General features: G+C 38.9%; 5 gene segments (V, D, J or C); all 5 read right to left on the bottom strand.

Annotated features, from left to right (window-relative positions):
- Nucleotides 1–1,514: 1,514 nt before the first annotated feature.
- Nucleotides 1,515–2,892, bottom strand: LOC124863087. The segment is given in 3 exon segments: nucleotides 1,515–1,825; nucleotides 1,914–2,039; nucleotides 2,763–2,892. Coding segments are annotated over 3 exon segments (567 nt in total).
- A 4,251-nt stretch (nucleotides 2,893–7,143) lies between these two features.
- On the bottom strand, nucleotides 7,144–11,344 carry LOC124863086. The segment is given in 5 exon segments: nucleotides 7,144–7,232; nucleotides 7,318–7,396; nucleotides 8,841–8,946; nucleotides 10,888–11,185; nucleotides 11,287–11,344. Coding segments are annotated over 5 exon segments (612 nt in total).
- Nucleotides 11,345–15,579: 4,235 nt separating this feature from the next.
- Nucleotides 15,580–16,111, bottom strand: LOC124862288. The segment is given in 2 exon segments: nucleotides 15,580–15,908; nucleotides 15,993–16,111. Coding segments are annotated over 2 exon segments (348 nt in total).
- A 1,480-nt stretch (nucleotides 16,112–17,591) lies between these two features.
- LOC124863085 lies at nucleotides 17,592–18,124 on the bottom strand. The segment is given in 2 exon segments: nucleotides 17,592–17,965; nucleotides 18,067–18,124. Coding segments are annotated over 2 exon segments (414 nt in total).
- A 4,776-nt stretch (nucleotides 18,125–22,900) lies between these two features.
- On the bottom strand, nucleotides 22,901–53,099 carry LOC124863084. The segment is given in 2 exon segments: nucleotides 22,901–23,250; nucleotides 53,050–53,099. Coding segments are annotated over 2 exon segments (393 nt in total).
- Between the last annotated feature and the right edge of the window lie 4,641 nt (nucleotides 53,100–57,740).

Raw genomic sequence — 57,740 nt, 5'->3', positions numbered from 1 at the left:
GGGAACTGGTAGGCAAATGGAGATAAGTTCAGGAGTGCCCTCTCTGGTGATTTTGTATTACATGGGTTCTGAGACAGTTTTGTACAGATCTGCAGCTTGTTTTTGACACTGGATTTTTGTTCCGAACAATAAAACACAGCAGAGTCTTCAGGCTGCATATTCTGTGCAGTCAGTCATTGTTTTACTGAAGGTGTCCACATTGATACTGAACTTGTTCTTCAAGAAGTCTTTGTATTCAGCAGTACAAAAAAACCACCTGTTGCCTCTCCTTCTGTCCGTATCCTACCCCAGCACTTCACAGGCAACGATCCTGCACATATGAATGTGTCCTCTGCCTACTACTACAGGACTGAATTCTTTACAGTCAAATTGCATGTTGCTGACATGATATTTGGGGAGAGATTTGAGCAGGAAGGAATGCAAATGTTAAGCCATCTGGCACAAGTTATTTTAACTGGACATATACACGCTGTTGTCCACCAGTACCCAGAAATCAGCCCAGACATATTTAAAGTTCAGCTTGCATTGTTTCAAAAAAAGTTCAGTTTCCAGACAGGTCCTGATATTGTTGCTGTTGTACAGGTTGAAATGGTTGACTGACTTCTCCTATTTGTGTCTGTATCATCAGCAGAGCCTGAAAGGGCTTTCAGCAGCCTCCAAAGGCTGAAAACATTGCTGTGCAGCGCTATGACCCAAACCTGCCTAAACAGTGATGCTGTGTGCCGTGTCCATAAAGACAAGCTGGACATGGTGAACAGTAAAAAAGATTGCTGAACAGTTTGTCTTATGAAAGGAAAGCATAAAGAGTGCATTGAGTTATTTCAAATGATTTAAGGTAGTGTCATTTAGGTCCATTGGTCACTTTGTTTCTGTTTAAAGTAACAGTCATAAGCATTTTTTATGAAACTAACAAATATCTTAGAAAGGTTTTTAGATTTTGTTAAAATAAAATCATAAAACACAAAGCCACTAAGAATCTCAATTCATTGCTGATGCCACCCGCAGACAAACAACATCCCTAATACTTTTGAGAATCTTGCTACAGGTACACCTGACTATGTTCTGCCCTTAAGAACAATTCAGTTTTTCCCATCAGCAAATACCGGGATGTTTTCAAACCATTACCATGTGGAACCCTTTCTCAAATTGTGCCATTTTCAGGGAAAACATGCAATGTTGTCGTGTAAAAAAACAGTAGAAACTCAACTAAACTATTTCCATTTCACCAGAAAACGTTGTGTCAATAGGACCTTAATATATAAGAATACTTTCATCTAATGCATGTATTTTCTCTTAAATCCTGATTTAATCTGGTCATTAGAATACTGATCCAATACCTGTTTTTAAAAGAATAGATTTTAAAATTTTCTTGACCCCTCAGATCATCAGAGATGTCTCTATCTAAATGTGCTTGTTGTGACAGATAAATGGTGTTAGTGCGCCCCCTGTGGTGGTTTCATGTTAAAACTATTCATGCACTGCAGAGTTTTTGTTCAGTGTTTCTACTTTCTGTGTCACTGTGGCTCTCGAGCACAATAATAAACAGCAGAATCCTCAGCTTTCAGACTGTTCATCTGCAGATACACCTGACTTCTGCTGTTGTCTCTGGAGATGGTGAACCGGTTTCTCACTGAGTCAGAGTAGTAGATGCCTCCACTGTCTGACCAGATCCAAGCAATCCACTCCAGTCCTTTTCCAGTTGCTTGTCTGATCCAAGCTATGTAAGGAGTGCTACTAAACCCAGAATATGTACAGGTCAGTCTGTGGGATTCTCCAGGCCTTTTAACCACTGGTTCAGACTCAGTCAGTGTTTGACCATCAGTACCTGCAGACATACAGATCATCAGGTTCTGAACTATAATCATTGTGTATTTATGACTAAAGAGGTTCCTTTAAGGACCCTTTGTTCTTACCTGTCCAGTTAACTGTCAGGATGAGAAAAGCAATCATAACCTGATGAGGTCTGATCATTGTAGCAGCCATTTGTCTCTGCTCAGTCTGCAGTGTGTTTGTCTCTGATTTACTGCAGGTCTTTAATTCTGTCACAGACATGTAAAGGTGGAAGCAGAACAAGTTTTACATCAACTCCTCCCCCTGGAAATGAACTGAACTCATCTTGATTTTCTGCAGACATTTGATTTTAATAATTGTTTTCATTTATTTTTAGACACATTGATGGTTAAAGTTAAGGTTTTCAGTTCGTTTATCACTACTTTTGTTTAAAGCTATAAAATCAGAAACATTTTTTAATCTAAATAATAAACCAGTTACCACGCTCTTTATAGAAATTGGGAAACTACATATTGAATAAAAACCAATTGATACGAGCTATTGCTTTGTTTTGAAGCCCTCTGATATTTTATTCTAGTTTATGTTTGTTCAATAAAAGATATTTTAAAATTTGTCAGCTATTTTTAAAGATATAACAAAATATGATGTTTTTAATTTGTACGTTTTGTTTGTTTTTGTTATTTCAGGTATATATCAACAGGTAAAGGATAAACTTTGCATACTGTAACTTTTACTCTTTCAGTTTATCAAGTCAAACATTAAACTGGTTCAAGAGCGCCTCCTCTGGTGATTTTGTATTAAATGTGTTGTGAGGGGTTTTTTGTACAGCTCTAAATGTGTTTGCTGTGACTTATAAATGGTGTTAGTGCTCCCCCTGTGGTGGTTTCATGTTAAAACTATTCTTGCACTGCAGAGTTTTTGTTCAGAAGAATCCTCAGCTGTCAGACTGTTCATCTGCAGATACACCTGACTTCTGCTGTTGTCTCTGGAGATGGTGAACCGGTTTCTCACTGAGTCAGAGTAGTAGATGTAGGTGCTGCTATCACTGATATAACCAATCCACTCCAGTCCATTTCCAGCTGTCTGTCTGATCCAGTTCATGCCAGGAGTGCTACTAAACCCAGAATATGTGCAGGTCAGTCTGTGAGATTCTCCCTGTCTTTTAACCACTGGTTAAGAATCAGTCAGTGTTTGACCATCAGTACCTGCACAAAAAGAGATCATTATTCATTTTCTTGCCACAGTCTGTATTCATCAGTCGGGATGTTGATTAAAATATCATTTTTCTTACCACTCCAGTTTACAAACAAGATAATAAAAGCAAGCACTGCCTCAAATCTAATCATTGTAGAAGCCATTTGTCTCTATTCAAACAGTGTTTCCCACTGATTCACCCTGGTGTTAAACTCTTTAACAGACATGTAAAAGTAGATTAATTAGCATTTGCATTGACTCCTCCTCTTGGTGAAAAAATGGGACTTATCTCATCTATGCAAACATTTGGATGATTATTTTAGATTATTAGCTGACGTTTTAATATTTGAAGTCAAAAGTCAAGAAGCATGTTTGTCTCTTTTTGCTTAGATTTTTACTTTAATGAGGTGAATTAAATTAAATTAACATTAACTATATGAAAAGAATCTGGTTAACAGTAAAATATTTTGTGTACTTTTCCATCATGTTCAGTTATATTCATTTATTTTCAAGTGTCCTATCAATAATCAATAAGATTTTAAACTGTAGGTCAGCTCTATTGAATCTCCAGGGTTTTTCCAAGAATTGGGTCAGACAGAAAACAACTAGGTTCTACTAAAATGTAATATTCTTTCAAAAGATTGGAAAGTCAAAAATGCATTTCTTTAATTGTGAATGCAAAATTTTTGTTCTTTGCATAAACAGTTTAGAGAAAGAGAGAATTTTATACAGTTTAGATTAAAATGGTGAAATATGATCATAATTGTGGACTGAGGTATATCCGCATTGTGCAGCACCGATCTAGACCTGGCTGCACAATCTGAGTGGCTGGTTGTGTCACCTCTTCATGTTTTACACCTGCAGACAGTAGGTGTGATCTACTGCTTCTGCATCAGTGAGACTCGCTGGATCCAGTAGCCACCAGTAGAAGAGCTACAGAAAACATGTTGGTGCTGAAGTTGATCTGATTGGAGTTTCCTTTCTTCTGCTGCCACTGAACCATTTCTAGTTGTCAGCCTGGAGGTTTACTTTGCACACATGGAAGGCCAAAGATAAACTGCCCAATCAGAAGTGCAGCATCAGGTTATGATGGTCACATCAATTATCATAAATAAAGCTTTACAATTATAAAGTTAGATGGTAAGTTTTTGCTTCATGTTCTCTAAACACTTATAGCAGCTTTAGCCAAGTGCTTATTGTAATGTAAATGTCTAATAAAAACTATATTTGGTTTGGTACATATTTTTTCATATGGTTGTACTTAAAATATTTATTGCTTCTCCACCATTTTAATTACCAAAAATTAATTGATGATCTTTTTTTGTTCGAATCCATTTTATTTTCTTGGTCAAAAGCTAGATCATTATTTCATTAGACAGGGAAGTAATGCATTCATCAATCATGTACAAGTACAAGAGGCAAGTACAGCCTCTAATCTAATCGTTTGTCTATTTTTATTCAGTGTTTGCTATTGAGTCAGTACAGATCCTGAACTAACAGAAATGTAAAAGTGGAGTAATTAGTATTAGCACTGACTCCTCTACCATGAGAAAAACACAAGACTCAACTGATCTAAACTGATGCAAACATTTAATCTTAATCATTGTTATAGATCATTTCCAGAGATGCTGTTATTTCTAGTCAAAAAGTCATCTTCAACTATTTTAAAGTCAGCTTGAAGCCAGTTTTATCTAAATTTATAAGACTTAATGCTGACAGGATTTAATTATTTCTACACTAGTTGTCCATTATTTCTCAAAATAAAATCCACAGATGAAACTTCAGCAAAAATTCTTAAAATGTATTATATCTGACCCTTTGTGCAATGTGGACTTTAGTTTTTGAAGGTGGATCTGAATATTTCAGTTGAACCACGTGTTGATAGAAATCCTGAAAACAGGAAATCATGAACCACAATATGAGCTGTTTCTTCAACAGCGTGTGTATCACTCTTTTATACCCCCCAATACAAGAGTGTAAAGGGCTTATTATAAAGTCTCTGTGTTTACACTAAACACTCTGATACCTTAGAGAATATGTTTGTCTCTTTTTTCTTTGTTTTACACATTAATGAGGCAAGTTAGAGTTAGAAACCAAATAAATAATGGTTTCATGAAAAGCATTTGGTTCATATACAGGGGTTGGACAATGAAACTGAAACACCTGGTTTTAGACCACAATAATTTATTATTATGGTGTAGGGCCTCCTTTTGCGGCCAATACAGCGTCAATTCGTCTTGGGAATCACATATACAAGTCCTGCACAGTGGTCAGAGGAATTTTAAGCCATTCTTCTTGCAGGATAGTGACCAGGTCACTACATGATACTGGTGGAGGAAAACGTTTCCTGACTCGCTCCTCCAAAACACCCCAAAGTGGCTCAATAATATTTAGATCTGGTAACTGTGCAGGCCATGGGAGATGTACAACTTCACTTTCATGTTCATCAAACCAATCTTTCACCAGTCTTGCTGTGTGTATTGGTGCATTGCAATCCTGATACACGGCACCGCCTTCAGGATACAATGTTTCACATTGTCCACAGCCCAAGATTTGCGCTCCTTGCACCATTGAAACCAACGTTTGGCATTGGCATGAGTGACCAAAGGTTTGGCTATAGCAGCCCGGCCGTGTATATTGACCCTGTGGAGCTCCCGACGGACAGTTCTGGTGGAAACAGGAGAGTTGAGGTGCACATTTAATTCTGCCGTGATTTGGGCAGCCGTGGTTTTATGTTTTTTGGATACAATCCGGGTTAGCACCCGAACATCCCTTTCAGACAGCTTCCTCTTGCGTCCACAGTTAATCCTGTTGGATGTGGTTCATCCTTCTTGGTGGTATGCTGACATTACCCTGGATACCGTGGCTCTTGATACATCACAAAGACTTGCTGTCTTGGTCACAGATGCGCCAGCAAGACGTGCACCAACAATTTGTCCTCTTTTGAACTCTGGTATGTCACCCATAATGTTGTGTGCATTTCAATATTTTGAGCAAAACTGTGTTCTTACCCTGCTAATTGTACCTTCACACTCTGCTCTTACTGGTGCAATGTGCAATCAATGAAGACTGGCTACCAGGCTGGTCCAATTTAGCCTTGAAACCTTCAGTTTCATTGTCCAACCTCTGTAACATACACAGTATGTTATTTGTATCATAAAAAAAAACATTTTTTGAGGTTTTTAAGCAGACAAACATCACATACATATATAACATGCCAGGAAGCATAAAGGCTTAAAGAGTTTTAAATTTAAGGTTTTAACTTCATTCGGTAGAAACGTATTCTTCTTTTAGTTTTTATGTTCCATGTGATGAGTGTTCATGGGTTGGTCTCAAGACAGTTAAAGTTCAGACTTGGGTACAGGGTCATGAGTTTCTAATTCTTAAATACATCATCTTTATTCTCATGACCCTGAGAATGTGAAACAACTGCAGGGTGTTTGACTGTGTTTATGTTGTTAAATATCCTAATATGACAGCACATCATTTTTATTTTGTCTGTTTGCAGTTTGTTTGTATTTGTTTGTATTTATTTGTTTTTGAGATCATAAAATGCAACACATTTTCTGCAGTGACTTGTTGCTCTGGAGAAACCAGACATAAGAGAAGCATCAGTTTTACTGAAGGCGAGGACAAAATAAACGATGCACATGTTTTGATCATAAGTTTCTGATGCAAAAAACTTACATAAAAATGTTCTAAACAGACAATCTGCTGTCTTGGTTATACACAATGATCCCTGTTTGTATCTCTTAACACAGTGGTGTTGGAAATAAAATGCAGTTTCAATACATATTGTTTTAAAGATCAGTAATTAACAAAGATTGTAACATTTGCATAAATTGGTCTGAAATACTTATTGGTCTGTTAGAGCGCCTCCTGTGGAGCACCTGTCCAGGTTCTGCTGGGTTTTTGTACAGCTCTGCTGCTTGTTTGTGTCACTATTGTCCAGTCTGACAAAGTAATGAACAGCAGAATCTTCAGGATGCAGATTCTGTCCATTCAGTCACAGTTTTACTGGAAGAGTCTCCATCTATACTGAATTTATTCTTCAGTGAATCTTTGTAGTATTAACCTCCACCACCATGTTTCATCCGGATCCACTCCAGTCCTTTCCCAACAGGCTGTCTTATCCAGTCTGTCCAGTAGCTGCTTAGTTCATAAGAAGGCCTGACATCTGATGGTGAGACGTTGACCTGACTGCAGAGTCACAGAGGCTGGCTGTGTCAGCTGTTCACAGTTCACATCTGTGGAGGAAAATATTATATTTAGGATTACTATATAAACCATAATCAGTCAGTAAAGTGTGATCATGCTGTAAATGTTGCTCACAGGATCCAGCAGCAGCAGCAGCAGCAGAGATCATGTTGGTGCTGATGGTGATCTGTTGGGAGTTTCTCTTCTTCTGCAGCTGACAGCATCAGATCAAGTCTTTAAACCACAACACTTTATTTGCATAATGATAAACAGCCAGTGAGAGTCTTGGCCACCTAGTGCAGGATAATATTTCTGTTCTTTCAGCAAGCATAAATGAACTAATTGCCTTAATTTACAATGTTTGTGTTCAAGTCATCTAGTGATTGTGGGAAACAGAGATTAACTTTTATTTCCTTCATTTGACTTATTGTTAACTCATTTTATTTTGTTCTTTGTTTTCCTTCTGGGTTGCATGACATATGAGATACTTTTAATTAAAGCAAATTGACCAGTCAGTATCTCTAACAGCAAAATATATTATACATTTTCTATTATAATGCTGCTGTTCAGGTAATAATGTGACTGAATGGGAAAGAGGAAACAAATTTTCTTGCTTTATTTTGACTTAATGTGTTCATCAGTGGTTTTACAGCTATTTTTCTAATAGCATCACATACATTTAACACATTTACAAATAGTTTCAAGGTATGTTTTAAATCAGCAACATGTTTCATAATTCATATATATGAGTAATCATTAATATAACATGTTAAAGGCAGTTAAAAATAGTAAAATAGTAAAATCATCTGCTCATATTTCATATGTTTTTGAAGCTGAGTTATGATTTTCTTTATGAGCTAGCCTTTTTGTTAGCTGATTTACAGTATATGTTTGTCAATATCTTGAAAATCAACAAGCATAAAGTATTATCATTTGGAAGAGTATTTCTTTAGTGTCTCACAGGTAGTTGCTGTCTGAATGCTTTCTTCACTATGTAGTAAATTACATACACAAATGCCTATTTTCAAGAACGTTTCTAATTTTTCTTTGCATTAATTACAATAAAGATTAATATTTATTTCACTGCTTTTCACTGTGTATGCCTCTGTGTCTGTCTTTGTGTATGTGACAGATTCAGCAAGATATCAAACACATGTCCCTGAACCCAAATGCCATGAATCACCCCCCACAGCACATGGGCACACTCCCACAGGAGAGCTTCATCCCCGAAAAGCCGATGAAGCAACACCCACACAGCGCAAGCTCCACACACAGCCCCGCTCCAAGCACCCCCGCCACGTCCCACCCTCACCACACAGCGCACCGCGACAACAAGGCAAGGCCCCCGCTTAACGCCACCCCAGCCACGCCCACTTGGCACAACTGGGCAGACACCATCGAGCACCGAGCTCACAACGGAGCCCCCGACCCAACACCAAGACGGGACAACCTCACCCTGCAAGAGGTCCCCGGCCAGCGGCAGGTGCTCGGGACCGGCATCCCCCACCCCGCCCCCGCAACCACACAGACACACCACATCACTGCCACTGAAACGATAGCCCAGGTAGAAACATTATCCAGCTAAGGTCTACCATCGCCGCTCAGCCAATCCAGATGCTGGTGACCCCGCATCCAAGAAGATGACACAACCCCCTCACCCCACACGCAACAGTCCCCCCCCCCAGACACAACAGCCAGCAGAGCAGCACACCGCCAAGCCTACCCAACCGTTCAGCCACCGTCAGCAGCCCCAGCCCATCAGTCCTTGAGAGGGAAACATGCACAAGCTGAGTAACCAGGCCGGGCAAGCCAACCGCCCCAGGCCAAGCACATCCCATCAGCCGCCTCAGTGCGGGCACAAGACATGCTCCACCACCCCACCCACCTGACCGCCAACCGTAGCCCTGCGCCCTGCCTGGGGTAAGAGCCACAGAAGGAAGCATTGGAGGAAGGCCACAACAGCACGCCAAGGACCGGGCACCCCGCCAACCCCACACCCAAACCCCAGAGGAGCTCCAGGATGCCGGCCACTCACCCTCGCGCACGGCACACCCCACCGCACCAAGCAAGCTGGCCAGCCACATCTCAATCAACACTGCACACCACCCTGGCCAAGACCCCCTCGCCGGAGCCCGACGCCTCCCCAACCAACAGACCGGGCACCGAAACCGGGAATCGGTATCCAAGGCAATCCAAACAATCCCGAGAGGGCCAAAGAGCCCCGGCACCAGACAACCCCCAAGACAATAATATAATACATTTTGTATTTCTAACAAGCGTGGAGTCCCAACTTAAAAGGGAATAAGATTTTGAATTTCTATATCAGTATCACGGATTTATGCTGACTTTTGACAAACATGCAGGGAAACTCTTAAAAACTGTTTAGAATATTTCAATGAATAGTCTCCTTTACTACATTAGCAGTAGTACAATTATGTTATTGCATGCATTATTTAGCTCAGGCACATTTACTTCTACTATTTTCATGAGCCAGGCCTTCCCTATAAGAAAGATTAAAATTTTCCCTTCTACATCACAACAGAGACCGAGATGTTTTCAAACCATCACACTATGGAGCATATTTCTAAATTGTGCCATTTTCTGAGTAAATGTGTGTCATTTACATCAGTGTTTGACTGAGTGTCAAACACTGACACTCAGTCAGTGTTTGACCATCAGTACCTGCAGACATACAGATCATTATGTTCTGAACTATAATAATTGTGTATTTATGACTAAAGAGGTTCCTTTAAGGACCCTTTGTTCTTACCTGTCCAGTTAACTGTCAGGATGAGAAAAGCAATCACAACCTGATGAGGTCTGATCATTGTAGCAGCCATTTGTCTCTGCTCAGTCTGCAGTGTGTTTGTCTCTGATTTACTGCAGGTCTTTAACTCTGTCACAGACATGTAAAGGTGGAAGCAGAACAAGTTTTACATCAACTCCTCCCCCTGGAAATGAACTGAACTCATCTTGACTTTCTGCAGACATTTGATTTTAATAATTACTTTGGTTTATTTTTGGACAAATTGATGGTTTAAGTTAAACATTCCTTTCAAATTTATCATTACTTATGTTCAAAGCTATAAACATTTAAAACCAAATAATGACAAATCTTATGAGTGTCTGCACTAATCATGTTAGAGGAGACCATTTTAGAAATAATGTCAATGTGTCTCTACATGCTCATCCGGGAGGAGGGAATGCTGCAAGACACTGACTGGATGCAATCTACTGGGTTTCCTTAGACAGAAAAACGTGTTATCCAATTTGAATAAATGACTGAATCTGACTGCACTGTTCAATGATTAGGATTAATCATTGTAGCAGCCATTTGTCTCTGCTCAGTCTGCAGTGTGTTTGTCTCTGATTTACTGCAGGTCTTTAATTCTGTCACAGACATGTAAAGGTGGAAGCAGAACAAGTTTTACATCAACTCCTCCCCCTGGAAATGAACTGAACTCATCTTGATTTTCTGCAGACATTTGATTTTAATAATTGTTTTCATTTATTTTTAGACACATTGATGGTTAAAGTTAAGGTTTTCAGTTCGTTTATCATTACTTTTGTTTAAAGCTATAAAATCAGAAACATTTTTTAATCTAAATAATAAACCAGTTACCACGCTCTTTATAGAAATTGGGAAACTACATATTGAATAAAAACCAATTGATACGAGCTATTGCTTTGTTTTGAAGCCCTGACTTTCTGGCGCAGTAACACACAGCAGAGTCTTCAGGCTGCATATTCTGTCCATTTAAGGTCACCGTTTTACTGGAGCCATCTAAAGTGATGCTGAACTTGTTATTTAGTGAATCTTTGTACAGTGTGATATGTCCAATTCCAGATCCACCAATCCACTCCAGTCCTTTCCCAACAGTCTGTCTGATCCAAACTGTCCAGTAGGTGCTGATAGAATAAGAGACCTGACAGCTGATGGTCAGATGTTGACCTGGCTGAACAGTCACAGAGGCTGGCTGTGTCAGCTGTTCACACTTCACACCTGTGGAAGAGGAATAAACATGATGGATCTTATTATCAGAAAAGAAAACAGTCAGTGTGAAGTGATCATACTGTCAGTGGATCTGCCTCGGTGAGACTTACAGAAACCAGCAACCAACAGCAGCAGAGCTACAGCGAACATGTTGGTGTTGAAGATGATCTGATCTCTTCTTCTTCAACTGACAGCATGAATGCAAGCCTTTAAACCCTCTATTTGATTTGCATAAAGACAGACAAGCCTCCTGGTATTTTTTGAGAACATCCAGTGATATGTCTTAATTTAAAAAGTTAACACTGAATTTATTTGTATTATTTTTTCTTATTTAAACGAAATTAACAAACTCTATATTTAAAAAAGAAAGAAAGCCACATCTTATAGGATTATTATCACATAATTATCATAAGATTACTGTGATTACTGAGTTATTTTTAAGATTATTCTCTTACACAGTTTTGTACTACCTGCTGATTAATAATTTTTTCTCTATTAATCCATATGACCTCTGTCATTAAAAAACTGTAATCTGAAGTATAGGAGGTGAAAGGTCATCCTTATGAAGAGGGTCAGTAGCCTTTCAATCAGTTGTGTTCTGAGTAGACCACCATGTTGATTTTTGTTGTGTTTAGTGAAGAAGGATTTTAAGGTGTTCTTGTAAGCCTAAACCTGTAACATTAACACTGAACATGTCAAAATCAACAGATGTTTGGACTTGTGTTTGCCTTTTGATAATTTCCTTGTTGATATATGCTTTGGGTCCTGCTTTATTCAGTTCATTTCTCTGTGTTCATTATTGTTTGTAAGGTGTTATTATATTAGTTTATTTTCTCATGTTTCCCTTATGTTATCATTGTTCCCCGCTGGATCCTTCCATAGTTTCTGCTCTGTATTCAGTTGTTGCCATGCCTGTGATCTTTCTGTTTTACTCCCTGTTTTTCTGCCCAAACTTCAGAATGGTTTATAAGGCACAGAAAATGTTTAGGTCTAAAACTTCTCAAAGTCATTTCTCCAGTGTGAACCTTCTCGACTCCTCATATCATCAGAAATGTGTGTATCTCAATATTTGCTGTGACAAACATAAATGGTGTTAGTGCGCCCCCTGTGGAGGGTTCATTTTTAAACTATTCATGCACTGCAGAGTTTTTGTTCAGTGTTTCTACTTTCTGTGTCACTGTGGCTCTCGAGCACAATAATAAACAGCAGAATCCTGAGCTGTCAGACTGTTCATCTGCAGATACACCTGAGTTCTGCTGTTGTCTCTGGAGATGGTGAACCGGTTTCTCACTGAGTCAGAGTAGTAGATGTTTTTACTATCCCAGCTTATAGTTGAGATCCACTCCAGTCCTTTTCCAGCAGCCTGTCTGATCCAAGCTATGTCAGGAGTACCAAGCCCAGAATATGTGCAGGTCAGTCTGTGGGATTCTCTAGGTCTTTTAACCACTGGTTCAGACTTAGTCAGTGTTTGACCATCAGTACCTGCAGACATACAGATCATCAGGTTCTGAACTATAATAATTGTGTATTTATGACTAAAGAGGTTCCTTTAAGGACCCTTTGTTCTTACCTGTCCAGTTAACTGTCAGGATGAGAAAAGCAATCATAACCTGATGAGGTCTGATCATTGTAGCAGCCATTTGTCTCTGCTCAGTCTGCAGTGTGTTTGTCTCTGATTTACTGCAGGTCTTTAACTCTGTCACAGACATGTAAAGGTGGAAGCAGAACAAGTTTTGCATCAACTCCTCCCCCTGGAAAAGAAACTGAACTCAGCTTGATTTAATTTAGAGATTTGTCTATCATAATTGTCTATTTTTGGACATATTGATGGTTTAAGAAAATGTTCTGTTTCAGTTAATTTATCATTACTTTTGTTTAAAGTTCTAAACATTTAAAACCAAATAATGACAAATCTTATGAGTGTCTGCACTAATCATGTTAGAGGAGACCATTTTAGAAATAATGTCAATGTGTCTCTACATGCTCATCCGGGAGGAGGGAATGCTGCAAGACACTGACTGGATGCAATCTACTGGGTTTCCTTAGACAGAAAAACGTTTTATCCAATTTGAATAAATGACTGAATCTGACTGCACTGTTCAATGATTAGGATTAATTGGAATGTATGGACCTGACTTTTGTGAAGTGCCTTGAGACAACATGTGTTGTGAATTGGCGCTATATAAATAAAACTGAATTGAATTGAAGCAGATGTGGCTACAAACTTTATTGTAATCTTTTTATTATTCATTATTATTTTGTTACATAAAAAAGTCAGAAACTTGTTTAGATCTAATAAATAAAACAGTTGACACGCTCTTTGTAGAAGTGGGTAAACATTTTTTTTTTTTGCCAAACCACAAGTTGAACAGAAGCCTGAAGAACAGGAAATGACAAATATTAATATGAGCTGTTTCTTTGTGTTAGGAGCCCTCTGAATTAATGTTTGTAATCATATTTAGAAATGTTGGTTTATTTTAATGTTCTATCTTTCTATTCAAAATCACTTTAAACTTTTAACAACATTATTTGAAAACATTTATCAAGCTCTTAGAAGTGGGAAACCCATCTTGGTTTCAGTCTGAAAATCTAATTGATATGAGCTGGTGATTTGTTTTGAAGATCTCTGAGGTTTTATTCTTATTTATTATATGTTTATTCAATGAAATTGTGAAAAGATTTTAAAATTTTCCAGGTATATTTAATGATATGACACAATATGAAGTGTCTATCGCAATTTTTTTGTCTCTTTTTGACATTTCCGTTTAATACATTTATGTCAGGGATAAACTTTGCATACCTTTTTAGTTTGCCATTTATCCTGTATATGTTCCATCCTTCGCCCACCCAACCAATCCACCCCAGTCCTTTTCCAGCAGGCTGTCTGATCCAAGCTCTTGGGTAGAGAGAATAAGAGACTTGACAGCTGATGGTCAGATGTTGACCTGGCTGCAGAGTTACAGAGGTTGGTTGTTTCAGCTGTTCACACTTTATATCTGTAGAGACAGAGAATGTAAAAAGAGTAAAAACAGTAAACAGACTAATGTGATAATACTGTACATATTTCTCTCTCAGTGAGACTCACAGGATCCAGCAGCAGCAGCAGAGCTACAGATATCATGTTGGTGTTGAAGGTGATGGTGGGAGTTTCTCTTCTTCTGCTGCTGAATGCATGAAATCAAGTCTTTAAACCTGAATGTTCCAATTGCATAATGACAAAGCAGCCTGATAATATATTTTTCTGTGTTGAAACAAACAGCCATAATAGCCAGTATTTCTGAATGTATAGTGCTAACATTAAAACGATTCTGTGCTTTTGAAGGACAGAAAAAATACATTCTATTGACCTCTTTTCTGTGTACACCACTGATTTTGATCATATTTTGTAACCACATATAAATTTTAAGGTCATTAAATGACTTCAACGTCTGTCTTTCTGCCTCACTTTCACTCTTTCTACAGAAATGAAAAATAATAAAATTGCATTCGTTATCATAGCGACTGAGAATTAGAAGTTACCTGTTAATAAGAAAATGAATCCTTGTCTTGTTTTAATCATGTCATAAAAAACGTACCGTTTATACTGCTGTCCGATCCTGGGAGAATATATTGACATATTTTTTGTGATGGGTCTTTGCCAAAGAGAGGTTCAGGACTATAGAGAGTTGTGATAGATAATGACAAATCTTATGAGTGTCTGCAATTATTATGTCACAGGAGACCATATTAGAAATACTGTGAACACGAAGCAGAGGTGGCTAAAAAATGCAGATTGTTTTTAAATTCAGGTTTATTTGTTACTTAAAGCAACTCCGAAACTTGCTTTGATCAAAATAATCCAGTTGCCAAAGTCTTTGTGGAAGTGGCTAAACAACATTTCTTTCTGTTAAACCACAAAATGAACAGAAGCCTGAAAAACAGGAGATGACAAATATTAATTTCAGCAGTTTCTTTGTTTTGAAAGATGTCTGAATTTCATTTATTTTAATGCTATTTTTTCACGCATAAAACAACTTCCAATTTTTAACGGTGTTAATGAAACTTGTGATCTAAATAATAAACTTTTGAAAGCTCATTGTAGAAGTGAGAAAACCACATCATGAATAAAAACCTGATTGATATGAGCTGTTGCATTGTTTTGGAGCCCTCTGGGTTTTTATTCTGGTTAATTACATGTTTGTTTAATAAAACTGTGAAAAGATTTTAAAATTTGTCAGGTATATTTCAGAATATGATTTTTTTTTATTTGAAAGGTTTTGTTTGTTTTTGTTATTTCAGGTATATATCAACATATCAGGGATAAACTTTGTATACCTTTTATTTTTCAATTTAGCCAAACATAAAACTGGTTCAAGAGCGCCTCCTCTGGTGATTTTATATTACATCTGTTCTGAGGGGTTTTTGTACAGCTCTGCTGCTTGTTTGTGTCACTGTGGCTCTCTGGCACAGTAATAAACAGCAGAGTCTTCAGGCTGCATATTCTGTCCATTCAGAGTCACTGTTTTGCTGGAGGTGTCTAAGTCAATACTGAACTTGTTCTTCAGTGAATCTTTGTACAGTGAGTTTCCATCACTATCATTCACCCCAATCCATTCCAGTCCTTTCCCAGCAGCCTGTCTAATCCAAGCTGTCCAGTAGCTCAGATCATAAGAAACCTGACATCTGATAGTTAGACGTTGACCTGGTTGCACAGTCATAGAGGCTGGCTGTGTCAGCTGTTCACACTTCACATCTTAAAAGATAAAATAGAGTGTATTAATTTAAAACACTGTTAACAGTTTGAATGGTTTAACCTCAGTTTTCCAGTGAGACTCACAGGATCCAGCAGCCAGCAGCAGCAACAGAGCTACAGAGAACATGTTGGAGTTGAAGATGATCTGATGGGAGTTTCTCTTCTTCTGCAGCTGACAGCATCAGATCAAGTATTTAATCTGGAAATGCCTTGTTTGCATAATGACAGCCCCCCACCTGTCAGTATTTTTGACCAGATATTGTAGGAAGTTTTTTTTTTTTTTTTAACCAGCATGCAACAACACTTATACTGAATTTACAATGTTAATGTTAGATCATTATTTTCCATTCTTTGAACTGATTTATTGTTTATTTTATTGTGTTCAATATTCATATAGTCATGAATGACATTCATCTTGGTATATTAAATATTACCATATGGTGGATATAACAATTTACACAATTACAAACAGATTTTTATAATGTAAAAATAAGACAATGAAAAATTATGATTTATAAATTTTTTACTTTTAATGCAACATCAATTTTGTATAAATCCTTACAGGGAATATTGTACCTTTTCGCAATGTCTTGACCTCTAGCTACAATATTCTCTGTGCAGCTGAGCTACCTCTCTGTTATTACATTTAAATTTTGCAAGTGGAACTGGTGCAAGTTTACAATTTAATGAACATTGAGGAGTTTATAAAGCATGAAATAGTAAAACTAAACTCTTTAAAAGTTACTTTCATTATTTATTCTTCAAAATGAAGAAAAAATATTTTGCTGATCACTGCTAACTTACTAAATGAGTTTAAAGAAAATCTGCTGGTTGGAAAGTTTTTATAATGATGCACAGTTACAGGCCAAAGGTATCTGTTAGGGGAAAAATGTAAATATCTGTAGCAACTCGGGTTCTATGACGCAGTGAAAACAATTATGAAGTTGTTGAGGCATTACTGAGAAATGATGTTCCTCCATTGCTGAAAACATTAGATGGAAACTGGTCAAGAAGGCTACAGAAGGCCAGCAGCAACATTTAGTTTTTTGTTGTTGTTTGTTTATTTTTTTAACATCTAGACTCAACTTCTTAATGACAGTATTTATGCTGTACGGCCAGATGTTATTTGAATAAATGAAAGAAAAACAAGAAAACTGACAGATCTACATGCAATAATCAGTTGAATGTGGTGTATTAAGAAGCCTAAACTGTAAATTAACTTCTGAATACATAATCTGCTGTATGTAGTAATCGTACACTTTGAATGTAAGGTAAAAACCTAATGGCACTAAAATATGAAATGTCAGAAACAATCAGTTTAAATATGTATGGACTGTATACCAGTTCATTAATTACAGTAGAAAATATTTTAAAAAACTACCAGGTTCTGATTTTGTTGATATTCATCAAAGTCAGTCATACAGTCAGTCAGTCAGTCAGTCATTTTCTATTCCACTTCTTCCATAGTGGGTCATGGGAAAGCTGGTGCCTATTTCCAGCAGTCTATGGACAAGAGGCAGGGTTCACCCTGGAGAGGTCGCCAGTCCATTGCAGGGCAATATTCATCAACGTTTTACATAACTTTCCTTTTTTTATTCCAATGTTATTGACAGAGATCCTAAACAATTTAAGATTTTCTTTTTGAACCTGGTCTAAGTGGGATAGGAGCACCTCCTTTGGCTCTCAATTATTAGTACATATGCTCAGGCTCTGAGGGGTCTTTGTACAGCTCTGCTGCCTGTTTGTGCAGCTGTGGTCCTTTCTGGCGCAGTAATACACAGCAGAGTCTTCAGGCTGCATATTCTGTCCATTTAAGGTCACCGTTTTACTGGAGCCATCTAAAGTGATGCTGAACTTGTTATTTAGTGAATCTTTGTACAGTGTGATATGTCCAATTCCAGATCCACCAATCCACTCCAGTCCTTTCCCAACAGTCTGTCTGATCCAAACTGTCCAGTAGGTGCTGATAGAATAAGAGACCTGACAGCTGATGGTCAGATGTTGACCTGGCTGAACAGTCACAGAGGCTGGCTGTGTCAGCTGTTCACACTTCACACCTGTGGAAGAGGAATAAACATGATGGATCTTATTATCAGAAAAGAAAACAGTCAGTGTGAAGTGATCATACTGTCAGTGGATCTGCCTCGGTGAGACTTACAGAAACCAGCAACCAACAGCAGCAGAGCTACAGCGAACATGTTGGTGTTGAAGATGATCTGATCTCTTCTTCTTCAACTGACAGCATGAATGCAAGCCTTTAAACCCTCTATTTGATTTGCATAAAGACAGACAAGCCTCCTGGTATTTTTTGAGAACATCCAGTGATATGTCTTAATTTAAAAAGTTAACACTGAATTTATTTGTATTATGTTTTCTTATTTAAACGAAATTAACAAACTCTATATTTAAAAAAAGAAAGAAAGCCACATCTTATAGGATTATTATCACATAATTATCATAAGATTACTGTGATTACTGAGTTATTTTTAAGATTATTCTCTTACACAGTTTTGTACTACCTGCTGATTAATAATTTTTTCTCTATTAATCCATATGACCTCTGTCATTAAAAAACTATAATCTGAAGTATAGGAGGTGAAAGGTCATCCTTATGAAGAGGGTCAGTAGCCTTTCAATAAGAGTTGTGTTCTGAGTAGACCACCATGTTGATTTTTGTTGTGTTTAGTGAAGAAGGATTTTAAGGTGTTCTTGTAAGCCTAAACCTGTAACATTAACACTGAACATGTCAAAATCAACAGATGTTTGGACTTGTGTTTGCCTTTTGATAATTTCCTTGTTGATATATGCTTTGGGTCCTGCTTTATTCAGTTCATTTCTCTGTGTTCATTATTGTTTGTAAGGTGTTTTTATATTAGTTTATTTTCTCATGTTTCCCTTATGTTATCATTGTTCCCCGCTGGATCCTTCCATAGTTTCTGCTCTGTATTCAGTTGTTGCCATGCCTGTGATTTTTCTGTTTTACTCCCTGTTTTTCTGCCCAAACTTCAGAATGGTTTATAAGGCACAGAAAATGTTTAGGTCTAAAACTTCTCAAAGTCATTTCTCCAGTGTGAACCTTCTCGACTCCTCATATCATCAGAAATGTGTGTATCTCAATATTTGCTGTGACAAACATAAATGGTGTTAGTGCGCCCCCTGTGGAGGGTTCATTTTTAAACTTTTCATACACTGCAGAGTTTTTGTTCAGTGTTTCTGCTTTCTGTGTCACTGTGGCTCTCGAGCACAATAATAAACAGCAGAATCCTGAGCTGTCAGACTGTTCATCTGCAGATACACCTGACTTCTGCTGTTGTCTCTGGAGATGGTGAACCGGTTTCTCACTGAGTCAGAGTAGTAGGTGCCACTACTGTCTGACCAGATTACAGCAATCCACTCCAGTCCTTTTCCAGTTGCTTGTCTGATCCAAGCTATGTGAGGAGTGCTACTAAACCCAGAATATGTGCAGGTCAGTCTGTGGGATTCTCCAGGCCTTTTAACCACTGGTTCAGACTCAGTCAATGTTTGACCATCAGTACCTGCAGACATACAGATCATCAGGTTCTGAACTATAATCATTGTGTATTTATGACTAAAGAGGTTCCTTTAAGGACCCTTTGTTCTTACCTGTCCAGTTAACTGTCAGGATGAGAAAAGCAATCATAACCTGATGAGGTCTGATCATTGTAGCAGCCATTTGTCTCTGCTCAGTCTGCAGTGTGTTTGTCTCTGATTTACTGCAGGTCTTTAACTCTATCACAGACATGTAAAGGTGGAAGCAGAACAAGTTTTGCATCAACTCCTCCCCCTGGAAAAGAAACTGAACTCAGCTTGATTTAATTTAGAGATTTGTCTATCATAATTGTCTATTTTTGGACATATTGATGGTTTAAGAAAATGTTCTGTTTCAGTTAATTTATCATTACTTTTGTTTAAAGTTCTAAACATTTAAAACCAAATAATGACAAATCTTATGAGTGTCTGCACTAATCATGTTAGAGGAGACCATTTTAGAAATAATGTCAATGTGTCTCTACATGCTCATCCGGGAGGAGGGATGCTGCAAGACACTGACTGGATGCAATCTACTGGGTTTCCTTAGACAGAAAAACGTTTTATCCAATTTGAATAAATGACTGAATCTGACTGCACTGTTCAATGATTAGGATTAATTGGAATGTATGTACCTGACTTTTGTGAAGTGCCTTGAGACAACATGTGTTGTGAATTGGCGCTATATAAATAAAACTGAATTGAATTGAAGCAGATGTGGCTACAAACTTTATTGTAATCTTTTTATTATTCATTATTATTTGTTACATAAAAAGTCAGAAACTTGTTTAGATCTAATAAATAAAACAGTTGACACGCTCTTTGTAGAAGTGGGTAAACATTTTTTTTTTTTGCCAAACCACAAGTTGAACAGAAGCCTGAAGAACAGGAAATGACAAATATTAATATGAGCTGTTTCTTTGTGTTAGGAGCCCTCTGAATTAATGTTTGTAATCATATTTAGAAATGTTGGTTTATTTTAATGTTCTATCTTTCTATTCAAAATCACTTTAAACTTTTAACAACATTATTTGAAAACATTTATCAAGCTCTTAGAAGTGGGAAACCCATCTTGGTTTCAGTCTGAAAATCTAATTGATATGAGCTGGTGATTTGTTTTGAAGATCTCTGAGGTTTTATTCTTATTTATTATATGTTTATTCAATGAAATTGTGAAAAGATTTTAAAATTTTCCAGGTATATTTAATGATATGACACAATATGAAGTGTCTATCGCAATTTTTTTGTCTCTTTTTGACATTTTCGTTTAATACATTTATGTCAGGGATAAACTTTGCATACCTTTTTAGTTTGCCATTTATCCTGTATATGTTCCATCCTTCGCCCACCCAACCAATCCACCCCAGTCCTTTTCCAGCAGGCTGTCTGATCCAAGCTCTTGGGTAGAGAGAATAAGAGACTTGACAGCTGATGGTCAGATGTTGACCTGGCTGCAGAGTTACAGAGGTTGGTTGTTTCAGCTGTTCACACTTTACATCTGTAGAGACAGAGAATGTAAAAAGAGTAAAAACAGTAAACAGACTAATGTGATAATACTGTACATATTTCTCTCTCAGTGAGACTCACAGGATCCAGCAGCAGCAGCAGAGCTACAGATATCATGTTGGTGTTGAAGGTGATGGTGGGAGTTTCTCTTCTTCTGCTGCTGAATGCATGAAATCAAGTCTTTAAACCTGAATGTTCCAATTGCATAATGACAAAGCAGCCTGATAATATATTTTTCTGTGTTGAAACAAACAGCCATAATAGCCAGTATTTCTGAATGTATAGTGCTAACATTAAAACGATTCTGTGCTTTTGAAGGACAGAAAAAATACATTCTATTGACCTCTTTTCTGTGTACACCACTGATTTTGATCATATTTTGTAACCACATATAAATTTAAGGTCATTAAATGACTTCAACGTCTGTCTTTCTGCCTCACTTTCACTCTTTCTACAGAAATGAAAAATAATAAAAGCGCATTCGGTATCATAGCGACTGAGAATTAGAAGTTACCTGTTAATAAGAAAATGAATCCTTGTCTTGTTTTAATCATGTCATAAAAAACGTACCGTTTATACTGCTGTCCGATCCTGGGAGAATATATTGACATATTTTTTGTGATGGGTCTTTGCCAAAGAGAGGTTCAGGACTATAGAGAGTTGTGATAGATAATGACAAATCTTATGAGTGTCTGCAATTATTATGTCACAGGAGACCATATTAGAAATACTGTGAACACGAAGCAGAGGTGGCTAAAAAATGCAGATTGTTTTTAAATTCAGGTTTATTTTGTTACTTAAAGCAACTCCGAAACTTGCTTTGATCAAAATAATCCAGTTGCCAAAGTCTTTGTGGAAGTGGCTAAACAACATTTCTTTCTGTTAAACCACAAAATGAACAGAAGCCTGAAAAACAGGAGATGACAAATATTAATTTCAGCAGTTTCTTTGTTTTGAAAGATGTCTGAATTTCATTTATTTTAATGCTATTTTTTCACGCATAAAACAACTTCCAATTTTTAACGGTGTTAATGAAACTTGTGATCTAAATAATAAACTTTTGAAAGCTCATTGTAGAAGTGAGAAAACCACATCATGAATAAAAACCTGATTGATATGAGCTGTTGCATTGTTTTGGAGCCCTCTGGGTTTTTATTCTGGTTAATTACATGTTTGTTTAATAAAACTGTGAAAAGATTTTAAAATTTGTCAGGTATATTTCAGAATATGATTTTTTTTTTATTTGAAAGGTTTTGTTTGTTTTTGTTATTTCAGGTATATATCAACATATCAGGGATAAACTTTGTATACCTTTTATTTTTCAATTTAGCCAAACATAAAACTGGTTCAAGAGCGCCTCCTCTGGTGATTTTATATTACATCTGTTCTGAGGGGTTTTTGTATAGCTCTGCTGCTTGTTTGTGTCACTGTGGCTCTCTGGCACAGTAATAAACAGCAGAGTCTTCAGGCTGCATATTCTGTCCATTCAGAGTCACTGTTTTGCTGGAGGTGTCTAAGTCAATACTGAACTTGTTCTTCAGGGAGTCTTTGTAGTATGAGTTTCCAGTATATTTCATCCCAATCCACTCCAGTCCTTTCCCAGCAGCCTGTCTGATCCAAGCTGTCCAGTAGCTGCTCATATCATAAGAGACCTGACATCTGATGGTCAGACGTTGACCTGGTGATTTTAAAAAATTGTATAGTGTTATATTATATTAAAGCATCTTTACGTAGCAAGCCGCTTCCAACATCAGGAAAACCAAAGCCTATATTTGGACAGTTTGATTTTTAATAGTAAAAGCAACATCTAACTGACTGTAATGTCTATGTTATCTTTGTAAAACGAAAGACTAAAAAGTGGTTCATTTATAAAATGGTCTAAATTCATTAGTGGTCTCAAAGTGCCTCCTCTGGTGTTTTACTGCTAATGCAAGTGTTCAGGTTCTGAGGGGTTTTTGTACAGCTCTGCTGTTTGTTTTTGTCACTGTGGGCGCTCTGGCACAGTAATACACAGCAGAGTCTTCAGGCTGCACGTTCTGTCCGTTCAGAGTCACTGTGTTACTGGAAGAGTCTACGTCGATACTGAACTTGTTCTTCAGTGAATCTTTGTACAGTGAGTTTCCATCACTATCATTCACCCCAATCCATTCCAGTCCTTTCCCAGCAGCCTGTCTAATCCAAGCTGTCCAGTAGCTCAGATCATAAGAAACCTGACATCTGATAGTTAGACGTTGACCTGGTTGCACAGTCATAGAGGCTGGCTGTGTCAGCTGTTCACACTTCACATCTTAAAAGATAAAATAGAGTGTATTAATTTAAAACACTGTTAACAGTTTGAATGGTTTAACCTCAGTTTTCCAGTGAGACTCACAGGATCCAGCCGCCAGCAGCAGCAACAGAGCTACAGAGAACATGTTGGAGTTGAAGATGATCTGATGGGAGTTTCTCTTCTTCTGCAGCTGACAGCATCAGATCAAGTATTTAATCTGGAAATGCCTTGTTTGCATAATGACAGCCCCCCACCTGTCAGTATTTTTGACCAGATATTGTAGGAAGTTTTTTTTTTTTTTTAACCAGCATGCAACAACACTTATACTGAATTTACAATGTTAATGTTAGATCATTATTTTCCATTCTTTGAACTGATTTATTGTTTATTTTATTGTGTTCAATATTCATATAGTCATGAATGACATTCATCTTGGTATATTAAATATTACCATATGGTGGATATAACAATTTACACAATTACAAACAGATTTTTATAATGTAAAAATAAGACAATGAAAAATTATGATTTATAAATTTTTTACTTTTAATGCAACATCAATTTTGTATAAATCCTTACAGGGAATATTGTACCTTTTCGCAATGTCTTGACCTGTAGCTACAATATTCTCTGTGCAGCTGAGCTACCTCTCTGTTATTACATTTAAATTTTGCAAGTGGAACTGGTGCAAGTTTACAATTTAATGAACATTGAGGAGTTTATAAAGCATGAAATAGTAAAACTAAACTCTTTAAAAGTTACTTTCATTATTTATTCTTCAAAATGAAGAAAAAATATTTTGCTGATCACTGCTAACTTACTAAATGAGTTTAAAGAAAATCTGCTGGTTGGAAAGTTTTTATAATGATGCACAGTTACAGGCCAAAGGTATCTGTTAGGGGAAAAATGTAAATATCTGTAGCAACTCGGGTTCTATGACGCAGTGAAAACAATTATGAAGTTGTTGAGGCATTACTGAGAAATGATGTTCCTCCATTGCTGAAAACATTAGATGGAAACTGGTCAAGAAGGCAGCAGAAGGCCAGCAGCAACATTTAGTTTTTTGTTGTTGTTTGTTTATTTTTTTAACATCTAGACTCAACTTCTTAATGACAGTATTTATGCTGTACGGCCAGATGTTATTTGAATAAATGAAAGAAAAACAAGAAAACTGACAGATCTACATGCAATAATCAGTTGAATGTGGTGTATTAAGAAGCCTAAACTGTAAATTAACTTCTGAATACATAATCTGCTGCATGTAGTAATCGTACACTTTGAATGTAAGGTAAAAACCTAATGGCACTAAAATATGAAATGTCAGAAACAATCAGTTTAAATATGTATGGACTGTATACCAGTTCATTAATTACAGTAGAAAATATTTTAAAAAACTACCAGGTTCTGATTTTGTTGATATTCATCAAAGTCAGTCATACAGTCAGTCAGTCAGTCAGTCATTTTCTATTCCACTTCTTCCATAGTGGGTCATGGGAAAGCTGGTGCCTATCTCCAGCAGTCTATGGACAAGAGGCAGGGTTCACCCTGGAGAGGTCGCCAGTCCATTGCAGGGCAATATTCATCAACGTTTTACATAACTTTCCTTTTTTTATTCCAATGTTATTGACAGAGATCCTAAACAATTTAAGATTTTCTTTTTGAACCTGGTCTAAGTGGGATAGGAGCACCTCCTTTGGCTCTCAATTATTAGTACATATGCTCAGGCTCTGAGGGGTCTTTGTACAGTTCTGCTGCCTGTTTGTGCAGCTGTGGTCCTTTCTGGCGCAGTAATACACAGCAGAGTCTTCAGGTTGCATATTCTGTCCATTTAAGGTCACCGTTTTACTGGAGCCATCTAAAGTGATGCTGAACTTGTTATTTAGTGAATCTTTGTACAGTGTGATATGTCCAATTCCAGATCCACCAATCAACTCCAGTCCTTTCCCAACAGTCTGTCTGATCCAAACTGTCCAGTAGGTGCTGATAGAATAAGAGACCTGACAGCTGATGGTCAGATGTTGACCTGGCTGAACAGTCACAGAGGCTGGCTGTGTCAGCTGTTCACACTTCACACCTGTGGAAGAGGAATAAACATGATGGATCTTATTATCAGAAAAGAAAACAGTCAGTGTGAAGTGATCATACTGTCAGTGGATCTGCCTCGGTGAGACTTACAGAAACCAGCAACCAACAGCAGCAGAGCTACAGCGAACATGTTGGTGTTGAAGATGATCTGAACTCTTCTTCTTCAACTGACAGCATGAATGCAAGCCTTTAAACCCTCTATTTGATTTGCATAAAGACAGACAAGCCTCCTGGTATTTTTTGAGAACATCCAGTGATATGTCTTAATTTAAAAAGTTAACACTGAATTTATTTGTATTATGTTTTCTTATTTAAACGAAATTAACAAACTCTATATTTAAAAAAAGAAAGAAAGCCACATCTTATAGGATTATTATCACATAATTATCATAAGATTACTGTGATTACTGAGTTATTTTTAAGATTATTCTCTTACACAGTTTTGTACTACCTGCTGATTAATAATTTTTTCTCTATTAATCCATATGACCTCTGTCATTAAAAAACTATAATCTGAAGTATAGGAGGTGAAAGGTCATCCTTATGAAGAGGGTCAGTAGCCTTTCAATCAGTTGTGTTCTGAGTAGACCACCATGTTGATTTTTGTTGTGTTTAGTGAAGAAGGATTTTAAGGTGTTCTTGTAAGCCTAAACCTGTAACATTAACACTGAACATGTCAAAATCAACAGATGTTTGGACTTGTGTTTGCCTTTTGATAATTTCCTTGTTGATATATGCTTTGGGTCCTGCTTTATTCAGTTCATTTCTCTGTGTTCATTATTGTTTGTAAGGTGTTTTTATATTAGTTTATTTTCTCATGTTTCCCTTATGTTATCATTGTTCCCCGCTGGATCCTTCCATAGTTTCTGCTCTGTATTCAGTTGTTGCCATGCCTGTGATTTTTCTGTTTTACTCCCTGTTTTTCTGCCCAAACTTCAGAATGGTTTATAAGGCACAGAAAATGTTTAGGTCTAAAACTTCTCAAAGTCATTTCTCCAGTGTGAACCTTCTCGACTCCTCATATCATCAGAAATGTGTGTATCTCAATATTTGCTGTGACAAACATAAATGGTGTTAGTGCGCCCCCTGTGGAGGGTTCATTTTTAAACTATTCATGCACTGCAGAGTTTTTGTTCAGTGTTTCTGCTTTCTGTGTCACTGTGGATCTCGAGCACAATAATAAACAGCAGAATCCTGAGCTGTCAGACTGTTCATCTGCAGATACACCTGACTTCTGCTGTTGTCTCTGGAGATGGTGAACCGGTTTCTCACTGAGTCAGAGTAGTAGATGCTGCCACTGCCACTGCTGATATAAGCAATCCACTCCAGTCCTTTTCCAGCTGCCTGTCTGATCCAAGCTATGTCAGGAGTACCAAGCCCAGAATATGTGCAGGTCAGTCTGTGGGATTCTCCAGGTCTTTTAACCACTGGTTCAGACTCAGTCAGTGTTTGACCATCAGTACCTGCAGACATACAGATCATCAGGTTCTGAACTATAATCATTGTGTATTTATGACTAAAGAGGTTCCTTTAAGGACCCTTTGTTCTTACCTGTCCAGTTAACTGTCAGGATGAGAAAAGCAATCATAACCTGATGAGGTCTGATCATTGTAGCAGCCATTTGTCTCTGCTCAGTCTGCAGTGTGTTTGTCTCTGATTTACTGCAGGTCTTTAACTCTATCACAGACATGTAAAGGTGGAAGCAGAACAAGTTTTGCATCAACTCCTCCCCCTGGAAAAGAAACTGAACTCAGCTTGATTTAATTTAGAGATTTGTCTATCATAATTGTCTATTTTTGGACATATTGATGGTTTAAGAAAATGTTCTGTTTCAGTTAATTTATCATTACTTTTGTTTAAAGTTCTAAACATTTAAAACCAAATAATGACAAATCTTATGAGTGTCTGCACTAATCATGTTAGAGGAGACCATTTTAGAAATAATGTCAATGTGTCTCTACATGCTCATCCGGGAGGAGGGAATGCTGCAAGACACTGACTGGATGCAATCTACTGGGTTTCCTTAGACAGAAAAACGTTTTATCCAATTTGAATAAATGACTGAATCTGACTGCACTGTTCAATGATTAGGATTAATTGGAATGTATGGACCTGACTTTTGTGAAGTGCCTTGAGACAACATGTGTTGTGAATTGGCGCTATATAAATAAAACTGAATTGAATTGAAGCAGATGTGGCTACAAACTTTATTGTAATCTTTTTATTATTCATTATTATTTTGTTACATAAAAAAGTCAGAAACTTGTTTAGATCTAATAAATAAAACAGTTGACACGCTCTTTGTAGAAGTGGGTAAACATTTTTTTTTTTTGCCAAACCACAAGTTGAACAGAAGCCTGAAGAACAGGAAATGACAAATATTAATATGAGCTGTTTCTTTGTGTTAGGAGCCCTCTGAATTAAGTACTTTGGACCACTGAGCAACAGTCCAGTGCTGCTTCTCTGTAGCCCAGGTCTGGGGAATGCGGCACCTGTAGCCCATTTCCTGCACACGCCTGTGCACGGTGGCTCTGGATGTTTTTACTCCAGACTCAGTCCACTGCTTCTGCAGGTCCCCAAAGGTCTGGAATCAGCCCTTCTCCACAATCTTCCTCAGGGTCCGGTCACCTCTTCTCGTTGTGCAGCGTTTTCTGCCACACTTTTTCCTTCCCACAGACTTCCCACTGAGGTGCCTTGATACAGCACTCTGGGAACAGCCTATTCGTTCAGAAATTTCTTTCTGTTTCTTACCCTCTTGCTTGAGGGTGTCAATAGTGGCCTTCTGGACAGCAGTCAGGTCGGCCATGATTGGGGTTTTGAGTGATGAACCAGGCTGGGAGTTTTAAAGGCCCCAGGAATCTTTTGCAGGTGTTTAGAGTTAACTCGTTGATTCAGATGATTAGGTTCATAGCTCGTTTAGAGACCCTTTTAATGATATGCTAATTTTGTGAGATAGGAATTTTGGGTTTTCATGAGCTGTATGCCAAAATCATCCGTATTAAGACAATAAAAGACCTGAAATATTTCAGTTAGTGTGCAATGAATCTAAAATATATGAATGTTAAATTTTCATCATGACATTATGGAAAATAATTAACTTTATCACAATATGCTAATTTTTTTAGAAGGACCTGTAGATCCACCAGGCCTGATGCTGAAAGTGTATTTGCAATGAAACTGTAAAAGGAAGAACTTATGTACTTAATTTACTTTAAAGTTATAACATATTTCAGAGATAAGGTTAGGGTTAGGGTCATATGAAAAAATGGGATGACATAAATTTACAGTACTTTTTTTTTTAAGAAAGTACACATTTCTAAAAAAAAAACCAAACAAACGTTGTTTTATAAAATAAAATTTAACTATATTTTTGTCACCGCGGGAAACAACGTCCAATGGTAATTATTGAAGTATCTCCTCATCAAGTATATAGGCTGTTCTGATGTCATTATTTGGAAAGGTGGAATAGAAACAGAAGCTTTTGACTATCTCTGTGTTGTTGTTCTTGTTTTTGGTGCTGATTAGTTATTTTTTTAAGCTCTAAAGCAAATACATAATTGTTCACCATGTGGTAGTGCTTATCTATTCAACAATGAGCATCAAAAAGTTTTAAACCCGGTTTGAACATCAGTCCTTTCTAAAAATACAGTGCTCCAAATTTGTATCTTTGAGATGATGATGAAAATTTGCTGTGAAAATACAGAAATTCTGGTAATAAATAAGCAGTTCAGATTCATTGAACCATAAGTTGTTTCTATGTTAGTGTCAATATATTGGAGTGTCATTAGGTGACAATAACAGTACCAAAGAAAATGCCCATATTAAACAATCCATTCATTCTGGATTAAACAATGAGCTTTATGTCATGTTTGCAATGTTTCTTTTGAGAATATGAACATTGCAGTGCTGTCCCTTTCAAAATAGTCTCAATTCATTTGTGGTCTAAAAGCCCCTCCTCCGGTTGATGAGTAATAATGCATGTTTTCAGGCTCTGAGAGGGTTTTTTTCATCTCTGCAGCTGTTTTTGTCACTGTGGCGTCTCGCGCAGTAATACAGAGCAGAGTCTTCAGGCTGCAGATTCTGTCCATTCAGAGTCACTGTTTTACTGGAAGAAACAAAGCTGATGCTGAACTTGTTCTTTAGTGAATCTTTATAGTCAGTCAGTCATTTTCTACCGCTTATTCCATAGTGGGTCGCAGGGAAGCTGGTGCCTATCTCCAGCAGTCTATGGGCGAGAGGCAGGGTACACCCTGGACAGGTCGCCAGTCCATCACAGGGCAACACACAAACAACCATGAACACACTCATTCATACACCTAAGGGCAATTTAGAGAGACCAGTTAACCTAACAGGCATGTCTTTGGACTGTGGGAGGAAGCCAGAGTAACTGGTGAGAACCCACGCATGCACAGGGAGAACATGCAAACTCCATGCAGAAAGATCCCTGGCCGGGAATTGAACCCAGGACCTTCTTGCTGCAAGGCAACTGCGCCACCGTGCAGCCCGAATCTTTATAGTATTCAATTCAATTCAATTCAAAAATACTTTATTAACCCCAAAGGGAAAATAGATGTTGTTATAGCTCATATTATGAAGGTTTCCTCAAAGAGCCGTTGTAGATGCTGATGGCTGTGGGCAGGAAGGATCTCCTGTAGCGCTTCGTCTTACAGCAGATCTGAAGAAGCCTCTGACTGAAGACACTCTGTTGTTGTAGGACAGTCTCATGAAGAGGATGCTCAGGGTTCTCCATAATGTTCTTCATTTTATGAAGAATCCTTCTTTCCACAATGATTTCCAGAGGTTCCACAGGAGTCCCCAGAACAGAGACAGCTTTCAGCTTGTTGAGCTTTTTTAAGTCCCTGGCTCTGATGCTGCTTCCCCAGCAGATGATGGTAGAAGAGATCACACTCTCCACAACAGACTTATAGAAGATATGCAGCATCTTGCTGCAAACACCAAAGGACCTAAGCTTCCTCAAGAAGTACAATCTGCTCTGTCCCTTCTTGTAGATGGCTTCACAGTTGCATCTCCACTCTAGTCTGTTGTCCAGGTGAACACCGAGGTATTTATACTCCTCCACCACCTCCACTTCTTCTCCCATGATAGAAATAGTTTTTGACTTATTCCTGTTTCTCTTAAAATCTACAATCATCTCCTTTGTTTTAGTCACGTTCAAAATGAGATGATTGTTTCCACACCATGCCACAAAGTGGTCCACCACCTTCCTGTACTCAGCTTCTTGTCCATCTCTGATCCACCCCACGACTGCAGAATCATCCGAGTATTTCTGCAGATGACAGGAGTCTGTCTTGTACTGGAAGTCTGAGGTGTACAGAGTGAAAAGGAATGGTGAGAGTACAGTCCCCTGTGGTGCTCCTGTGCTGCTGACCACCTGGTTAGACTCATAACCCTTCAGTCTCACAAACTGTGGTCTGTTTGTCAGGTAATCTTTGATCCAGGAGATTGTTGAGGCCTCCACCTGAGTCTTTTGGAGTTTCTGACAGAGCAAATCAGGTTGGATTGTGTTAAACGCACTGGAGAAATCAAAGAACATGATCCTCACAGTGCTACTGGCTTTGTCCAGATGACAGTGGGTTTGTTGAAGCAGGTGTATGATGTGTTCCATCCTTGACCAATCCACTCCAGTCCTTTCCCAGCAGGCTGTCTGATCCAAGCTGTTCACACTTTACATCTGTAGAAAGAGAAAATGTATAGCAGAATGAGAATAGTAAACAAACAGTTTTGTGTGATGATACTGTAAATATTTCTATGAGACTCACAGGATCCAGCAGCCAACAGCAGCAGCAGAGCTACAGAGAACATGGTGGTGCTGAAGGTGATCTGGTGGGAGTTTCTCTTCTTCTGCAGCCACTGAACCATTTATAGTTGACTGCCTGGAGGTTCACTTTGAACATAGGGAGGGACAAAGATTAATACTCTGGCCAATCAGAAGCACAGAAACAGGTTTTTCTGTTAATATCAATCATCGTGAATACTGAAGTCATAATTTTAAAGAATCATAGTAAATTTACTCAGTGTTTTTTCTTCCAACACTATTGCCAGCTGTAGCTAAGGGCTCCATAAAATGTGAGTTTCTAGAATCCTGTTAACTACAGGTTCAAGTTAAATTTTTGTGATTAGTCTCTGAATTACATTAAATGTAAAAGAAAAGCTGGATTTGGGTTTGATACTAATTTGTCCCTTCCTGCTGTCATCAAAAACTGTATTTCCTGATATACAACAAATGTGAAAACTTTACTATTTTTTTATTATATCCACAAAATCCAATATAGAACATTAACTGTAACTATCCATCTATTGTTTGTACCAGCTCATCCATGCAGGGTCGAGGAGGGATGATGATTATCTCCAGTTGTCACTCGGCGAGAGGCAGAAACACCCTGAGCGGTACACCCTGATGGGTTCAAATCCCAGCCAGGGATCTGTATGCAAGAGCTTTTAATATTTTTCCCTCACACTTTCAGGTAAATTTGTCACTCTAAAAAGGTGCCTTTAGCTGTGAGAGTGTGTGTGTGTTTATGGTTGTTTGTCCTGTGTGTCTCTGTGTAGCCCTGTGATGGATGGCGACCTGTCCAGGGTGTCATTTTGCACAATGACTGCAGAAGATAGATAAGGCGGTAAAGACGATGGATGAACAGAGCATCTGATCTCTCTGCTCTGCCTAAAATGCATTCTGAGACAAAGCAAAGTTAAGCTTAACCTTAGAATAAGTGACTTATATGTTCCTTAAATTGAATGCAGTGTTGTTTAATGATCTACACACACAAGCAGAATGATCTGAATCCAGTTTGACCCACAAAATAAAGACCAGAAACCTTAAAGAGAGGATCATTACAGATGGACAGAAGAAATGACAGACATTTTATGTTTGGTAAAAAAAAAAAAAAGAATATATATATATATATATATATATATATATTAATTTTTTTAAGGTAAATTTTGTCTATTTCTTTCTTTAACTACTTTGATATTACCTACATGAAATACATGCAAGACATTGTATTTAGTTTTAATTTTACACCTGTCAGAAAAACCTAAGAATATTTCAGTCGTTTCATGTCTCCCCATCTGGTCCCTTAATTTGGCTTTTCTAAAATTTCATGAAACTTAATTAAATGGTTCTGTTATTATAACTCTGTTAATAATAACAGAGTTATAATAATAATAATTTTATAAAATATGATGTATAATATAATATTATATATATAATATAATAATAACATAATTCTGTTCATTCAGAATATGTAGTCATTATGTTTCTTTCTTATTAAATAATGAAGAGCTTTTTTTCTTCTGATTATAACAACAATATTATTACATTACTATTTCAAACAAATGTGCTTTCCCAGGCCACAAAGGAATATGAGTTTGAGTTTTTATATCAAAATCATGATCTTAGGTACATCTTTGGTCCATATGCAGAGAAACTTTCTGGAGAAATAAAGAATGTGTAAGTGAATAGTCTTCTTCACTACTTTTGTAGCACTAAAATTTTGTTCTTGCATATTTTATTTAGCTAGAAAAACAATAAAAGAAGAATCTGTGTATTTTTAAAAAGACAACCTTCAGAGACATTAAAGATTTTATACTTTCATCTGATGCATGTATTATTTCTTGAATCCTGATTTAATCTAGTCACTACAATACTGATGAAAAAACTGCTTATAAAAGAAAATATTTTAAAATCTTCTGAAAGGTCTATTAAAGATTTTGGGTCTAAAACGTCTCAAAGTAATTTCTCCAGGGTGAACCTTCTTGATCATCAGAGATGTGTCTACGTCAATATTTGCTGTGTCAAAGATAAATGGTGTTAGTGCTCCCCCTGTGGTGGCTTTCTGTCACAACTCTTCATGCACTGGGGAGTTTTTGTTCATTGTTTCTACTTTCTGTGTCACTGTGGCTCTCGAGCACAATAATAAACAGCAGAATCTTCAGCTGTCAGACTGTTCATCTGCAGATACACCTGACTTCTGCTGTTGTCTCTGGAGATGGTGAACCGGTTTCTCACTGACTGAGCGTAGTAGATGTTTTTACTATCCCAGCTTATAGTTGAGATCCACTCCAGTCCTTTTCCAGTTGCTTGTCTGATCCAAGCTATGTAAGGAGTGCTACTAAACCCAGAATATGTACAGGTCAGTCTGTGGGATTCTCCAGACCTTTTAACCACTGGTTCAGACTCAGTCAGTGTTTGACCATCAGTACCTGCAGACATACAGATCATCAGGTTCTGAACTATAATAATTGTGTATTTATGACTAAAGAGGTTCCTTTAAGGACCAGTTGTTCTTACCTGTCCAGTTAACTGTCAGGATGAGAAAAGCAATCATAACCTGATGAGGTCTGATCATTGTAGCAGCCATTTGTCTCTGCTCAGTCTGCAGTGTGTTTGTCTCTGATTTACTGCAGGTCTTTAACTCTATCACAGACATGTAAAGGTGGAAGCAGAACAAGTTTTACATCAACTCCTCCCCCTGGAAAAGAAACTGAACTCAGCTTGATTTAATTTAGAGATTTCTTTTTTTTTTTTTTTTTTGCCAAACCACAAGTTGAACAGAAGCCTGAAGAACAGGAAATGACAAATATTAATATGAGCTGTTTCTTTGTGTTAGGAGCCCTCTGAATTAATGTTTGTAATCATATTTAGAAATGTTGGTTTATTTTAATGTTCTATCTTTCTATTCAAAATCACTTTAAACTTTTAACAACATTATTTGAAAACATTTATCAAGCTCTTAGAAGTGGGAAACCCATCTTGGTTTGAAGTCTGAAAATCTGATTGATATGAGCTGGTGATTTGTTTTGAAGAACTCTGAGGTTTTATTCTTATTTATTATATGTTTATTCAATGTAATTGTGAAGAGATTTTAAAAATTTCCAGGTATATTTAATGATATGACACAATATGAAGTGTCTATCGCAATTTTTTTGTCTCTTTTTGACATTTCCGTTTAATACATTTATGTCAGGGATAAACTTTGCATACCTTTTTAGTTTGCCATTTATCCTGTATATGTTCCATCCTTCGCCCACCCAACCAATCCACCCCAGTCCTTTTCCAGCAGGCTGTCTGATCCAAGCTCTTGGGTAGAGAGAATAAGAGACTTGACAGCTGATGGTCAGATGTTGACCTGGCTGCAGAGTTACAGAGGTTGGTTGTTTCAGCTCTTCACACTTTACATCTGTAGAGACAGAGAATGTAAAAAGAGTAAAAACAGTAAACAGACTAATGTGATAATACTGTACATATTTCTCTCTCAGTGAGACTCACAGGATCCAGCAGCAGCAGCAGAGCTACAGATATCATGTTGGTGTTGAAGGTGATGGTGGGAGTTTCTCTTCTTCTGCTGCTGAATGCATGAAATCAAGTCTTTAAACCTGAATGTTCCAATTGCATAATGACAAAGCAGCCTGATAATATATTTTTCTGTGTTGAAACAAACAGCCATAATAGCCAGTATTTCTGAATGTATAGTGCTAACATTAAAACGATTCTGTGCTTTTGAACGACAGAAAAAATACATTCTATTGACCTCTTTTCTGTGTACACCATTGATTTTGATCATATTTTGTAACCACATATAAATTTTAAGGTCATTAAATGACTTCAAAGTCTGTCTTTCTGCCTCACTTTCACTCTTTCTACAGAAATGAAAAATAATAAAAGCGCATTCTTTATCATAGCGACTGAGAATTAGAAGTTACCTGTTACTAAGAAAATTAATCCTTGTCTTGTTTTAATCATGTCATAAAAAACGTACCGTTTATACTGCTGTCCGATCCTGGGAGAATATATTGACATATTTTTTGTGATGGGTCTTTGCCAAAGAGAGGTTCAGGACTATCGAGAGTTGTGATAGATAAACTGTTGTGAAAAATATGGAAGTATCACATTTTTCCCAACATAGTTATGTGATTTAAAGGAATAGGTGTAAAAAGCTGCTGGTTAACTTTAAGACATTTTGAATGTAGCTGCATATGGATCTATATTTTTAAATGAATCCATGAAAGCAAAGCCACTGGAGAAACTGTTCATCATTATAACACAAAATTACTGCAAAACATGTCTTACAATTCTTCACTATGGTGGTTAAAAACATAGTTCTTCCTCTAATGGTAATTGATGGAATAAAATTAGTTTAAATTAAAAAAAACTAGGCTTGTTGTGTCCAAAATTTAATTAAAATATGAATAATAAAGAATAATAAAGATTAATTAAACCTCTTTTCTGATCATTTTGTATCCCATCCCACCACTAGTTTTCAGTTATCATTATACAACCATGTACCATTATTTTATGTAATGGCATTTTGAATAAACACTTTTTGTACTTTTAGGTAACACCTTGGAATACACATTTTTCTAGAAGTGACATGAAAAGTGTTAGAAATAGTTTAACTTCTATCATTTCAAAAACAGCGGTCCAAAACATTTTATGAGGAAATATTTTCCTGACATTTAATGGCAGTTAAAAAGAAAAAAAAAATATGGTTCATCTTATCAGCTTATTGAGGACAAATAAATAATTACACAATCTACACATACAGTTTTATGAATGTTCATCAAAGGTTTTGTTAATCTTTGAATAATTCAGTTAATGTTAAAACATATTGTAAAAAATACTTTTTTCAGGGAACCTTTTATAAATCTTTAGTGGTCTTAGAGCACCTCCTCTGGTGGTTTTATATAATCTGTTCAGGCTCTGAGGGGTTTCTGTACAGCGCTGCTGCTTGTTTGTGTCATTGTGGCTCTCTGGCACAGTAATAAACAGCAGAGTCTTCAGGCTGCAGATTCTGTCCATTCAGAGTCACTGTTTTACTGGAAGAGTCTACATCTATGCTGAATTTATTCTTCAGTGAATCTTTGTAGTATGAAGTTCCACCACCATGTTTCATCCCAATCCACTCCAGTCCTTTCCCTGCAGGTTGTCTGATCCAAGCTGTGTAGTAGCTGCCCAGAAAATAAGAGACCTGACATCTGATGATGAGACGTTGACCTGGCTGCAGAGTTACAGAGGCTGGCTGTGTCAGCTGTTCACACTTCACATCTGTGGAAGAAAACATCAAAACAATTATCACAACAATGAACAGTAACTTTAGTGTGATCATGGTGTAAACGTCTCAGTGAGACTCACAGGATCCAGCAGCCAGCAGCAGCAGAGCTACAGAGAACATGTTGGAGTTGAAGATGATCTGATGGGAGTTTCTCTTCTTCTGCAGCTCACAGCATCAGATCAAGTCTTTAAACCACAGCATTGTATTTGCATAATGATAAACAGCCAGTGAGCATTTTGGCCACCTAGTGCAGGGTAATAGCCAGCATGAACGAACAAATGTTTGTGTTAAATTTATCTTTGTGGGAAAAAGGGTCAATATTTTATTTCATTGATTTGATTAATTGGGAACCCGATTAATTTCATCCTTATCTTCCTTCTAAGTTGCATAACACATACAGGTCCTTCTCAAAATATTAGCATATTGTGATAAAGTTCATTATTTTCCATAATGTAATGATGAAAATTTAAAATTCATATATTTTAGATTCATTGCACAATTCATTGCACAATCGGCCCTTCTCCACAATCTTCCTCAGGGTCCGGTCACCTCTTCTCGTTGTGCAGCGTTTTCTGCCACACTTTTTCCTTCCCACAGACTTCCCACTGAGGTGCCTTGATACAGCACTCTGGGAACAGCCTATTCGTTCAGAAATTTCTTTCTGTGTCTTATCCTCTTGAGGGTGTCAATAGTGGCCTTCTGGACAGCAGTCAGGTCGGCAGTCTTACCCATGATTGGGGTTTTGAGTGATGAACCAGGCTGGGAGTTTTAAAGGCCTCAGGAATCTTTTGCAGGTGTTTAGAGTTAACTCGTTGATTCAGATGATTAGGTTCATAGCTCGTTTAGAGACCCTTTTAAGGATATGCTAATTTTGTGAGATAGGAATTTTGGGTTTTCATGAGCTGTATTCCAAAATCATCCATATTAAGACAATAAAAGACCTGAAATATTTCAGTTAGTGTGCAATGAATCTAAAATATATGAATGTTAAATTTTCATCATGACATTATGGAAAATAATGAACTTTATCACAATATGCAAATATTTTTAGAAGGACCTGTATGTATTCATGTAAAAATAGTAAAATCACCCTAATATACACATATTCCAAATATTTTTTAAACTGAGTTTTAATATTCTTTATAAGTTAGTCTGTTTGTTTGATATCTGATTTACAGAATATGTTTAACAATATCTTGAAACTCATCAGGCATGAAGTATTGTCATTTGGAAATTCATTTCTTTATCTCAGCTGTTAGGAAAAAAAGTTAGCACTCAAACATTCAGTGAGTGTCTCACAGATAGTGACATTCTGAATACTTTGTGACTGAGTAGAAAATAACATACACAAACACCTATTTTCAGACTTTTCTAAAATTACTTTCTAAAAATTCCAATAAAGATTATAATTTAATTCACAGTTTTTCACTGTGTATACCACAGTGTTGGCAAACTTCACATCTACTGCTGCCCCCCACAGGACCTCTTTGGGATGTATTTTGTGTGGTTTTTGTACAACCTCTCTGCTCACATTAACCACTGTGTTTCTCTGGCACAGTAATATACAGGTCCTTCTCAAAATATTAGCATATTGTGATAAAGTTCATTATTTTCCATAATGTCATGATGAAAATTTAACATTCATATATTTTAGATTCATTGCACACTAACTGAAATATTTCAGGTCTTTTATTGTCTTAATACGGATGATTTTGGCATACAGCTCATGAAAACCCAAAATTCCTATCTCACACAATTAGCATATTTCATCCGACCAATAAAAGAAAAGTGTTTTTAATACAAAAAACGTCAACCTTCAAATAATCATGTACAGTTATGCACTCAATACTTGGTCGGGAATCCTTTGGCAGAAATGACTGCTTCAATGCGGCCTGGCATGGAGGCAATCAGCCTGTGGCACTGCTGAGGTCTTATGGAGGCCCAGGATGCTTCGATAGCGGCCTTTAGCTCATCCAGAGTGTTGGGTCTTGAGTCTCTCAACGTTCTCTTCACAATATCCCACAGATTCTCTATGGGGTTCAGGTCAGGAGAGTTGGCAGGCCAATTGAGCACAGTGATACCATGGTCAGTAAACCATTTACCAGTGGTTTTGGCACTGTGAGCAGGTGCCAGGTCGTGCTGAAAAATGAAATCTTCATCTCCATAAAGCTTTTCAGCAGATGGAAGCATGAAGTGCTCCAAAATCTCCTGATAGCTAGCTGCATTGACCCTGCCCTTGATAAAACACAGTGGACCAACACCAGCAGCTAACATGGCAACCAGACCATCACTGACTGTGGGTACTTGACACTGGACATCTGGCATTTTGGCATTTCCTTCTCCCCAGTCTTCCTCCAGACTCTGGCACCTTGATTTCCGAATGACATGCAGAATTTGCTTTCATCCGAAAAAAGTACTTTGGACCACTGAGCAACAGTCCAGTGCTGCTTCTCTGTAGCCCAGGTCTGGGGAATGCGGCACCTGTAGCCCATTTCCTGCACACGTCTGTGCACGGTGGCTCTGGATGTTTCTACTCCAGACTCAGTCCAGTGCTTCCGCAGGTCCCCCAAGGTCTGGAATCGGCCCTTCTCCACAATCTTCCTCAGGGTCCGGTCACCTCTTCTCGTTGTGCACCGTTTTCTGCCACACTTTTTCCTTCCCACAGACTTCCCACTGAGGTGCCTTGATACAGCACTCTGGGAACAGCCTATTCGTTCAGAAATTTCTTTCTGTGTCTTACCCTCTTGCTTGAGGGTGTCAATAGTGGCCTTCTGGACAGCAGTCAGGTCGGCAGTCTTACCCATGATTGGGGTTTTGAGTGATGAACCAGGCTGGGAGTTTTAAAGGCCTCAGGAATCTTTTGCAGGTGTTTAGAGTTAACTCGTTGATTCAGATGATTAGGTTCATAGCTCGTTTAGAGACCCTTTTAATGATATGCTAATTTTGTGAGATAGGAATTTTGGGTTTTCATGAACTGTATGCCAAAATCATCCGTATTAAGACAATAAAAGACCTGAAATATTTCAGTTAGTGTGCAATGAATCTAAAATATATGAGTGTTAAATTTTCATCATGACATTATGGAAAATAATGAACTTTATCACAATATGCTAATATTTTGAGAAGGACCAGTACAGCAGAGTCTTCTGGTTTTAGGCTGGATATTGTCAGATGCACCATGCTGTTACCGTCATCTCTGCTAATTTTAATGCGTCCTCTCACACTGCTGGCATATGTGTTACTGCTGGGAATAGACAATCCTATTCCTATCCAGTCAAGTTGTTTTCCTTCAGGTTGTCTGATCCAGCTCATAGTACAGCAGGTAAATGTGAAGCCAGATCCTCTACAGGACAGACTGAGAGTCTCTCCAGGATTTTTTATCACTGAACTAGACTGAATAGACTCCATAGTCTGTCCCGTACAACCTGATGAGATAAAAAGTGAGGAGCCACATGAAAACGACAAGGAAAATGGCAAAAGGACTGACATTTATTTAACCCTGTAATATAAGCAATAGAACGTACATTGTCCCCTCCTTGAACCATCACCTTAACGTGGTGGAGGGGTTTGAGTGCTCAAATGATCCTAGAGGCTATGTTGTCTGGGGCCTAAATGCCCCTGGTAGGGTCTCCCATGGCAAACAGGCTCTAGGTGATGGGTCAGACAAAGAGTGGTTCAAGAATCCCTCATGAAGAAAAAAATATTGAGGCACGTGACGTCGCCCGGTACGGCGGAGCCGGGGTCCCACCCTGGAGCCAGGCCTGGGGTCGGGACTCGTCGGAGAGCGCCTGGTGGCCGGGTTGCTCCTTGCGGGACCCGGCCGGGCCAAGCCCGAATGAGAGACGCGAGGCCATCCCCCAGTGGGCCCACCACCTGCAGGGGGAACCGTGAGGGACCGGTGCACAGAGGATTGGGTGGCGGACGAAGGTGGAGACCTCAGCGGTCCGATCCCCGGATGCTTAGGCTGCCTCTAGGGACGTGGAATGTCACCTCACTGGGGGGGAAGGAGCCTGAGCTTGTGCGGGAGGTCGAGAGATATCGACTAGAAATAGTCGGGCTTGCCTCCACGCACAGCGTGGGCTCTGGAACCCATCTCCTTGAGAGGGGTTGGACTCTGTTCTACTCTGGAGTGGCCCACGGGGAGAGGCGGCGGGCTGGTGTGGGTTTGCTTGTTGCCCCCCAGCTCCGCCGTCTCGTGTTGGGGTTTACCCCAGTGGATGAGAGGGTCGTATCCCTGCGCCTTCGGGTTGGGGAGAGGTCTCTGACTATCATTTCAGCCTAGTGGCAGTGCGGAGTACCCGGCCTTCTTGGCGTCTCTGTCGGGGGTGCTGGATAGTGCCCCTCCCGGGGACTCCATTATTCTGCTGGGGGACTTCAACGCCCACGTGGGGAACGACAGTGACACCTGGAGAGGCGTGATCGGGAGGAATGGCCTCCCCGATTTGAATCCGAGTGGTGTTTTGTTATTGGACTTCTGTGCTAGTCACGGTTTGTCCATAACGAACACCATGTTCAAACATAAGGGTGTCCATCAGTGGACTTGGCACCAGGACACCCTAGGCAGGAGGTCGATGATCGACTTTGCTGTCGTATCATCAGATCTTCGGCCGCATGTTTTGGACACTCGGGTGAAGAGAGGGGCTGAGCTGTCCACTGATCATCACCTGGTGGTGAGTTGGATCCGCTGGAGGAGGAGAAAGCCAGTCAGACTTAGCAGGCCCAAGCGCATAGTGAGGGTCTGCTGGGAACGTCTGGCGGAGCCCTCGGCCAGGGATGTATTCAACTCCCACCTCCGGGAGAGCTTCGACCAGATCCTGGGGGATGTTGGAGACATAGAGTCCGAGTGGACCATGTTCTCCGCATCTATTGTCGATGCTGCTGCCCGTAGCTGTGGCCGTAAGGTCTGCGGTGCCTGTCGCGGCGGCAATCCCAGAACCCGGTGGTGGACACCGGCAGTAAGGGATGCTGTTAAGCTGAAGAAGGAGTCCTATCGGCTGTGGTTGGCTTGTGGGACTCCTGAGGCGTCTGACGGGTACCGTGAGGCCAAGCGTGCTGCGGCCCGGGCTGTGGCAGAGGCAAAAACACGGGCCTGGGAGGAGTTCGGTGAGGCCATGGAGAAGGACTACCGGTTGGCCTCGAAGCGATTCTGGCAAACCGTCCGTCGCCTCAGGAGGGGAAAGCAGTGCTTCGCCAACACTGTTTATAGTGGGGGTGGGAGGCTGCTGACCTCGACTGAGGACATTATCGGGCGGTGGAAGGAGTACTTCGAGGATCTCCTCAATCCTGCCATCACGCATTCCGTGGTGGAAACAGAGGCTGGGGACTCGGGGTCGGACTCTTTCATCACCCAGGCTGAAGTCACCGAGGTGGTTAAAAAGCTCCGCGGTGGCAAGGCTTCGGGAGTGGATGAGATCCGCCCTGAGTACCTCAAGTCTCTGGATGTTGTAGGGCTGTCATGGTTGACACATCTCTTCAACATTGCGTGGCGGTCGGGGACAGTGCCTCTGGACTGGCAGACTGGGGTGGTGGTCCCCCGGAGGGTGTGTTCCAACTACAGGGGGATCACACTCCTCAGCCTCCCTGGTAAGGCCTACGCCAGGGTATTGGAGAGGAGAGTCCGACCGATAGTCGAACCTCGGCTTCAGGAGGAGCAGTGTGGTTTTCGTCCCGGCCGTGGAACACTGGACCAGCTCTATACCCTCTACAGGGTGCTCGAGGGTTCATGGGAGTTTGCCCAACCGGTTCACATGTGTTTTGTGGACCTGGAGAAGGCATTCGACTGTGTCCCTCGTGATGCCCTGTGGGGGGTGCTCCAGGAGTATGGAATCGGGGGCCCTTTACTAGGGGCCATCCAGTCCCTGTACGAGCGGAGCAGGAGTTTGGTCCGCATTGCCGGCACTAAGTCGGACCTGTTCCCGGTGCATGTTGGACTCCGGCAGGGCTGCCCTTTGTCACCGGTCCTGTTCATAACTTTTATGGACAGGATTTCTAGACGCAGCCAAGGGCCGGAGGGGGTCGGGTTTGGGGACCAGTGGATTTCGTCTCTTCTTTTTGCAGATGACGTGGTCCTGCTGGCCCCCTCTAGCCAAGACCTACAGCATGCGCTGTGGCGGTTCGCAGCCGAGTGTGAAGCGGCTGGGATGAGGATCAGCTCCTCCAAGTCCGAGGCCATGGTACTCGACCGGAAAAGGGTGGCTTGTCCTCTTCAGGTTGGAGGGGAGTTCCTGCCTGAAGTGGAGGAGTTTAAGTATCTCGGGGTCTTGTTCACGAGTGAGGGAAGAATGGAGCGGGAGATCGACAGACGGATCGGTGCGGCTGCCACAGTAATGGGGGCGCTGTGCCGGTCCGTTGTGGTGAAGAGAGAGCTGAGCCGAAAAGCAAAGCTCTCAATTTACTGGTCGGTGTACGTTCCTACCCTCACTTATGGCCATGAACTTTGGGTCATGACAGAAAGAACGAGATCCCGGATACAAGCGGCTGAAATGAGCTTCCTCCGTAGGGTGGCCGGGCACTCCCTTAGAGATAGGGTGAGGAGCTCGGCCATCCGGGAGGGGCTCGGAGTAGAGCCGCTGCTCCTCCACATCGAGAGGAGCCAGTTGAGGTGGCTCGGGCATCTATACCGGATGCCTCCTGGACGCCTTCCTTGGGAGGTGTTCCAGGCACGTCCCACCGGGAGGAGGCCCAGGGGACGGCCCAGGACACGCTGGAGGGACTATGTCTCTCGGCTGGCCTGGGAACGCCTTGGGCTCCCCCTGGAGGAACTGGAGGAGGTGTCTGGAGAGAGGGACGTCTGGGCGTCTCTGTTGAGTCTGCTGCCCCCGCGACCCGGTCCCGGATAAAGCGGAAGACGACGAACGAACGAACTTACATTGTAGAAAGACAGCAAGAAGAGGAGCAGTGAGTGGGTTCATCTTCCTGAAGCTGGAGACACAAATTACAAACCAGTCAGCAGGACAGAAATACACAGCAGAGATTATTGATTTGCATGATAATGGAGAAGGAGGGACTTAATGTACTGACAGTCTGATTCAACATTAAAAAACATAAAATATGAAGGGATGATGAACAGGTATTTCTATGTTAATTGCATCAAAACAGGCCATTTTAGGAAAAAAATAAAGGTGAATATGTCACTTTAAAACATACATTATAGAGAATGTGAAGGAAAAGGCTGCATTCTATTAACTATATACACTCGTACTCGTACTTGTCGTCTTCCGCTTTATCTGGGACCGGGTCACGGGGGCAGCAGACTCAGCAGAGACGCCCAGACGTCCCTCTCCCCAGACACCTCTTCCAGCTCCTCCGAGGGGAGCCCAAGGCGTTCCCAGGCCAGCCGAGAGACATAGTCCCTCCAGCGTGTCCTGGGCCGTCCCCTGGGCCTCCTCCCGGTGGGACGTGCCTGGAACACCTCCCGAGGAAGGCATCCAGGAGGCATCCGGTATAGATGCCCGTGCCACCTCAACTGGCTCTTCTCGATGTGGAGGATATGTAATGATATACATTCTAAAGCTATTTGTAAAAGAGCTAACAAGGAAAACTTTCTTATACACAAAGATGTTGACAGAAGCTCTGAAAAACAGGAAATCCCAAACCATGTGTGTTCAGTTTATATGCCACTCTTAGAAGATACACTCACCGGACACTTTATTAGGTACACCTTGCTAGTACCGGGTTGGACCCCCTTTTGCTTTCAGAACTGCCTTAAAATCCTTCGTGTTATCGATTCAACAAGGTACTGGAAACGTTGCTCAGAGAGTTTGATCCATATTGACATGATAGCATCACACAGATGCTGCAGATTTGTCGGCTCCACATCCATGATGCGAATCTCCCGTTCCACCACATCCCAAAGGTGCTCTATTGGATTGAGATCTGATGACTGTGGAGGCCTTTTGTTGGAAGATTTGTACATAAATTATCATTGCTTAGTTTAAATAGATTCTTTATCCTTATGATTTACTATTAAAACACATTTTTATTTCTTTAGCTTGGTGAACTTTGAATACTTTTTACATTTATCTTTGAAGTACTTTTATGAACTATTAACAAAATTGTCATCTTGTCTTAGAGTTGCATTTGGGTGGTTGCTATGCAGACTGAGCAGGAATTTGTGTGTGTGTGTGTGTGTGTATTTGTGTGTGTGTGTGTGGAGGAGTTTGGGAAGCAGGCTGTTCGCACCCTTGGCCTTGGATGCCAGATGTGGATGTGTGTGCTGTATCAGTATCTGGACAGAACCAGTTCCAGTTTTATTCAGTAGGACCTGTATTTGTGAAACTGTGTGTAGCCACACCCACGATGCTGTAACATGAGTGTTATTTTTTCTTTTTTTAATAAAAGGCTGTGACACAGGGCAGCTCCTCTGAGAGAATAGACTGTCTCTCCCTGGCCAGCCAAATATAACTTTAACTCACTTGTGTCTTCATTGCATACCTTCTCTGAGTTTATCATTATGTCTAACTCTGACACTATTTGAGTACAGTCAACTCATGTTCAAGAAACCAGTCTGAGATGATTCATGCTTTATGACATGGCACGTTATCCTGCTGGAAGTAACCATCAGAAGATGGGTACACTGTGGTCATAAAGGGATGGACATGGTGTGTGTCAGGTTTAACCAACCTAACAATATTTATAACAACACAAAAAGAAAAGAGAGACAAAGTATTAGTTCCTTTTACTCGCTTTGCGAGGAGAGACAGTCAAGATTTGCTCAGTTACAGATCTCGCACCGCTCTGAACCCTATCCGACCGCTTCCTCTTTTTATTGTCTTTCGGGGGTCCCTAGGTTACAAAAACATTGTTCTCTAAAGGATGGGGGAAAACAACAACTGCATCGTAAACAGGTCATAAACAGCTTTATACATTGGCAACACATTTCCCACAGTCTCCTCCAACTTGTAGGGTCAGTTGTGACTTTTGTTGAGTGTAATCAGCCTTCATCTTTATGACCTCCTTCATCTTTATGACCTCCTTCATCTTTATGACCTCCTTCATCTTTATGACCTCCTCAACTGGACTGCTTCCTTCTCTGCTAGTTCAGCTCCATTTATGATCTTTGCTTGCAGACAAACTCACACATCCTTTCTCACACATACATCATGAAAGGTTATATAATCAAATAGTTAAGTTAAAGAATAGGAGAAAATATAAGACAAATCTATATTCAATTATTCCAACATTTCCCCCCTGTTTGTCTTATATGTGCTCATATTCTCATATCACTTAACAGCCACTTCTGTCAAATTTTGTAACTGTAAGTTTATCTTCATGAGTACAAAGACAAGAGGTACTGACATTTAAATCACATAATCATATAGAAATGGATCTGCATACAGGTCAGAAAATTGGTCAGTCTCATCCTCATCATCTTCATCATCCTGATGTTTAAATAACGGATAGAGTTGTGTAACTCTGCTTTCCATAGGAGAAAATAGCTGTGGTAATGAGACGATTAAACAGAGAACGGAGACAGGGTATACAGCAACATCCACACAATGTCAAAATTGCAGCAAACACTGCAAAGGAAATTATTACTGATGATACTAAATTTTATACTTCCCAAACATATCCAGCCAGGAGTCCCACATCGAGGCGTCTACTCCAGAATGCTCTTTCATTTTGCCATTTAGAGATCTCAAACCTTCTATGGCTTTCATTTGGCTGCCATCAGCCAGCAGCAGTGTTGTTAGGTGTGAATATGCAACATTTTTCTCCGAAAATAGCACAAACTTCTCCTTTTTCAGCAAACAACATGTCCAAAGCAATTCTATTCTGGAATGCTATCAGGGAAGTTGAAGCCAATTAGTCATGGACAGTTCAAACCCGCTTTGTCCAATTTCCTAGTTTTTGTACATTGTAATGAATATAGTTGATCCTGTCTACATTGTTGTTCAACGTACACTACCAACAGATACTTGATTCAAATCTTGCAGCTACTTGATCAACCAATTTATACGCATCTGGTACCCCACGGGGTACACCTATAGCATCAATGTAAGTAGAGTCCCCTCAGTCTGCCAAGCTGCAGCTCTGCGCTTTCTATTATTCCAATCATGTGGGGTTACACTAGATAGTCCACGTGTTACTTCATCTACTAACATAGGATATAACCATAATGTAATTAAGCACAGAGTCCTGTTACTTTTGAAGGTGATCAATCAAACAACCACCACCAAATGTCTCCTCTAGAGACTAGTTTAAAACACTTATTTACTTTTACAATTGTAATACACCATACTGCAATGAGATTTCCAAATTTATTGCCTCTCTCTGTCATATTTATACAGGTATAGTGTCCAGTGGTGACTCACTTATGGAAAACTGATTTATCCTTATCTGCTCTAATTACAGAAAAAACAGAATCCTTGTGCTGACACATTTCATTAGGATTAGTTTGATTCATTACTTCCATTCCACAGAGTTGTGGTATCAAAGCTGGAATTATTTATAATAAAAGCCTTGAACCCAAACACACAACACAATCTCTTTTAGTCATGTTAGCCGCTTGCTCTACCATCAATAATCAGTTATTATTTGTTCCCGATACTCCTGTAATAACCTGGAACTTAGTCATCTGTGGTTAAGTTTCCTAACATAATTTTCACTCTCTTCGCTCTGTTACCTGGATTACATTATCAGCTTTATGGAACTTAAACAACTTCTTTTAATAACTAGCATAAGCAGTGGTGCACCGCTCTGGTGTCCAATTATTTCCTTCATCAGCTACCATCATAGACCATGAGGTGTTTCTTCTATCATTAGTTAAGTACCATTTATAACTTCTATAATCCTGTCCTTTCCTTCCTCGTTTAGTCAAGCTAATGAGTGGGATCAGCACCACAGCTATTGTTTTAGATTTCACACACACTTGAATACCATAAGTATAAAAAGTTTGTTTAGTGCACATAGTTAGGTTATCTTGCCTTCCTTGATTTAGCGCTACTTGTTTCATATGACTCATAACAGATGTTACATTCTAATTCATTTTGACTGGTTCCCAGAAATACCAGAAAAACAAAAAAATCAATATAAAAAAATATATATAAACGCACAGCATCGGAAAACATTGCTCATCCATCTAGAAATCATTTTGGCTGAAATTTTCACTCCTCTAAATGGTTCCAGTGTCTTAATTGTCTTCACTGACTTTCGGATCTCTCCAGACTCTAAATGTCTGGGTCCACCCTATTATCAGTCTATAAATCACTTCCCCTGACGGAGCTTTCAACCGAAATGATCTTTTTACAATGTATAAGGTGAATCCAGGTTGATCTCTCAGTTATTTTACTGCCCTTGCAGTGGTTAATAATACCTAATATGGATCCTCCCACTTAGGTGAATAACAATGCTTCTTCTTTACACTTCTTATTAACACCCAGTCTCCTGGTTTCACTAGTTAGTTTTCCTGCTGGGAAATAGAACATTTCTCATAGTTTAAATTTATTTCTGTTGGTTTCTAACATACTCCTCATATAATCAACTAGGTTAGCTTCTTCATCTAACTCCCACTTATTTTTGAACTGTGGTAATCTGTATGGTCTTCCACATAACATTTCATAGGGTGTTAACCCTGAGGTAGTTGTAATGTTTAGTTGGAAATAGTTCTATCTGTTTAGAAAATGCATCTATAATGACTAAACAAAACTTTTTCCCTTCACTGTGATTTAACTCAATAAAATCCATATGAATTGTTTGAAAAGGGTATCTTAGTTTTGCAAATTGTCCCCTTTGTTGTCTTAAATTCCCTTGTGGATAATGTTTTACACATGCTAAACATGTTTTACAAAAAATTTTTTTAATAAGAATTTTAGAATTTAATCAATATGTTATATAATATTAATATATCTGTCCTACTATTCCCCCCTGTTGAGACATTATGAAACACGATGGCTCAAACATTGCTTCCATTTATAGGTTCTTTGGTAGGACAGGTTTATTATCTGGTCAAATATAGTTTTCATCTTTTAATTCAGCTCCATGTTTTTTCCACATTTCTATCTCCTGTAGTGAGCTTTGTTGTTGCATCTTTTCTAACACTATATCCTTTGTCACCAATACATATCCTGTTTGTGTCTTCTCCCTCTCATCTTTTTAGAGAAATCATTCACATAAACTATTTTGTGATCCTGCAAATCACTTCTAATTTTTTTTTTTTTTTTTTTTTTTTTCCTAATTCTGCAGTATTAATGCTGAAACTGCATGGGAAACTCTTAAGGTTAAAAGGTGAAACAACACTATTGCAGCAATGCAACTGTCATTTTAGGCTGCAATTACAGCTCTCACATAATATGGTTGCACACACGCAACACTATCTAGTTTTGAAAAGAAATAGGCTATTATTTTCATTTTATCTCCATGTTGTTGAACCAGAACTGAAGTCATAAAATGTCCCTTGCAATCTACCATCTGAACAAACAGTTTACTATAATCTGGTAATGCTAAAGCAGTACTGGAAACTAGAACTTGTTTTATGTTGGTAAATGCTTCTTCAACTTCTACACTCCATTTCAATTTAGACATCATTTTCAGCTCTTCCTCATACATTAATTTGTTTAATGGAGTTACTATTTCTGCATAATTTGGCACCCAGTTTCTACAATAATTAGTTAGTCCAAAGAAGGACATCATTTGCTTTTTTGTTACTGGTTTTAGAACTTGTAATATTGCAGTCTTTCTTTCTTCTACAATTGTGCGTCCCCCTGCGCTAAAATTATGACCTAAGTATTTAACCTCATTTTTACACAACTGAAGTTTCTTTTTACTAACTTTGTCCTTCTTCTGCTAAATGTTTTAATAATGCTATTGTATCATTTTTACAGTTCTCCTCATCAGGAGAGGCTAGTAGCACATCATCAACATATAGTAAAACCTGACTACCTCCTGGAGGGTCAAACTTGGCCATACTTGCACTCATTTCCTGAAAGTATATAGTTGGACTTTCACAGTAACCTTGAGGTAGTCTGGTATAAGTATATCTTTGTCCCTTAAAGGTAAATGCAAACCAGAACTGCCTATCTTTCCTGTTGACGGAGCTTGTTTTTTAACTGGAAAAATGGGGGTGTTACATGATGAAGCCTCGCATTTTATTATCACCCCTACAGTTATTAAATCCTTTATTACTGGTTTTATTCCTTCACGAGCATCATATTTCAAAGGGTAATAAGGTGGTCCTACTCCTTTTTTAACATCAACACCCTGATGTGTACTGTCTGTAATCTCCTCTGCTCACTCCTCTCTGACCCCTGCGGTTTTTTGTCCTCTGCCTCTAAATGTTTCTCTTCCTCTGTTGTTTTAATAATAAATTCTGCTCTTCTTCTTCTTCTTGCTGAAAAAAGGTGTTGCCTATTTAATTATTTATTTCCCTTTTTTTTTTTTTTTTTTTTATCTCCTTCATAACTTTTTCTGCATGGAGGGCATGATTAACATAGTCTTCTAGATTTGCTGTGGGGAACCCTATAAAATATCTCCTTACCCAGGTATTAATTGCATCCCTGGAACCAGCATGTAGTGCATTTTTTAACTGCTGTCAATAAGCTCCTTGCTTATTGTAGACCACTATGTATTTTAAACACTTTTGTCAGTCTAATCCTATATTCTTCAAAAGGTTATTCCTCATTTTGTTTCACTCTGGCTATTAAAAAGAGTAACATATTTTCTAAGGTTACACAGAAAAAACCCATGTCATGCCATGAACCTCAGTGACACACTGTATCAACAGCCTTCAGCGTCTCAAAACAATAATAATAAAAAATAAACACAAATAAAACATACATGAGGTACAGCCATGGTGGGGATGGATTTATTCACCAAAGGGACTCATTTTAGCCCATCTTATCCTGTCAAACCTCATCAGATCTTTGGTACAAAACAAAAACTTTCCACCTGCTCTTTTACTCCCCTTCTTCTGTCCTGCTATTCCACTTTGCAAGTCTATCAAAAATGACTTCTTAGCCCTCTGACCTTTTCTGCTTTCCACAAAAACGTCCATTCTTGTCTCCTGCATCACATTTCTCTCTTTTTAGTTATTTTTAAGCAATAATCTACATCCTCATCTACATTACTGCTTTGTCCATTTTTCTTAAATCACGTTTACTTTAATGTACTTTTAATTATTGCATCCTATAGATTAACAAATTTTTTAGAGTTTAAACGACCATCATAATGATATGTGGTTATCCATTTATCTAAATATTTAAATTTACTCGGATCTTGTGCTTCTATGAACTTCCAATCTTTGCATTGTAGTTCGTTTTCCAATTTATTTTTACTAGCCCCTTTTCCCATGTTTTGATTTAAATTTGGTCCAGCATATATATACCTAGGGTATTCTAAATACTGGATTTTTCTCTTCAGTTGGGTGACAGAAAAATCTCCTTTTGTGGTAATTCTCACTTCAACTCTTTCGAGTGGAGAATTCTTGCCTTTGCTTCCACAAAAGTTAGTCACTTACAATCCTACTGTTTTGGTATGAGGTAAAACCTAGTGGTTTAAATCCTCCATTTATTTCTCACATACACACATTTAAACGCGGATTTTACTTAGTATTTTTTGTTGTTTAAAATACTTAAACACAGACTCCGCCGTTCTGGAAACACGGAATTTTAGTATTACTTTCTTAATACTTAAGAGGACTCTGTCGTCCCCTATAACCTCGGAATTTTCAGTAGTTTTACTAATACTTTAAGCAGAACTCCGGCGCACTGCTGTTACCTGTCAGTGCCTAGGTTCACAGGGTTTCACTTCACGCAATGACCCCCAGTCATTCGTCACACTTTTGTTTTAAATCCAGATTCAACTCACCACTTTGTCCTCTCTTCTCTCTCTCAGAGTTCCGTCAGCCGTCAGACTCCAGCGGGCGGGCTGAAATCCAGTCCCGGAAAGGGTCTGTGTGTCTTCCTGATGAAAACAGCCGTGCGCACGGTCTTTTCCTGGAGTCTACCGACCCGCTGGAACCATCAGGCGTAGTTGGAATCCGGCTCTCGAAGGACCAAATTAATGTCAGGTTTAACCAACCTAACAATATTTATAACAACACAAAAAGAAAAGAGAGACAAAGTATTAGTTCCTTTTACTCGCTTTGCGAGGAGAGACAGTCAAGATTTGCTCAGTTACAGATCTCGCACCGCTCTGAAGCCTATCCGACCGCTTCCTCTTTTTATTGTCTTTCGGGGGTCCCTAGGTTACAAAAACATTGTTCTCTAAAGGATGGGGGAAAACAACAACTGCATCGTAAACAGGTCATAAACAGCTTTATACATTAACAACACATTTCCCACAGTCTCCTACAACTGGTAGGGTCAGTTGTGACTTTTGTCGAGTGTAATCAGCCTTCATCTTTATGACCTCCTTCATCTTTATGACCTCCTTCATCTTTATGACCTCCTCAACTGGACTGCTTCCTTCTCTGCTAGTTCAGCTCCATTTATGATCTTTGCCTGCAGACAAACTCACACATCCTTTCTCACACATACATCATGAAAGGTTATATAATCAAATAGTTAAGTTAAAGAATAGGAGAAAATATAAGACAAATCTATATTCAATTATTCCAACAGTGTGCAACACGATGCTAAATTGGTACTAAGGGGCCCAAAGTGTGCCAAGAAAATATCCCCCACATCATTACACCACCAGCCTGAACTTTTGATACAAGGTAGGATGGATCTATGCTTTCGTGTTGTTGACGCCAAATTCTGACCCTACCATCCGAATGTCACAGCAGAAATCGAGACTCATCAGACGGTTGTTTAATCTTACCAATAACAAAGATTTTCTTTTACATTCTTTGTTTTATTGCATCCACTTCAAATCAACAGTAGAATCATGTCACATTAAATAAAATGTTTACATTTCTTCTCAAAAGACTACAATATATTACAACTAACATGTAAGAAAGTAAATCCTGGTACAACTTTGACGAAGAGGGGCAAAAATATTTTGTCTTATTAGCCAAACAATAATCGTGGTAGGTGGCAAGATGAATCTCTAATGTTACATAAAGAGCTGTAAGTGGGCAGTTAAATCATTTGCAATAAAATAAATGCAAAGTCTAGCTTCTTGTTAGTTTTACTTTGTTTTTTGTCGATATTGTTTATTTGCTTTTCAGAATTTAGCAAAATATTAATACAGATGGAAAAGTGTAGGAGTTTCCTTTATAGAATAGTGGAAATTCATTTGTGGTCTAAGAGCGCCTCTTCTGGTCGTTTAGTGATAACAGACATATTCAGGTTCTGAGAGGTTTTTGTACAGCTCTGTCGATTGTTTGTGTCACTGTAGGGTATCTTGCACAGTGATAAACAGCAGAGTCTTCAGGCTGCATGTTCTGTCTGTTCAGAGTCACTGTTTTACTGGAAGAGTCTACATCAATACTGAATTTATTCTTCAGTGAATCTTTGTAGCGTGGGTTTCCACCACTATCATTCATCCCAATCCACTCCAGTCCTTTCCCAGCAGCCTGTCTAATCCAAGCTGTCCAGGCACTTACAGAATAAGAGACCTGACATCTGATGGTCAGACGTTGACCTGGCTGAACATTCACAGCAGCTGGCTGTGTCAGCTGTTCACACTTTACACCTGTGGAGGAAAATGTTAAGTTTAGGATAACTACATAAACAATTTAGAGTGATCATGGTGTAACTTCATCCTCAGTGAGACTCACAGGATCCAGCAGCCAGCAGCAGCAACAGAGCTACAGAGAACATGTTGGAGTTGAAGATGATCTGATGGGAGTTTCTCTTCTTCTGCAGCTGACAGCATCAGCTCAAGTCTTTAATCTGGAAATGCCTTGTTTGCATAATGACAGCTCCCCACCTCTCAGTATTTTTGACCACATATTGCAGGAAGTTTTATCTTTTTTTAACCAGCATGCAACAACAGTAATTCTGAATTTACAGTGTTCATGTTAGATTGTTATTTTCTATTCTTTGAACGGATTTATCGCTGATTTTGTTGTGTACAATATTCTTATAGTTATGAATCTCATTTATCTTGGTATATTTTACCATATGGTGTATATAACAGTTTACACAATTATGTAGAGATCTTTATAATGTAAAAATGATACAATGATACATAATTTTATATTTAATGCAGCATAAATTTTGTAAAAATCACAGAAAATATTGTACCTGTTCACAATGTCTTGACCCCTACAATATTCTCCTGCAGCTGAGCAACATCACTGTTATTTAATTTAAATTTTACAAGTAGTACTAGTGCAAGTTTACTGGAACAACAAACGTTTAAGAGTTTATAAAGTAAGACGTCCCAGTAAATAATAATAATAAAACTCTTTAAAAACTATTTTATGTTTATTGCTCATAAGGAAGAAAATGCATTTTGCTGCTCACTGCTGACTTACTGAATGAGTGTTAAGAAAATCTGCTGGTTGGAAAGATTTTATAATGATGCACAGTGACTGAATGAGGCCATAAGCAGAGTTTCATCTGGGGACCCATTTGCAGTTAATTTCTGCTCATTACATACTTGAGAGCATTGATTATGATAAAATTAGTACCTAAGGTGCCAAGTTTGCTCGTCCCTTGGCCCGGCTCTGATGACAGACTAACTCTCATTGTTTTGTCCATTATAACACAAATTATATAAAAGTGCACTTGATTTCTTACACAATACATGTTTCTCAAAAGTCATATTAGTGAACAGTAGTTTCATTATTTAACTAGGTTTACTAGATTTCAAAGTAAAATCTCTTTGCTTTGTCATAAATCACATCAAATCTCATCAAATTGCAATGTTACCATAAAACCTGTGAGTTGAACTGCATTGTGACAGAGGAATAACCATATCATATTGTAATCACATTGTGTCGTGTAATTTTTTTCTGTTTGATTATATAAAATGAATCTGATCAATAACAGTGATGTCAGTGTATCTAGCATCTCTGGCCACAGATCAGAGATGAAAAGCAACAGTTGAAGTATGTCAAAAGTATGTTACTGTCCAAAGGTATCTGTTAGGGGAAGAGTATAAAAATCAGCAGGAACTCAAGTTCCACGACAAAATGAAGATAATTGTGAAGTTGTCGAGAATGAAACAATGGTGACAGTACTAAGAAATTATTTTTCTCCTTTGGTGAAAACATTGGACGTAAATTGGTCAAGGAGGCAGCAGAAGGCCATCAGCAACATTTAGGATTTTTTTTTGTTGTTGTTTGTTGGCCATTTTTTAAAGACATACACTCAGTACTTTTTCAGGCTTTTCCATGATTGTATTTATGCTGTGACTTGCCAGATTTTAGTGGAATAAAGTAAAGAAAAACAAGAAAACTGAAAGATGTACATGCATTAATCAGTTGAAAGTGGTGTAATAAGGCTAATGTGTATCATTAACTTCTGAATACATAATCTACTGCATGTAGTAATTGTAGTAACATGAGGTAAGAGCATTACGGAACTAAAATACAAAAAATGTCAGAAACAAGCAGTTTAAATATGTTTGGATTTACACCATTTCATTAATTGCAGCAGAAAATATTTTAAAATCTACCAGGTTCTGAATTAATTTATTTTCATCAAAATTTTACAAACTTTCTTTTTTATTATTTGACACAGATCCTAAACAATTTGAGATTTTTCTCTTTGAACCTGGTCTAAATCTTAAGTGGTATAGGAGTGCCTTCTTTGGTTCATAATTAGTAGAATATACGCTTACCGGCCACCTTAGTAGGTTCACCACTCCAACTGCTTGTTAACGCAAATTTCTAATCAGCCAATCACATGGCAGCAACTCAATGCATTTAGGCATGTAGACATGGCCAAGACGATCTGCTGCAGTTCAAACCGAGCATCAGAATGGGGAAGAAAGGGGATTTAAGTGACTTTGAACGTGGCTTAGTTGTTGGTGCCAGAGGTGTTGGTCTGAGTATTTCAGAAACTGCTGGGATTTTCACGCACTACCATCTCCTGGGTTTACACAGAATGGTCCGAAAAAACGAGAAAATATCCAGTGATTGGCAGTTCTGTGGGCGCAAATGCCTTGTTGATGCCAGAGGTCAGAGGAGAATAGCCAAACTGGTTTGGGTTGATAGAAAGGCAACAGTAACTCAAATAATTACTCGTTACAACAAAGGCATGCAGAAGAGCATCTCTGAACGCACAACATGTCGAACCTTGAGACAGATGGGCAACAGCAGCAGAAGTTCACAATGGGTGCCACTCCTGTCAGCTAAGAACAGGAAACTGAGGCTACAATTCACACAGGCTCACCACAACTTGACAATAGAAGATTGGAAAATGTTACCTGGTCTGATGAGTCTCGATTTCTGCTGCGACATTCGGATGGTAGGGTCAGAATTTGGCGTCAACAACATGAAAGCATGGATCCATCCTGCCTTGTATCAACGGTTCAGGCTGGTGGTGGTGGTGTAATGGTGTGTGGTAAATTTTCTTGGCACACTTTGGGCATCGTGTCAACGCCACAGCCTACATGAGTATTGTTGCTGACCATGTCCATCCCTTTATGACCACAGTGTACCCATCTTCTGATGATTACTTCCAGCAGGATAATGCGCCATGTCATAAAGCACGAATCATCTCAGACTGGTTTCTTGAACATGACAATGAGTTCACTGAACTAAAAAGGCCCCCACTGTCCCTAGATCTCAATAGAGCACCTTTGGGATGTGGTGGAACGGGAGATTCGCATCATGGATGTGCTGCCGACAAATCTGCAGCATCTGTGTGATGCCATCATATCAATATGGATCAAACTCTCGGAGGAATACTTCCAGTACCTTGTTGAATCTATGCCACGAAGGATTAGGCATTTCTGAAGGTCCAACCCGGTACTAGCAAGGTGTAGCTAATAAAGTGGCTGGTGAGTGGATGCTCAGACTCTGAGAGATTTTTGTACTTTACTGCTTGTTTGTGCCACTGTGGACCTTCCTGGAACAGTAATACACAGCAGAGTCTTCAGGCTGCATATTATGTCCATTTAAAGTCACTGTTTTACTGGAGCCATCTAAACTGATGCTGAATTTGTTATTTAGTGAATCTTTGTACAGTGTGATATACCTGAACTGGCTCCTCTCTATGTGGAGGAGCAGCGGCTCTACTCCGAGCTCCTCCCAGATGGCCGAACTCCTCGCCCTATCTCTAAGGGAGTGCCCAGCCACACTACGGAGGAACCTCATTTCAGCCATCTGTATCCAGGATCTTGTTCTTTGGTTCTTAGGTGAGGGTAGGAACGTAGACTGACCGGTAAATCGAGAGCTTTGCTTATCGGTTCAGCTCTCTCTTCACCACACTTTTATATTAAAAAAGAATTTACAAACTCTTCTTCACAGTTTTGTACTACTTGCTGATTAATAACTATTATTTTTCAAAAAGGCAGTTCACAGCCATGAATCAATGTTTAACCACCACTATTTAAAACTCTATAAATACATAAGACCTCATGTCATGTGATGTCAACAAAAATATAGAATCCAAGGCATAAAAGATTAAATGCTCATCGTTATGAAGAGGATCATTAGCCTGTTGATCAGCGATGTGTTCTGAATAGACCACCATGTTGGAAGCATTTTAAACTTTTCTTGTAGGTTTAGACCTTTAATATTAACACTGACCATGTCAAAGTCCACGGATGGTTTTCTTTTGGGTTTGTGTTTGCATTTTGATCATCTTCATTGATCATGTTCTTTAGGTTCTGCCTTATTCAGTTCATTTCTCCGTGTTCTTGTTGTTTGCAAGGTGTTTCCATATTAGCTCATTAATTTGTGTTTAGGTTCTTAGTTTATTCTTGTGTTCTGTTTTTTGTACATCGGGTATTATTTCTATTGCATCTCTGTTATTTCTTTCCCTTTATTAAATAGTTTTTTATGGATCTCTGTTTAACTCTATTAATTTTAATTAGTCTCTCTTCCTTCTGCTCTGTATTCAGTTGCCATGCCGGTGATTTTTCCGTTCTGCCCATACTCTATGCCCTGTTCTCTTCAGGTCATGCTGTAGGTTTCTTTCTTTTTGTTATTATTAAACTCTTTTATCATCATGCTGCTCCCAAGTTCTAGTTTGAACTTTGGTCCAGCAGGTTGTGTTTGGTTGTGTGTTTGTTCCAGTTTTTCTAAGGCCTTGAATTTATGTAAGTTTTCTAGTGGTTAGTAATTTGAGTAATTTGAGCTAAATCTATCTGAGATGGTCAAACATGATTTGCAATAATACCCACTTGTTTGTATGAGGTCTTAAGTACACAATACATATCAGAGCTGAATGAAGTTAAGGGAACTATCTCTAGACCTTTGAAACTCGATTGTGTCAAAGGACAAATGTGCTGAAGGATACAGAAATGTTTCAGCAACACTGAAGATCACTCAATCAAAGGACTTTGTTCTAT

This window comes from Girardinichthys multiradiatus, chromosome X, assembly GCF_021462225.1.
Source record: "Girardinichthys multiradiatus isolate DD_20200921_A chromosome X, DD_fGirMul_XY1, whole genome shotgun sequence".
Taxonomy (NCBI): domain Eukaryota; kingdom Metazoa; phylum Chordata; class Actinopteri; order Cyprinodontiformes; family Goodeidae; genus Girardinichthys; species Girardinichthys multiradiatus.
Note: the sequence above shows the minus strand (reverse complement) of the source record. Positions and strands in the feature narration are given on the sequence as shown.